The sequence below is a fragment of the Lactuca saligna genome, chromosome 6 (assembly GCF_052625555.1).
Source record: "Lactuca saligna cultivar CGN05327 chromosome 6, ASM5262555v1, whole genome shotgun sequence".
In the NCBI taxonomy this organism is placed as follows: Eukaryota; Viridiplantae; Streptophyta; class Magnoliopsida; order Asterales; family Asteraceae; genus Lactuca; species Lactuca saligna.
This window is the reverse complement of record NC_136422.1, coordinates 21,304,077-21,363,788: the sequence shown is the minus strand read 5'-3', so window position 1 is coordinate 21,363,788 and position 59,712 is coordinate 21,304,077. Positions and strand designations below refer to the sequence as shown.

General features: G+C 33.5%; 2 protein-coding genes across 2 annotated transcripts; one reads left to right on the top strand and one right to left on the bottom strand.

The window, feature by feature from the left end:
• Positions 1-23,487: 23,487 nt before the first annotated feature.
• On the top strand, positions 23,488-25,281 carry LOC145000705 (flotillin-like protein 4). Its single transcript, XM_078959970.1, has 3 exons — positions 23,488-24,117; positions 24,202-24,570; positions 24,635-25,281. The coding sequence occupies exons 1-3, from the start codon at positions 23,560-23,562 to the stop codon at positions 25,130-25,132; spliced, it is 1,425 nt and encodes a 474-aa protein (XP_078816096.1). The 5' UTR covers positions 23,488-23,559; the 3' UTR covers positions 25,133-25,281.
• A 16,575-nt stretch (positions 25,282-41,856) lies between these two features.
• LOC145001355 (flotillin-like protein 3) lies at positions 41,857-43,628 on the bottom strand. Its single transcript, XM_078960727.1, has 3 exons — positions 42,990-43,628; positions 42,539-42,907; positions 41,857-42,465 (listed from the first exon to the last, which is right to left on the bottom strand). Exons 1-3 carry the CDS (start codon positions 43,545-43,547, stop codon positions 41,962-41,964), a joined length of 1,431 nt encoding a protein of 476 aa, XP_078816853.1. The 5' UTR covers positions 43,548-43,628; the 3' UTR covers positions 41,857-41,961.
• Positions 43,629-59,712: the final 16,084 nt, after the last annotated feature.

Sequence of the window (59,712 nt, the reverse complement as noted above, 5' to 3'; positions counted from 1 at the left end):
ATGTATAGCCGATGAGTCGGCAGTGGTTCCACTAGAGGATATCCAGGTAGATGCGAGCCTGAATTATGTGGAGAGACCAGTGGCTATTAGGGATCGGAAGATCAAGATTTTGAGGAACAAGGAGGTACCTCTGGTATTGGTTCAGTGGCAACATCGGAAGGGATCAGAGATGACCTGGAAGCCGGAGGGTATGATGCGGGAGCAGCATCCGGAGCTGTTTTAGAGTGAGACTTCGAGGGCGAAGTCCAGTTCTAGTGGGGGAGAGTTGTAACATCCGGATTTTACCAGGTATCTTGTAAGTTTAAATTGTGTTATATTGTGAGAGGGACTCGGCGAGTTGGAGCTCAGACTCGCCGAGTAGGGACGCGGAATTGATCGCTGGTGCGCGCTTGGACTCGGCGAGTCCAGGGTATGGACTCGGCGAGTCTGCGCTGTGTAATGAAACCCTAAATCTCCGGGTTTGAGGCCTATTTAAAGGGCCTTATGGCCGTCATTTGTGCTCACCCAACCCCCAGAGAGTGTCCCTAGAGTTCTTGAGCGTTTTGTGAAGAAAAGAGAGCCATTCTTGATCTTGTGTGTGTTGTTTAGCAAGAAGAAGGAGGCCCTAGGCAAGAGGAAGCAAAGGAGGTTGCTATTTCGTGGATTTGGAGCTTGGATCATCACTCTAGAGGTATTATTTCGGACCATTTTCTGTTTGGTGAAGCTTGATGCAATTTAGGGCTTAATGTGGTCATTTATGGGGTGATTTGGTGCCCCTTTGGTTCCCTCTTTGAGTTGAGACCATGGATCTGGATCCATAGAGGTCCAGAGGGCCGCACTCATCAAGCTTTATGGGTGGAAATGGAGTCCTTGACCTTGTGTTGAAGTATTTGAGTCAAAAACATCATTTATGGTCATGTAGAGGTTATATGTGCATCAAGATTGTGGCTTTACGTGCTAAATAAGCTTGGAGGGACTGGATCTATGGATTAATGGATTGGATCTGACCTTTAGAGCAAGATTGAGTCAGTGCATGGCACGGACTCGCCGAGTCCGAAGAACAGACTCGACGAGTAGCATGAATGTTGCCCGACCACTCAGCGAGTGGCCTCGCCGAGTTGGGAAGGGTGAACTCAGTGAGTCAGGGGGGGAGTCAGGATGGACAGGTGGACCGAGTCAAACTGGACTCGCCGAGTTGTTCTTGAGACTCGGTGAGTTGAGTCGTGGTGGCCCCACAACTCGTGCCAGGTGGAGCTCGTCGAGTTGAGGGAAATGCTCGACGTGTCAGGGGAAGGTTCCAGGGAAATTGGTGCATGCGCTCAGACTCGCCAAGTCGCTATAGTGCACTCGCCGAGTCCGGTCAAAGTTGACCGTTGACCGTTGACCTAGATTGACTTGTGATAGTGTGGTCAACCCAAGTTGGGAAAGTGTTAATTAGGGATGTATTGTGCTATAGGGGGACTACAACTCGGCAGATCGAGTGTTTAGCGAGTTCAGGGTTACGATTTACCGAGACACGCGAGGTGAGTCTTCTCACTATACTTTACCTTGAGTAGGTACCCAGAGCTATGTGATAGAGTATTTGTATGCTATGTATGTGTTGTACTGCATGATTTCTATGTGATTTATGTGGTGCATGTTTATCAGAGTTAGAACCTGAGGGTTCACAGAGTTTGGGTGCACGGACCCACAGAGTTATAGCCTAGAGTGGCTAATGTGTGTTATATGTGGTATTTTGGGAAACTCACTAAGCCTTGTGCTTACAGTGTTGATGTTAATTGTTTCAGGTACCAGTGACGACCGCGGGAAGGCGCCGACTTGATCCGTACACACACACACGTTTGGAGTTTGACATTATGATCTTGGGATTTTGTACTGTTTTTGTTGAACAATTATGATGGTTGTTTTATGAATATTGATGGAATTATGTTTTATAAAAATTTAAAAAATTGGTTTTAAATTTTCGGAGTTACACAAGTGTTAATAACAATTTTAAATAATACTAATGTAACATCCTAAAATTTAAGATAATTAATAAAGTAAATAAATAGATGATGATTTATTTAAATAAATCATTAAGGAATAATCGTAACATAAATCGATATGAAGTTTAGAAAGTTAGAAGTGGAAATAATAACATTTTAAAAGTTAAAGGGGTAAAAGTGTTAAGTTGGCAAAGTGAGTTGACTAAAGGGTTGACTTAATTAATAAGATGGTCTAAAAAAGTTATTTAGTGTATGTGGTAGGACTTCTTATTTCAAAACATAACTTCAAATCACAATATTGAGGTTTGTTGAATTTTGGCCAAAATTGGAAAACTAGGGGGATCAAATGTGTAAAATTGAGGGAAATAAGAGGAGTCTTCACTTGTGTATCCATATGAACGAAAACTTAAGCTTGAGAGCTCTCAAAAGTAGCGATTTATACCTCCTTCATAACTAGGATTCAAACCAAACAAGTGTTGATGCGTTGGATCTTCCTTTTGCTCCATTTTCAAATTCATGGTTTGGGGAAAACCCAAATGTCAAAATTAGTATGATTCCATGATTAGGGTTTTGGTTTCTAACCTCTCTTGAGTTTTTTTGATGATCCCAATCTCAATCTACTCATCCCATTGATGGATTTGAGGATTTAGGTGAAAACCCTCATGAGCCCTAGAAATCCAAATTAGGGATTTCTTATTATATGTTAATTGGAATAGATTCTATAACCTAGATGTTTGTAACATCCACTTTCAAGAAGTTTCTTATTCCGGGATTATAGACAATAAATGGATAAAGTAAAAGCCTTGGCCTTCAAATGAATGTGGCTTAGACCTTCTGGATGATGATAATGTTGGATAAGTGATTAAAGCCTTGGTTTGTATCTTGGAGCTGAAGGGTAAAATGCGAAAAATGTTGTTTCAGAATTCTTTTATGAATTAAGGATTTTATTTGGATGCGTTTTAAGTAAAGTTCAATTATATAGGCTTATGGGGCTCGTCAATACCTTTTCGTGTATATAAAGAATGTCAAAAATGGAGTTGAAATGAAGAAGTTATGATTGTTTAGTTGGAATGAAATTTGATGAAAATCTGTTCTTACGAGGTGAGAAGTAACTCTCACGACGTGAGAGTCCTCACAAGCTGAGAATCTATTCTCACGACATGAGAACTAAGCAGCCCAAAGCCCACCAAACTTTTAGGGTTTTCATGGTATTTAAAGGTAAGGATTCATGTTTTAGGGTATTTTCTTAGCCTCCATCATATCTAGAGCCGCTTAAGAGAAACCCTAGCCCCCATTTTCAAGATTTGAGCCTCCACTCTCCTCTCTTATCTATTTTTGGATTTTTTTTCTTTACTTTTTTTTTTTTTTTGGTTTTGGAGCAATGTTTTCATGCAAGATTGATTCTTGAAGCTTGGTAATTGAAGATTTCAACTTTCATCTACCTTCTAAGCCTTTGTAAGTTATAAAGTTCCAAGTTTTATTGCATTTCATCTTTGTATCTAAGTGTATTTGGTGTTTTGATCCATTTTAATGAGTTTTTAGTGAGAGTTGGGAATAAGTTTGCAACTTTATTACTCTCCAAGATCTCAAGAACATTGTATGTTTTAGATCTGGACTCCAACACCTTTTTGATCAATTTAGAATGTTTTGTTGAACCTCATGAACTAGGAAATTTGTGATCTTTTGCCTTCCCTTTCATCGAAGTTATTTTGGTAATTTATGCCATTTTGGTGTATTAAAGTTTATATCTTGAAAGCTTGAGACATTATTATGGATAAAGTTGGAAACTTTATCTATCTAAACATCATATTGATTCTGATCTGAAGGTTGGAGACTTAGATTTAAAGAATTTAGCTATGAAAGATGTATTTTTGATCCCTATGGTTTGGTCGAATTCTTAGTTTTGGTCCTTAAGTTTAAAATTTGTTAGGTAACATCCCTGTGGTTTGTGAAAATTGCACTGCAGGTCCTTGGTCAATATAAAAAGACTAAATTACCCTTTATTTTCTTTTTCTTTTAACAATTATATATATATATATATATATATATATATATATATATATATATATATATATATATATAAAGTATGGATTGGAAATAAACACTCCTTGCATTGAAGATCAACTTTCTAAGCTAGCTCAGTTAGTTATGATGATAAAAAATAACCAAAGTGTGTAGCCCATGCCTCTTCTTTGCGATTTTTGCACCCAAAATGGATATCATTATGATATGTCTCCATATTTACAAGGAGAATGGGAAGAAATACAAGAGAAGGGAAGCTACTATTGGTCAAACCAATGAAGTTATGATCAACCTCAACATGATCAATAGTGGGACAACAACCAAGCTTGTGGAAATAACTAATACCAAAACCCATGCCAAGGTTGGGGAAATAACCAATACCAACAAACTCCATAGTTCCAACAACCCTATCCTTACTCTCCTCAACAAACTGAAACACCAAGCATATCCTTAGAGGACATTATGAAAAGCATTGTCACTTCAACCCAAGTTTTCCTGGAAACAACCCAAGCTAGCCACAAAATCTTAGAGCAAAAATTAACACATGTTGCTCTATCAATGAGTATAATGGAAGCTCAAGACAAACTGCCATATGAATAGAGCCCATCACATAGCACATGTTCCACTCCTTTGAAAGATGAGAAATTTTTTGATGGCCCAAGAGTGTTATATGAAGAAGGGAAAGAAGAAGTAGAAGTAGAAAAGGTTGTCAAAGAGGAAGTAGAAATTAAGAAAGTTGATAATGAAAATATAGAGGAAGTGATAGAGGTTAACGAAAAAGAGGTTGAGCCACCCACTACCATTGAGAAACTAACTCCAGTGGTAGAACAACCACAAGAGTCGGAAACGATAAATCTGTCGGACCCTTTAATGGTTACATATTCCGAGAAAGAAGTCACCCAACCGGTCACCTACTCAACCTGTCAACCACCATGTCAAAGAGGGAAGAGTTAGTCACCATACTAAACAAGTACAAAATATAATATGATTGGATGATTGCTATTATCAAAGGTCTAAGTCTGCTATGGTTCTCTCGTAAAAGTCAAAATATAAGAAAAGAGACCCAATGGTGGCGTTGAAATTAAAAAAATGTCAACATGGGACAAATTTTCAAAGTCAATGGACATTATTCGAAGCCTTTCTATAAGGATTTTGATGCAGATGTCCTAGATGTCATCCGTTTGGATGTCCCATAGTACTAAAGCAACAAAGGGAACTCTTCTTGCTAAAGACGTTAAAGAGGGGCATTTTGGAAAGCATTGTGCTTTCGTCTTTTTCTAATTCCGAATAATTTTTTTATTAAAACAGCTTTTGAAATTTAAAAAGTTACCATTTAAAAAAAATCCAATCTCTCCCTCCTTTTGAAGTCAAATTTTGATGAATTTTGAAGAACTGGAGCTCATTTTGGTCAAACACGGAAGTTTTGAATTTTTGCACAAAGGGTTTTCCAAATGGTCCGCATGTGATTTACTCGTCCGTGTATAGTTGATTACATGAAAAATAAGGATTCAACAGCTTCTCATCTTTACTCATGCGGTCCATGTGTACTCCCAACCCATCCACGTGCCCTGCAATCCGTCTACATTTCTTATACCCATCTGTGTAACTGATTCGCGTCCAAATATTGAATTCAGTTTCCTTGTATCCGATCACACACTGTTCGTGTGGATTTACACATTGTTCGTGTGGATTCATTGACTAGCTTTGACCAGCTTTAACTTCTATTGACTTGTTGACAAATAACTTCAGTGATTTGCAACCCTTCTTCTTCATTAGCCCGCCGTTTGCTTCCCTCCCTCTGTGCATTCTTTCTCTCTCAAGAAACCATTAGACCAAACCCTCCACCCACTTATCCTTATCCCCCTCTACCTTAACCTTACCCTTACCCTTACCCACAATACCAAGACCCTTATCCTCCTCCCAACCCCCCGATACTTCGCCATTCCCCCAAGCATTGAGGACAATGCTTATTTCTAAGCTTGGGTTGGGGTATTCTTTTTTGCTTTTGCTTTTTCATGCATTTTTAGGTTGCATAACATTTTAGTCTTTATCTAATTCGCATCTATTTTTTATTCATTTTATAAAAACTCCAAAAATATTTTTTTTTAATAACATTTAGTTTACTACATTAGCATACATGTATTTTTGTTATCTGCTTATTCGCATCTCTTGGATGTCATGGAACAAATTCATAAGTATTGAATGATAAATTGGTCCTGGGTTTTGTTGTGGAATTGCTTGTGTTCGACAAGTGGGATACATTTAGATCCTAAAAGATCCCTTTTTGAATTGCTTGTGTGGGGTTCAGATGCATAGAAGTGGTCAACTAGAAAGATGCGTGCAAGCAAAGATTAGCCCTGTAAGGTATTTTGAAGATATTGAAGAATCGCATCTCGGTTTTGGGGTGATTTGATAGCTTCATTTTACTCCTTATTTTCCTAGTTTATTTTAGTTTATTCCATCTCATTTTAGTTAATCTTCATATTTTCTCTTTTATTATTTTCATCTTTATCGGGCACTTTCTAGTCTTTTGAGCTTAATTACGCGATTTTTTCGAAGACTATTCAACATGGAGGAATACGAAACCTTTGGAAGCTTGCAGTTTATTTGTGGGCTTGAAGTGGTGCCATTGCGCTTATTGTCAACATGATGATGGAGCAAGTTGGACTTAATCTTGGTTGAAGAATAATGATGATGTGAAGAGAATTTGAGCTATAGAAGATCAAAGAACAATGGGAAAACTTGAAGATTATTATAAGGAAAATAAATTGGGGGTAACTATAGTTTTGCATGTGGGCTGGACCAAGGAATGGAGGAGTGAAATAGAAGACCAATCAAATGGGCCAAATAGGCCACTCAGCAACATCCATACGGTCCACGTGGATTTACACAATGTCCGCGTGCAGCGTGCATTGAAGAAACCGGGTTTTGTGCTTTTGTCTCTATTTTAAGATGGTTGGTGGTTCACTTTTCATAAAACTCTAGATCCGATTTTTTTCACACTTTCTCTTGAGTTTTGAGCTTGAAGAACACCAATAACATTTTGAAGAACATCATCTTTTCAATCTTAAATCTTGTTACATGTTTGGTTCAATCTATTTTTATTTTAGTTTCTTGAGTTTAGCGATGCTAGGCTAATCTTTTTTTGGTTGATTTAGATGTAATTTCTTGAATGATTTGGTTATTTTGAAGAACTCTGTGAACTTGTATTGAATATGTATGATTATATTTTCTATGAAAACTTCCTTGATGTTTATATATCTCTAGTCATCAATATTGATATGTGAATGTTACTTTTGTTGGTTAAATTCTTGGCTAAGTAATGAGTTCAATTTAACAAGCAACAATTATTTTAAATGTTTGTTTTCATTTCATTTAGACTAAGAAAATATTTTCTCAATAGTACTAATGAAAGCAATAGACTACTCTTTGGATTTGATGACTCTGAAAACCTAATGCTAATTGATTTTCACAAAATTACATGTTTGATTAGTTTTGTGACTTTATTTTGGAAATGTGCTATGAGCTTTTCTAATCATTTTAATACAAAGAAGAGTTGAGACAAGGTATATTTATAAATTGCTATAACCAAGTTAGATTATAAACAAGTATTGCACCTTAGTATTCTTATGATTATTTAACCAAATGCTCAAGTAATGAAAGTCCAAAGTCAACCATCTTTCTTTTATTGATTTTACATCAAACTTTGCTTTTGTTGAATTGTATTTTTAAATCTTATTGTAATTTTTTTTGGAAAGAGAACTTCCCTAACGAGGGTTTCCGGACCAGCTTGCGTGTACCGACTAATCCCCCGCTGCAAACATAAAGCTTTGTCTCATGCCCTGGAGTCACTGCAGACGAACCTCCATGGCCACAAGGGCTGAGTGGTGCCATGATTTGACCTTGGGTCAATAGGTTATCCACCATATCTTCCACATGCCTTACCAAGTCACCACAACCCAAGTGGTTAAATCTTATTGTAATTTTAGTTTTCTTTTAAACATCTCAAAAGATCAAAATCCCTCAATTTTATTTTATTTTAGTTTTACAAGTATTTGTATAACAATATGTTTCATAGAAGTAACAAATTGAACTAATCTCCGTGGATACGATCCCTTTAATAATATACATTATTTTAGTGTGTAATATTAAGGGTATTTATTTTCTTGGTCTCGACAACCACCAACTATATGTAACCGTAATTTATGAAATAGAAATTATATTATACATATGTAAACCTAATTTAGGAAACAATACAAATTTATTTATTAGTTTTTTTAATATATAATATAATCCAAATGCAACGCAAACTTCTTGTTTTATGATATTATACATTATAATTGTTTTTTATAAAAATATTTTAAAAAAATTGCTTTTAACAAACAAAATGCAAAACTTGTCTTATTGGCCAGCAAACTTTTTTTTGTGCGTCTAGCAGGTTTTAAAATTGTCGTATTGTTATTTTGGTCTATTTTGGTTATTGTATGTTATCTTCCAAAAATTTTATTTTCATTTATTATATATATATATATATATATATATATATATATATATATATATATATATATATATATATATATATATATATATATATATATATATATATATATATTAAAGATATGAAAGTTAGGAATAAAAAACTTCTTTAAGTGTTTGGCAAGATTGATCCATAACCTTTGGTCCATAACCTTATGTATGTTTGCTCCTCTTTTTTTTTTTTTTTTTTTTTTTTTGTCAATTTTGATGTTCCAACTTATGTTGGTTTTAAAAAACTACTTAATCCTTCACTTTTATGCTTTTGTTCACAAACAACATTTTTATTTTTGTTTGAATTTTTCATAACCCTGCCTTTTATTACTACATATTATTAGTATTTGGTCTTTTGACAGAAATGATCCTCATTATTATTGTTGTTGTTGTTGTTGTTGTTGTTGTTGTTGTTGTTGTTGTTGTTAGATCAAATTACACGATTGGTCCCTATGGTTTACCAGATTTTACACATTGAGGACAACGATGGAAACCGAAATCACTCTTTTACTCCTAATCTGATTTTTTATTAATTTATATTTCTCTTTTTGGTTTTAAATTAATATTTTATTTATTAGAAAATACTCACCCAATACCATAAAGCCACCTACCAGCTGCCATCACCATCACCACCACCACCGCCAAAATTACATAAATGGTCCATATGGTTTACCCATCGTCGCAAATTCAGTCCCTACTACCTTAAAAGACAAAATTTCTCTCACATTAACGGACAAAAAACAACGGTCTATATTTTCCGGATTGGTTTTCCGGCCGCTGCCATACATGACAATAAAGTTCAATTTGTGAGACTATTTCTTTAGTTTCCTCTTTTATCGCAAGAAATAATGATTTAGATTTATTTACTTATGTAATTAGATGACATTGTTTATCTTCTTTTACTAGATTATCTCAATTCAATTCAACATGCTACATTAATTTACAAAGCAATACCTTCCGATCCCGGCAACGCCGATGAATCTTTTCTAGTTTGTGGTGTTTGAACCAATATATATTACATGCATTGAACTTATAACTTCCTAAATCAATTTTACAATATCGTAAGTAAATAAGAATTAATCTTTATAATTTTTTAAAAGAAGACCATATGAACAATATAAAAAAAGACCGATAAATATGTTAGTTTATATAAATTAACACATTTAAATACTATGATTATCTCTTTTTTGTTCTATACAAAAACATGCATCTAAAAATGAAGGTTTGTATATTCTTAGTAATTTTTCTTTCCATATTATCGTACAAACTCTTATTTATATATGAACTATATATAATAAAAACAATTAAGTATCATAATTGAAAAAACTTTTGGTTTGTAGTAATTGAAAGTTAATATATAAGTTAAAAACTTAACATCTGAATTAAAAACTTTTTATGATAGAGATTAATTAGTTGAAAATTAAAAATTTGTTGAAGTTTAAAATCAATATGAAATAAGAAAAATGATTATTTTGAACCATATTGATTTAAAATAACCTCTTTCATAAAATGTAAAAATTTATCTCTATTCATCTTATAATAAACTATAACCAAAATAGTCTAAAAGGTAAAATACTCCGTAAGTCCGTATCTTAATTATTTCTTGTAAATATCAAAACATTCCTTAATTAGTTCCTTTCCAATAATATAAGCCAATCATGACTTTTTCTAAAGGCATTTTAGGAATAGTTGCTATATTCATATAAAACATTTTTTTTTTCTTCTGTTTGTATGTAAAACGAAACATAATGTCTTTTTGATTTTTGATCCGTGAAGGAATATGTAAATGTAAATAAGTAAATCAATATTTATTCGTAATATTTATTCGTTTATATTAACAAAATATGAAAGTAACATACTTTGTCGATTGTCATTTATCTTAAATACATCTCAAATAGAAAGTCTACGAACTAAAAAAGATTTTAAAAAGAATAATTTTTAATTCTCTTCCGAACTTTACCATCCAAACACACGACACATTTAAAATCCATGGAAATCCTTACAGAAATTCAAAATTCCACCAAAATACTTCTAAAAGCAAACGACCTCATTATAACTCTGACAAAAAATTGTTTATTGTAAAATAACATATCGTACGAACAAATGTACCTATGTGACAATATATAGTTGTCACTGTTAAAGGTTATTATAATACACATCTATACCACATGTTATGAATCAATCCAAAAATGATAGACATCCATATTACCTAACTATTTATTTTAAAAAGGGAAAATAACTTAAAATGGTAACAAAGTATTAAAATTATACAAAAATAACCATTATTGTTTTTTTTAATAAAAAAAAATATAAATGAACTAAGATTTTGTACAAAAAATACCATTTAACTTTATGTTTTGTTCTTATGTATCCTCAAGGTAACCGGGTATATTCAAGGTAATCGTCTACCACCATCAATCCATCACCTTCTCTCACCATTTTCACCGAATACCACCCTTATACCTCCATTATCATCCACCATAAGCAGCTTTACACTATCACCAAACGCCCCAGATTTATCCCCTACCATTTTACATGCAAGGCAACCTCCATTCATTTTCTTCACCCTACCTGAACCACCGAACAACACCACTTTCCATCCATGATTCCCGTAGTCAACCGCCATAACCTTTACAACCTTCAATCACTATAAACCCCCCTCATTTCTCCATCACAGCCACACCCTTTAACCCACCTCCATTACAGCTACCATCAACACCATTCCCTATCCACTGTTGCCATCCCCTGTCACCCCAATTATAGAGCACCCACCTGTTATCGAGCCTCAAACCCACAAATTCATCTCCAAATTTCTAGACCCTATACATCGTCCTCTTCACCCTTTAAACCTGCAGAAAACACACAAAAAAAAAAGGAGAAGGAAGGGCGGTGATCGAATCAAGAAGGGTGACCCTTTAAACCTGCAGAAAACATGAAAAAAGAAAGGAGAAGGAAGGGTTGTGATCGAATCAAAAAGGGTGAAGAGGTAGGTCAAGAGGTATACCTGTAATCGAAAATAGGGGTGAAGAGGGAAGGTCTCAGTGATATATTGGAGGATTTCTTGAAGGCCACTGCAATCTTGCTTTTGAAATCGATCAAAGCTCACCGGTGATCAAGCATACTCTTTGATGGTAGATTTCAAGACAGTGGGTAGAGGCACGCATCTTGTTGCAACTGTATCTTTGCTCACAACCATGGAGATTCATTCTTCTCAAACATGGTGGTAGGGGAAAGCCCTAGATCATTTCAATTTGGGAGAAATAATGAAGGGGAAAGCCATGAGTTATTCTAAATATATTTTATTTCCTCATAAATAAAAAACAATCGAGTAACCTACAATAGCAGGTAACCTGGTATTTTTTATACTAAAATAACAATAATGGTCTTTTTGTACAATTTTCATACTTTATTATCTTTTTAAGTCATTTTCCCTTTAAAATGGATTTTCAAATGTCTATTGCAACTCTTTATTTTGCAAAGATCGGGTTCACCCTTTGGACGTAATACTATAACAATGTGTAATAAATTGCATACCATTTCTGACTATCTCATAATTGATACCTACAAAACTCAAACTATACAGACTTTTAACCGGGATTGGGTGGGAGGGCCAGTCTTAAGGATTTAAATATCCTTAAATACTCTGGACGAACCAGAAAAATTACCCTTATTGCTTATATATATATATATATATATATATATATATATATATATATATATATATATATATATATATATATATAGGATATAGATCCGGTAAGAAATTTTTTTTAGTAGGAAGGTAAGAAGTTTTTTTTCTACATATTTTTTTGACGAACAAAATAAATGAATCACTAGATGATTCATTTGTAAGATGATTCATAAGAAAAAATTCTCAAAAAAACATATTTATGATACATTTTTAAGTAAATTAAGAAAAAATTCATTTTTATGATAATTTTAGTGAATAACAACAAAATCATTGTATAAATGAATCACCGAGATGTTTTTTTGAGAATTTTCATTGTGAATTATCTTACAAATGAATCATCTAATGATTCATTTTGTTTGTTCGCGAAAAAAATATGTAGAAAAAAAACTTCTTACCTTCCTACCAAAAATTTCCTTCTTATTTGATCTTGATTATATATATATATATATATATATATATATATATATATATATATATATATATATATATATATATATATATATGGGAGTGTTCAATTGAGAAAAAAAAAGGTTGAGAATAGGGGAATCATTCTCAGCCAATCATTTATTTTTGCCGCAAAAGGCTCTAACGTGCCGGCGGAAATGGGAAACGAATGCACATGTCTTTTCTAACATAACATATTTCCTTAAACTATGCTAATCATTACCTTAATATATACAAAAACATAGTTTTTTTTTCGTTTTTTTAATTTTTATAAGCTATTTTTATCAAAAAATAATTTTAAATATACCAAAATTCAGGATTTTTTATTCTCTACAAATAGACATCTATATTGATATAGTTTTAAGATAAAATAAAAAATTTATTTTTTTATATTTTCAGCTATCGGTATTAATAAATGAATAACAATGCATCAGGTTTTATTACAGTACATTCATTATTCACTTATGAATAAAAAGTATGATTTTTTTTTTTTACAATTTATGTATCATTGATATATGAATATAGCATATAATAAACATAGTATACTCATATTTTAATATTGAACGATGAATTCACTTGTGAATATTAATATAGTATATTCACTTGTGAATATTAGATGGTATATTCACTTATGAGTATTAAATGATATTTCATATGTGAATATTACATAGTATTACATGGTATATCACATGTGAATATTACAGAGTATATTCACTTGTGAATATTAGATGATATATTCACTTATGAATATTACACAGTATATTCACATATGAATATTACAAGGTATATTCACTTATGAATATTGAAGGTATTTTGACAAATATATATAATTTTTATATGTTATTCACATATGAATAACATACAGACTTGCATATTTGTTTTGTGTTTTTAATAATCATATACTGATTCAGGTGAGAAAACATATTCATATGTGAATATAACGTGGTAATTTAGTTTATGCATTTCATCAAACAGTTGGAGTGCAAACAAGTTAACTATTTTAAAAATGTTAAAAACATCAAGTTATCAATTCCAAATCATCATATACTTTCGATTTCGACTTCAGATGCGACATCCTATCTCTGATCGATTTCTCAATTTGATTTTGATTTCCGAAAATCCGATTGGGAACCTGTGAGTACCGATTCTAAGTCCCTCAATGTCGACTGTGATTGCGAGTCCATAACTCCGATTCCAATTTCATGAACAGCGAAGAAATTCCGATTTAGTTGAAGAAATCTGGATGATTATTGAAGGTTGGAGGAAAAAATTTGATGATGAACGAACAATTATCGAATTCTCAATAGTTACGTATTTAAGATTGAAGGTTATTACGATATTTACAAGTTTGCCACTGTGTCTTTTATGCTTAGATTAAATGAGTGGTTGAGAATGATTCCCCCATTCTCAATCTTTTTTATTTTCTCAATGGAACCCACCTCTCTCTCTCTCTCTTTATATATATATATATATATATATATATATATATATATATATATATATATATATATATAGGATATAGATCCGGTAAGAAATTTTTTTTGGTAGGAAGGTAAGAAGTTTTTTTTTCTACATATTTTTTTGACGAACAAAAAAAATGAATCACTAGATGATTCATTTGTAAGATGATTCACAAGAAAAAATTCTTAGAAAAACATCTTTATGATTCATTTTCAAGTAAATTAAGAAAAAATTCACTTTTTATGACAACTTTAGTGAATAACAACAAAATCATTATATAAATGAATCATCGAGATGTTTTTTTGAGAATTTTTTCTTGTGAATCATCTAATGATTCATTTTGTTTGTTCGTGAAAAAGATATGTAGAAAAAAAACTTCTTACCTTCCTACCAAAAATTTCCTTCTTATATCCCTATACTAATAAAATAGTAGTTCTTTTGCTATGTATCATCATATTAGACATCTTAATTAATGTGTTGTCAGTTGTCAATATATTAGTTCTTCATTTTAAATTTTTTAGATCTCCTCATTAATGTGATATTATTTATCAATGTATTTATTCTCTATTTTAAAATTAAAATTTTATATTAATGTTTTCATTAATTCACAAATAAAAAATATCTAATATATATTAAAATTTAATTTTACATATTTATTTGAATCAAGGATTATAATTTCGCATAACTAAAAAAATATCTCTTAAACTAATAATTTATTTAAAACAATTGATTAATAATTTTGAATTTTACTATAAAAGTTTAATTAATTTTATAACCGTGGTTCCCACGGGTTATAAACTAGTATATATATGTTTAGATTATTTTGTTTAAACTAATTATTGTGTTATTGTATTACTAAATATGAGTCAATCAAATATTTAATTTTTGAAGGAAAATGATTATCATTAATTTGATTTCCAATAAATGAAAAAGCCTTCACATTTAAAGATAACGGGAAGATTATATGTGTACATTTGTCATCTCCATTAAAATAGGAAACTGACCCTATTTTCATACCTACCCGCATAATCCCTACAACTTCGCTTCAATCCGGATTCCACTACCTTTTGTATCGGAACACAAAATCAATGTATATCTTCTATAATCCACAAAAAATAGCGGTAAATTCTGTTCTTTTTTTATTATAAAGTGATATATTCTTGAAAATTATTCAAAGAAATTGCATTGTGATCGTTCGAAGAAAAAGAAATTGCAGTACAATGAGGAATACAAAGACGACTTCTTTCAAATCGAAATTTAAGAACACACAAGAAACGATTTTTAATCTAGATGAACACGTTGATGATTTCGTTGCTCCGCCTATAGGTATTTTTTTTTTAGTTTTTTTTAATGTAATCGTTTGAATACACAACATTCTTTTGGAATGTTTGAACTATGAAGTAGATGCATGTGGTTGTTTAGTTCGTTTAAGTAACATAGAACAAAATTCTATAAAAAGGGATTTTTTTTTATATTAGGGTTTTTGAAATTGAGGATTTACAAACTAATTAAAATTTTTTATTTTACAAATATGGTAGTGTCATTTTTCAAGAACAGGGTTTGTGATTGTGTATTTTGTCGTGTCTTGTAAAAGCCAAAAACGATGTTGTTTCTATCCATTTTTTTCTTTGCAATATGTTGTCGTTTTTGTGATATAAGTATGTCATGAGGATCTTCTGTAAGAATTGAATGTTTTTTTTTGTGGATTTTATGTGAAATTCGTTCTTCCAAAATACAGAATATGTAAAATGACTCAATGTACTTGCTGTTGTGGTAATTTAGGGTGTGAATGTTTTGTTTGTTATTGAATTTATTTAGTATTTTGAGATATTTTTTAAAAAAAACATGCATAAATCTTTCAAGGTCTTCATGTTATGATAGAATTTTGTAAGATATTGTTGTATTGTTTATTTTATTTGATTTTTTTGAAATATGAAATATTTTTAATTTTGTAAGATATTGTTGTATTGTTTTATTTTATTTGATTTTTTTGAAATATGAAATATTTTTTATTAGTAGTTTTATTCCTATTATTTTGATGGTTTACTTTATTTCTATGTACTGTGTGTACGTAATTCTAGTAGAATCAGTGTAACTAAATGTGTTAAATTCGTAAAGAATGTGGAACATGAGAAGGGGATGTAGTGGTATAATAAATCTAATTCTCACAGAATCAGTGTAAAGTAATGTTCCTATGGGGATTACTATTAAGTATGTGTATATGTGTTTGTTTCTCTGTGTTTGTTACTGTGATTTTTGATGCTTTAGTTTTTTTGTAGTAAATATTTGGCTTTAATTCTAATAGAAACATTATACGTATGTGTGTTGTATTCTTACAGAATGAAAACATAAAAATGTATTAATAGTGGTTATAAATATTGAAGTATCCGTGGTTACTTTGAAAAGAATTAAAATTTTAATAGAATCATTGTAAGGGAATGTGTTTACATGCTTAAAGAATTGTAACATAATAAGTGTATATAGGGGTCATATAGATTGGATTGTGACTGGTTAATTTGGAGATTACTATTAAGTAACTGTATATGTTTTTAATACTGTGATGTTTGCTGATTTAATTTATTTGTATTTACTATTTGGCTTTAATTCTGTTAGAAACAGTTTTTGGATTTGTGTCACATTCTTACAGAATGAAAACATAAAAATTATTTATAGTTTTTATAGGTAATGAAGTATGGCTGATTACTCTGAAAACTCTTATTAATCGACTTTAATCATTTATTTTATTAGTTGTTGTAGAAGCTGATCCAGTCCCAATTAATGTTGATACTACAAGCCAAACAAATGTGAAGAGGACCTACCATACCAGATCAACACCCGTGAAAGAGAATATCAGTACTCAACCTACAGGTAGATTTAATTGATTTGGTTGATGAAGAAAAATAACAAAATTTTTAGAACGTTTTGATAGCCAATATGTATTTTTTGTTAATTAATGAAGCAGAAGGTGTCAGAAGTGAACCAAATGATATGAATATTGTTGGATCAAGCAAAATAAAGAAACATAGGAAAACAACTTCAAGATCAGAACATGGAAAGAACAACGTATATTCTGGGAAATCAGGTTAGATCATAAGTGCTTGTAATTAATGAATTTTACTATATGATTATGAGATGGCTAATATAGAGTTTATTATTCTATTGAAGTTGTATTTGACGATTAGTAATTATGTTTATATGATTCAACAGAGGTTAACAAAGATAAAGAAGACATAATACCAATTGAGCACAAGTGTAAGAAGGCTAAAAAGGAAAGGTTCTGCTAGAAATACACCTGTAAAGGATAATAAGAAACCGATCCATTGCAGATTTTGGCTATGATGAACGAAGTGAAGGAAATTAGGGAGAAGCAGAAACGTAGAAGGCGTCGATTTTAAGATGGGCATTTTATGATGTTAGGATGGTTTGTGTTGAAAGACTTTTGGTAGTATGTTTGGTTTAAGTCTATGTTTTTTTATTTAGGGAACTATGTTATGTTGTTTTATTTTGTTATAGTGTTGTTTGTTTTGGGGAAACAGTTTATCATGGTAGGATGGTTTATGTTGAAAGACTTTTGGTAACATGGTTTGTTTTGGTCTAGGTATTTTGCTTGGGGAACAATGCTAATGTGTTTTATTATGTTCTAGAGTTGTTTGTTTTTGGGAAACAATTGAATGTGAATGCTGTTTGTTTTAGTAGTTTTTTTTGGAAAGCGTTAGTATTTAATAGATGTTGGAATGTGTATGTGGATATGAAAGTAATGAAAATATGCAATGTGTTGAAAGATGGTTTGTAATGTACAGGTAAGTTTTGTTTTTCAAGAATATAATTATGATACACATTTGTTGTGCAAGTTTGATACAAGTTAGCATAGAGATTAATCGTGGATAGAAATTGTTATAATTATATGTACATGATATTCTGATCGAATATATGTGCTTGATTACAAGTGGTAGAGTGTATGAACATTAAGATTTTCCATGTTTGTTTCAATGTTATATTGCAGATAGGATACACATTAATCATGGTAGAATGTATGAAGATTATGTTCTTGCAAGTTAGGATAGTCATTAATCGTATATAAGAATTGTTATAAATTTAAGAACACCATGTTCTAAAAGAATACAATAAGTTGATTACAAGTGCTAGAATGTATGAAGATAATGTTCTTACAAGTTAGGATACACATTAATCATGGAGAGGAATTGTTAGAATTGTCTGTACATAATGTTCTGAAAGAATATAGTAGCTTATGTTACAAATGGTAGAGTGTATGTAAATTATGTTATTCCATGTTTGGTTGAAGATATGCATTATTTTGATTGTTACATAGTAGTGTTTTTCACGAGTCTAAAATTTATAAAATATAAAAATTGTTGTCATTCTTATATTTAAAATTCTAGCAGAATACCATTTTGAATTGTAGTTCTATCATATATTTTGTTCTAAAATAATTAATTTCTGATTGAACAATATGTACTAACAAGGTAAATATAGTGACTTTGTTTTGAATACAAAAAAATGTTCACCTTGTTTGGAAGTTTTTTTTGTAATATGCCACATACAAAACCTATGTGCTGACATTGGAAATACTTCATTAACGGCCTTGTTCAAAGCTGGATCTTGATCTGTAAGAACAAGTGTAGGTTGTTTTTTGAATGCTTTCAAAAATGCTCTAAGCATCCAAGAGTAAGAACTACCATCTTCTATACTCAAAAGTCTAGCACCCAAAGTCACACATTTCTTATGATTATCTATCCCTGTGAAAGGTACGAAAACAATATCATATCTGTTTAAAAAGATAAAACTTGGTAAGCGTTATTGGAAGCAAGAAAAATTATGTGAAAACATTGCAAAATTTAAAAATATTTATTCATGCTGAATGTGGCATCCAGAGAAACAACGTCTCCAAAAGCATTGTAGTTGTACTTTGCGGTTTCATCAGCCTAAAAAATCGAATTCAATTTTTTCTCAACAACTTTAAAATCGAAAGAAAAACTTGGGATATTTTTTTTCCTTCCCAACATCTTCACTACAAGGAATTTTGCATCCCTGGAACCTATGTAAGAATTGAGATTTCTCGTACTGTTCTTGAAATTAGAAACCAACCCACCTCGAATGTCAGAACCACCTTGAAGGTTTGGAATACAATCTATGTGCTCTTGAGGCACCAATATTTTGCTTTGACAAGTTATGAATAAAGATCTCCTGTGAATAATCAAGTTTCTTCTTTGTACGAGACAAAAACATATTATCATTACCAAACAACTTATGATTATGTTGTTCGACAAATTCAGCAACAATATATTTATTAGTAACATGTATTAGTATAAAAACAATTTTCGCTTTGCATTCGCACCTAAAATGAGTCTTTTCTTCTCTGAATCTTATTATGAAGAGGGTCCAAAGTATCCACTTTAGCGGTTGTTGGTTTACCTTCCCGATTGCATAACAAATGTCATTGTGTGGTAATGCCAGATTCGGTTGTTCTAAATGGTCCAAGCCTGACATCAAAGCCTGCTAATAATGCGTAATTGTAATACATTGATAATGATGTTGTATATGAGTCAAAAATTGAATTGATTTTAGGTTTGATGTTGTCCGAAACAACATGAATCCTATAAGATGATCCACCAGGAGAAACACAATCATGTGTAACATGAGATTGTTCTGCATAAAAAAAATATTAAAAAATTGGCAAAGAATTAGTCTAGTTTATTAAACTTTTTTCTGAAAATCAATGTTATCATCATTTATAGTATAATCTGCCTCATTATCATTGAACTCGCATTCATTTTCTGCATCTTTTAATTAGAGTATGTGTAATGGATACGTAAATATATATAAAAAAAGAAAAAAAATACTTCAAATACATCACCTAGGTTATGATTACTAGAATCACCGAAATGATATTCGGAATTGTCATATATGTGATCTTGAATGTGTTCTAATGGATCCTCATCTTTGCAAGTGAAAGTTACGCCATATCGCAAAAAACAATATAAAATTTCAACATTATTATTATAAAAAATAACAAATATAAAAACTTATAAAGTAAATTCACCTAAATTTAGATTGCTATTCTCGGATATTTGAAACTCGACGTTATGTAGATAATCATGATCCTGTAACCTGAAATCTTCATAATCCTTAGGATATTCATGTTGATCATGAATATAATTGTCACCAGTTGATACTGTATCATCCATAAGATAAGTAACAGCACGATTGAACACCAGTTGATTGGAGAAAACAAAATAAATACGATATTACAAACTTTGAGCCAATTCAGTATGTATTAGAAAAGCAGAAAACGTGTAATTGATATGTAACTTCAAAGGCGTGATATCTGCATTCATTATTATCAATTATTTAGTTTTTAAAATTTTTAGAAAGATTTTAAAGATAAGAATCAACACAAAATCGTATTATTTATCATGATATTGTAAATATTTGACATATTCATATTCCAAATATAATAAATTCCATAGATAAGACTTCAACACATCCTGCGTTTTAAATTAGACTTTTAATAAATTAATTCAGCAAACTTTAAAAAAAAAACTTTTTTTTTTATGAATTTACAAATGATTTCTGATTTATTATGGCATAAACGCATATACTAAGAAAGCAATCAATATCACAAGAGTGTTATTCTGTGAGAATATTTGAAACATGATTTACAATAAATTTATTTTTCACACATTTGTTCTGTATATTCTCGTATAACTTATCATAGACATACTTATACCATGGTATCATGATACCACAATCTTATTCTGTAAGAATATATGTAATAAGAATAACAGTGAATTTATTTTGCTCATGTTTGATCTGTATATTGTAATACAAATTAGCATTCTGGTAGAATTTGATAATAAGAATTCTAATGGAATCTTTGATTAATCAATAAGTAAAACAAATTTGGAAACACTTATTCTTTACGAATAATAAAAATTGTGTTTTTGTTTATTATGTATCTTGTAATCAACAGTCACATTCTAGTACTTTTGATAATAAGAATTGTGTTATTGTTTGTTCTATACGAATAATAAGAATTGTATTTTATATCGATCATTCTAACTGAATGTGTACATATAACATTAAGTATAACACAATTTACGAAGAATTGTTTTATACAAAAATATGAGAACAAAAATGCTTTTACAACAACATATCTGTAGTCATATGATAAATAAAAAAATGTATGAAATTTTAATCAAACTCAAAATGAAATTTATTAATAATAATTGAATGAAAACATAAACTTACAAAGAGAAACCCCTATAATCCATGAATCCATATCATTATTATACTGAAATAAAACTCCATAAACTACGATAAAAATAAATTGAAAACATTATTCAATTCCTAAAATATGTTGACAAACTAAACATCTACTCTCTCTTGACCCTTGCTTGAGGACAGTTCCTCCTATCATGACCAACACCAAAACAAATCTCACATCTTCTTATTTTCTTCCGATCTTGATGCACTTGGCATTCCGATCATTGTTATCAGAAAAGTCATTCTTATTGTTATCAATATTGTCTTTGTTAGAAAAACACAACAATAAAATTCAAAATATAAATTTCATCACTGAAATATCATAAAGAACAAATATGAAATAAATATGATAAATGATTATTCTGAACTATGAATATAACAAAATTTATATGCATATGATAAACGATAATTCAACACTATCAAAATAAAAACATTTATGAACAACATACATCCATTAACGAAAAATCAGAATAAGAAAAATGATCTACAGATGATGAACGATGAATCTGCTAAGGAATAAAACGTATACAATATATATATATATATATATATATATATATATATATATATATATATATATATATATATATATATATATATTATTTTCGTTGATGTAATCCATATTTAATAGTATGATATTTAGGAATTTGATAGAAATCAATCAAACTTTAATTAACTCGGAAAATATAAAACTTTAATTAACTCGGAAAATATAAATGATGTTGTAAGATTACATTAATACCCTTTAAAAATAATTTTTATACATTTTTGCATACAATAACACAATAACTAGATTAAAGACCTGACCTCTCTCTCTCTCTCTATATCTATATAACATAATAAAAAAAATTAGCCCTTAAAAATTGGATCCTATTAAGGCGTCCACTAGAGGTGCAAACGAGCCGAACCGAGCCCGAGCCTGGTCAGGCTCGAATCGGGCTCGTTTAAGTTATATGAGGCTCAAGCTTTCTTTTACTGAGCTCGGTTCGAGCTCATTAAGAATTATACAAGCTCGGCTCAGGCTCGAGCTCGGCTCGTTTTTCGTTTGATGTGCCTAAATAAGCTTAAGCTTGGCTCAAGTTCGTTTACTAATACCCGAAATCCATAATTTCCCAAATATGTTTTTATTTTAACTTATGAAAATAATCGAGCTTAGTGACATAAGCTCGAGCTCGAGCTCGTTTAATAAACGAGCTTAATATTAAACTCGGGCTCATTTAAAACCGGTTTCGAGTCGAACTTTTAACGATCCGATCCCGAGTAGCTCGCGAGTAGTTTGACTCGTTTGCACCCTAGCATCCACTTTGCCTATCTTTCGGTACCTCTGATGTTGGATAGGACACTAGATAGATGGTTAAAGTATTAAACCACCTGAACGACTTAAAATAAGAAGTCAATATACAAAATAAATACACTTATTATTTATTAAATGTTGCATAGCAATGTTCAAACAATTTCAAAGAAAATACATGTAAATACCTTCAGTATTATTCTATTATCATCTCCAAACTCTCATGATGGAAGTCAACCTCAAATAACATACTTGATTGAGTTATCATAAAATCGTCACGGTATATACTTTTTTCCAAGAAAATAATAGATAATAACAAGCGAAATTACAACGAAATTCACATCCCCAAGGGCTATGAGCAAGGTACTACTCTCGTGCAATTTAATATACAAGAAAAACTTACAAATATGATCACTAAAAGTGACAAAATAAAAAAACAAAAATAATTACGGTTTTTTAAAGATTGCTGAAAATGACAATTTACTCTAAAATGGTCATTTTCACTCAATTAAATGTATAATATGTATTTTCCTTTAGAATGTCATATTTTATGAAACATATCTTATTTTTTATTTGTTATGTTCATTTTTTTAGATTGTAATAAAAAATATTCTTTAAATTTTTTGAATTTCGTTTTTTTTTTTTTTCAATGTCCGCAATAAAGAAATCCGAAATATTAAGTTTGAAATCTATTTTTCCAGCTAGAAAAATACTTTTAATATAAAAATAAAATTAGTAGAAAATATATTTTCTCACAAAAGCAACAACTTGGTCATTATCGACATTTTCTCCAATGTCCATCTATATAAACTATCCGTTGCATCAAGTTTAAGCTTCACACAAAATTCACCGGCGTCCAGTGAATATCTCCGGCCATGTATAGAGTAGCAAGTGCTTCAGAGTATCTGGTGATCACCGGATTCGGGATCGAAGACATCAAAATCGCAAAGAAAGCATGGGTACTTCCTGGCCAATCCTACTCCGTCTTCGACATTTCTCCGGTCAACTACACCTTCGAAGTCCAGGCCATGAGCGCCGAGAAACTCCCTTTCATTCTCCCCGCCGTATTCACTATCGGTCCACGTTCCGACGACGACGACAGTCTCCACAAATACGCCAAGCTTATCTCTCCTCACGACAAGCTTTCGCACCATGTGAATGAGCTCGTGAAGGGGATCATCGAAGGGGAGACTCGTGTTCTTGCTGCTTCCATGACCATGGAAGAGATTTTCAAAGGGACGAAGGATTTTAAGCAGGAGGTGTTCGAGAAGGTTCAGTTGGAGTTGAATCAGTTCGGATTGTGGATCTATAATGCTAATGTCAAGCAATTGGTTGACGTTCCTGGACATGAGTATTTCTCGTATTTAGGGCAGAAAACGCAAATGGAAGCTGCAAATCAAGCCAGGGTCGATGTTGCGGAAGCCAAAATGAAGGTGTGATTAACACAAATTAATTTAAACTTTTAAATTATGAATACTGAGTTTGTGATTAATGATTGATTGGTTGATTGAATTCAGGGTGAAATAGGATCGAAGCTTCGTGAAGGGCAAACGCTGCAGAACGCAGCGAAGATAGATGCGGAGACGAAGATCATAGCTACTCAGAGACAAGGACAAGGAAAGAAAGAGGAGATCAAGGTAAGAACAGAGGTGAAAGTATTCGAAAATGAGAGGGAAGCTGAAGTGGCTGAAGCGAACGCAGAGTTGGCAATGAAGAAGGCAAAATGGGCAAAGGATTCACAGGTGGCGGAGGTGGAGGCGAACAAGGCGGTGGCGCTGCGGGCGGCTGAGCTGCAGAAGGAGGTTGAGATCATGAACGCGTTGACTCAGACGGAGAAACTCAAGGCTGAGTTCTTGAGCAAAGCTAGCGTTGAGTATGAAACCAAGGTAATAATTTCTATCGATTCAATCCCTCTATAAAACATGAATTGAACAATCGATGTAAACAAAGGTACAAGAAGCGAATTGGGAGCTTTACAGAAAGCAAAAGGCCGCAGAAGCAATTCTCTACGAGAAAGAAAAAGAAGCAGAGGCTCAAAAGGCGATAGCAGAGGCCACATTCTACACTCGTCAACAAGTCGCCGACGGTGAATTATATGCAAAACAGAAGGAGGCGGAGGGACTTGTTGCTCTTGCTCAAGCTCAAGGTACTTACATACGCACACTTTTGGGTGCCATGGGAGGCAACTATGGAGCTTTAAGAGATTACTTAATGATTAATGGAGGAATGTATCAAGAGATTGCTAAGATTAACGCCGAGGCTGTTAAGGGTTTGCAACCGAAGATTAGTATCTGGACCGGCGCAAATGGTGGTGGAGAAGGCGGCGATGGTGGTGCGATGAAGGAGGTCGCCGGCGTTTACAAAATGTTGCCGCCGTTGTTTAACACAGTTCATGAGCAAACGGGGATGTTGCCACCAGCTTGGATGGGGAAGATAACGGAATCTTAAATGGTTATGTTCTGTTATAATCTTTAAATTATTAGTTCAAGTATTTATAATGTAATTGGTTGAATCTATTTTCTTACGTAATTATATACGTGTTAATAACTTAATATTTGTATTTATTGTAATAAAATTAGTACATGGTTTTTGTTGAATGTTTTATACACTTGGTTAATACTTTTGTAACGATGTAATCTCAAAGGCCTTAGACTACCTAGGATTTCACACAAAATAATATATTATTTTTCAGATATTTCCAACTTTAAAGATATCAAAATCTTTGTACATCATATATTTTTATGTTAAAGAATTAATATATTATACTATATGACTGAGTCAAATACAATAATTAACATATATATATATATATATAAAGAAAAAAAACTAATTTTCAACCAATTTGATAAAATTATATAAAATCTCAACTTCTTATGATATGAGCTTAAACCAAAATCATGATTTTTGTTAATACATGCAGTTGAAATTAGATTTCTTGACATGTCATCCTTAATTAGGTATATTTGAACTAAATGTAGCAAATTGTGTTAAGAAACTCCATAAGACTTTACAATACATCAAGTAAAATACAAATGATAATTTGATCTAAGTCTTCTAGACTCATAATGTGACCAGGACAAAATGGCTAACAAATTTGTCAACTACAATATGAGACACAATTTGTCTACATTTTTCAAGAAATCAATATCAACAAGTTTTCATGATATGGTATTGATTCAACGGTTCAAACTTATAAAATGGCAGCTTGTATACAAGAAGACTATTACAAGCTTATTCATCATCGAATCCTAATAAATAGACGGAGACTATTATGAAAGGGTTTGTTTATGCTCGTTATTTACACAATCCTTAGTTGATAATATCTTGTTTACTTTAACAAAACTTCGATAAATCAGTTCTTCTATTTAACCGTTGTCCATGTACTCAACAAGTGTTCCTTTACAAGATCGAAGATTGAGTAGGTTCTTCGATTTGTAACGATCCAAAAATCTCATACTATGTGTTACAGTATATACTTCGTATAGATATGACTAAGAGTGAACATAAGAAGTGAACAAATGACGTCGTTAATGGAATACATAAGTTTGTGTAAGAAGTGAAAAAATGATGTCGTTAATGGAATACATAAGTTTGAGGAGCTTAGTGATTTGGTAACAAATGGTTATCCATTGGTGTTAAGGATCAGGCAAATGTCATTATAATGAATATGATAAATAAGCTCCTAGTGTATTTGGACAAGTTCTAAGGATCTTGATGTTTTATCCAAATAGGTTCGACCACTGTTTGAGCTAAGATATAGTGCGAGGATAGAAGCTAGAATGGAAATTAGTCTTCACTAACTATTCAGGTGACTATATGTGGATTTTCTCATTTGAGGTACTTGACATATTAGTAAAAGTTTTCTTTGAAAAACTTGAAAATGAATTGGAAATGTTTATTGTTGAAAAAGTAATAAATCCTAGCTAAAATGGACTTTTTATCTAAATTGGAAATGTTTATTGTTGAAAAAGTAATAAATCCTAGCTAAAATGGACTCTTTATCTAAAGAGTAAATTAAATGCTTTGAAAGGATATTGTTTTTGAATAAATGGCTCTTTATGAGTAATGGTTTTTAGCTATGATTTATTATACATATTACTGGAAAACGATTAAAGAATTGTATTTACAATTATAATATGTTTGATTGTGCTACTATGAAATGTTATTATTGAATGTACGTGAGCATGGCATTAATCGCTTACGTATAATTGATTTTCAAGTTTATTACTTTTTTTAGTTGAAGGTTCGAGGGATAAAGTAAAGAAACAATGAATTGGAAATGTTTATTGTTGAAAAAGTAATAAATTTCAACTATTTTTAGTTGAAGGTTCGAGGGATAAAGTAAAGAAACAATATTCATATTCCTCTCATCTTGAGACTGATCCAAAGACTTTTAAGGAAGCTATGGAGTCTCGAGATGTTGCGTTTTGGAAAGAAGCGGTTGATGAAGAGATGTCATCCATTATGGAGAATAATGTTTGGGTGTTATCTGATTTACCTCCTGGTTCTAAACCTTTAGGATGTAAATGGATTTTCAAGAAAAAAATGAAGGTAGATGGAACCATTGATAAATTCAAGGCTCGTCTGGTCATACAAGGTTTTAGACAAAAAGCCGGTATCGATTATTTTGATACGTATGCACCGGTAGCACGGATTTCTACCATTAGATTGTTGCTTGCTTTGGCAGCTATTCACAATCTAGTGATACATCAAATGGATGTTAAAACAGCCTTTTTGAATGGTGATCTTGATGAGGAAGTTTATATGAAACAACCAGAAGGTTTTGTTCTGCCTGGAAATGAGCAAAAAGTGTGTAGACTTGTAAAATCATTGTATGGACTTAAACAAGCTCCAAAACAATGGCATTTGAAGTTTGATGAAATTATTTTGTCTAATGGTTTTTCTTTAAACCAATCTGACAAATGTGTTTACAGCCGTTTTGATTCATCTGGATCTGGTGTGATCATTTGCTTGTATGTAGATGATATGTTGATTTTTGGCACTGATCAGAATCAAGTTAATGCAACAAAGAATTTATTGTCTTCAAAGTTTTCTATGAAGGATATGGGGGAGGCGGATGTAATCCTTGGAATAAGGATTAAACGGATGAACAAGGGACTTGCTATTACACAATCACATTACATTGAAAAAATTCTCAAACGGTTCAATTACAGTGATTGTACACCTGTTAGCACCCCTATGGATTCAAGCATGAAGTTGATGCCTAATAGAGGTAGATCAGTTTCTCAACTGGAGTACTCACAAGCTATTGGTTCTTTGATGTATGCTATGACTAGCACTCGTCCTGATATAGCTTTCGCAGTGGGAAGATTGAGTAGATTTACTCATAATCCTAGTACTCAACATTGGCAAGCGGTTCATCGTGTTTTCAAATATTTGAAAGGAACCAAGGATTATTGTTTGTGTTATTCAGGATTTCCTTCGGTCTTGGAAGGATATTCTGATGCGAGTTGGATATCCAATAGAGAAGATCATTCTTCTACAACTGGTTGGGTATTTTTGCTTGGTGGAGGTGCTATCTCATGGGCATCCAAGAAGCAATCTTGCATAACTAGTTCAACAATGGAATCTGAGTTTATTGCATTGGCTGCTGCAAGTAAGGAAGCAGAATGGTTAAAGAATTTGATTTATGAGATTCCATTGTGGAGGAAACCGATTTCACCACTTTCTATTCGCTGTGATAGTGTTTCTACTATGAGTAAAGCATATAGTCAAGTTTATAATGGTAAATCGAGGCATATTGATGTTAGACATGGGATGATTAGAAATCTAATCATGGATGGTGTGATTTCGATTGAGTTTGTAAAATCACAACAAAATTTGGCGGACCATCTCACTAAGAGTTTGGCGCGAGACTTAGTGCACAAGTCTGTTATAGGGATGGGCTTAAAGTCCTTATAAATTCTTATGAATGAGACACCCAATTCCCCTTTAATACAATGTTAGAGGTTAAATTCAATGAGGAAAGCTTATTTATATGAATTGGAACACACATTATAACTATCCCAAGGTACGTGTGTTTGAACCTGTAGAGACCAGGATGAATTTGATTTCTTAATGATTCTTTTGATAAAATGTATACAGGTACATGAATAAGAGAATCACCTATATGATCGTGAAGTGTAGCCGCACTTCAAAGAGCTTGAGGACTTGGCTTTTATACGATCAAGAATGGATTGGGACACACGGCTTTATAATTAGTGTCAAGTTATTTTGTTGAGATGATTGTAAAACTATTGTGTATATTATCTTCAGATATTCAAAAGAGTTACTGGGTTCAATCTTTAAGATACCTTGATTTCTCGAATGTTTGAAATGTGTAATATACTAACATGAAAATTCAATCGTATCGATATTTTCATTTATGCATTAGTTTTTTTGTTTTCTTTTGTTTTTAAGGTTGTTAATTCAAGGTTACACTAAAATAGGGGAGGATTGTTGGTGATTTAATCACCAAAAATATTTTAGTGTAATGGATTTAACAAGTGTTTCAAGAACAATGTTTTAGTTATCATACAAGTTAGGAGGTGTGGGAGTGCACACTTGTATTTACTAAATATTGTTAGTACTGAACCCTGATTTACTGTGTCAAGTTGGGGTTCGGGGATAAGTACGAGGACAGTACGAGGACTAATTTGTTATTCTTTAAAAGATGCAAATACAAGGTATAATTTGTATTTTCTGAAAGTTGAAAACCGTTCTCGTTTTATCCGTTGTGTGGATAAGTCCGGGAAATACAACGACTTCTTTGAAACACAGAAAAACGGAAATCGATTTCTTCTTCATTCTCTCTCAAAATTGATTCTGGTTTTGTGCCTAAAATCAGAATTGTTCTTCAGGAATTATCCTAGTTTGGATTTCGAGATACCCAAGGCAATTAGGGTCGAAATATCAAACAAGGAAAGTGTATAACACGATTCCTGTTTGTGATCCAGATTTTCTATAACTCAAATTTGAGTGTAATTCCCTAACAATAAATATAGGAATAGTTATGATCGTGCATCATATGAGCAAATTGCATAGTCTTGAAATGTTGTCAGCTAGACCTAGGGGTTCGCATAGTAATCAATCACAGGGTTGTTTATCAGTTTCCGTAGTTAATTAACGGGGCCATTTATTGGTTGTCATAGTTATTTAATAGGGTTTTTTTTTATCGATTGTTGTAGTTTATTCATGGGGCCTTATTCCGGTTGTTGTAGTTGTCACTTTATGTGAATAGAGTTGTCGCTTTATGTGACTACCCCATTTGGGGCATATTCACGGGGATGTACTGTGGTTTTCGTAGTTGCATTGAGTGTGGATATGCATATAATGCTTTGCATTATGTCTATAAATGTATGTCAATGAAAGTTTTATCAAATGATTTTGATAATATATACTAGTCCAAACCAATATAGCTTGTGAGACCATGATGTCTTACGTCTGTTTTAAATTCCATATATTCCAAGCAGTGGTGAGGTTGTATATTATCATGGTGGGTCATTTGACCAACCTTTTAAGAAGTTATATAGAACAAAAATCTGTGACCTACCTTATAAAAATTAAATGAACCATCTTGGCAAAAAAATATATCGATAAATCATACTTTTAAAACTCATATCCTATATTTTATTAGCCCAATATTTTTTTAGGGTATGATCCGTAGCCCAACACAAATGGAATTAAAAAAAAGGAAACGCTAATCAAGAATCAGCATTTTACAATTCACAACACACGAAGTTGGGAACCCTCATAATCAATGATCGGTGCCGGTAAATATTCAAGTTTGTGTGCTAAGTAAACTAGGACTATATAAGAAAATTCTATTTCCACATTCCATTGGAAGACCAAAGTAATGAATTGGTGCTTCAAAATTCACACTTTCGCACTTTCGTTCACTGTCAATTACATTTCCTTTAGATCATAATAATGAACCGGTGATTCAAAATTCACACTTTCGCACATCATCGCGTACAATTGTTTGAATTAAAATATTTTTTTTACTTTTACAACTCGACCCGATCCGAACACACAATAATTTTTTTTTATTATTTTTCTTTTTTTATCGGCTTCATTTAAATAGCGACCTATGTAATTTTACGTTTTAGACTCGCTACTGATTCCAAGTATCAAGATACAACTTAATGAGCTGTAATGTGAGGTATAGTAGAGAGGTAATGTAACGCTTGATTTCCCGATATGATTTTAATTCCAAGTTATTTATGTTTTCTCTTTGGGACATGATGTGTTGGAGCCTCAACACGACATATCGAGATGTATTTGGCCGCAGAGTTTAATGAACCAACATTATGTGTTGAGGTGCCTCAACACGATGTGTTGGCAGCTGGGAAGGAAACCCTAATTTTTAGGGTATTACACTATATTTAAAGGCCTTATTCCCCCTTGATTGGCCTACTTACTATCTTTCATCACCTAAAACCCACCTTAAATCGAGTATTGAGCTTTCTTGGTGGTGTTCTTGAGGTTTTGAGTGAATTTTTGTGTGCATTTGAAAGAGCTTTGGAGTTTGAAAGTTCCTAGCTTGGAAAGAAGGCCATAGATCTAGAATCTCACCACTTGTTGTAGTCTCCTTGAGGTATTAAGTACATACCTTGCTTTGTTGTTGAATAGATCTTCTCTTATGGGGTTTTGCTATGATTTTTGGCTCATTATTAGGTTGTTTAAGGAGGTAAGTTGTTTCATGGGTTGTCCTGTTAGATCTGAGCATTTTGTGACCTCCTTTGGCTTAAAGGTGCAAGCTTTATAGGATTCTAGGTCTCATGCATACATTAAGTCCTTTATTAAGCCCTTCTTGAGCTTTAGAGATTCTCTTTGGCATCCATGAATGTAAAGTTGGCAACTTTACGCAGTCTTCCAGCTTTAGAGATTCTCTTTGGCATGCTTACGATTTTTAGTACATTGTTTCAGGTAATTCCGGTTGCAAAGGGAAGAACTCGGGTTGACTGCATCGCACACACCATTAGGATTCCACACAAAATATTTTACTCTGATTTTTATGGCATTTGATACATTGGTTATTTTGCGATGTATTACTGATATTTGGAATTACTATTTTATCCATTTTAAAAAAACTAAATTTTTGGGACCATATTTTAGGATGTTACAAGTTGGTATTAGAGCCTTAGTTTAAGGGATTTTGGTACACTCTTGAGTGTGCCTAAACTAAAACTGAGGATTTGGTAAAGTTTTTCCAAAAGAAAATATTTCTATGAAAAAGGGGGATTTTCTAAAATAAGAAAGGGTGTGGTGCATGCAATCATCCAAGCTCAAGTAAGTGTTCCCAAATTATGCATACATGTTATCGATATGCTTTGATTTGTGAATCTGTCAACTGCATGCTAGTTAGGGCTAAGGAACTACTCAATTCTTGTGCATGATATAATGTTAGGGAGATGCATTTGTATTCCTGTTGTATGAGCTCTTAGACTTGCATGTTAGTGCTGATCAGTCAGTGATTGGATGGCCTGATTAGGTTATGTTTGATTCTGATACTTGATGCTCGAATGTTGCTTACTTTGTGCTTTTAGGAGTTCTAACTAGTTTCGGCTAACTAATAAATGAATATGCTAAGTTACATATCATGGGAACTAAATAATTTTACAATGTTAGGTTTTAACTCTATTACACAACTCTTGTTTGAGTCAAATTGTTGTAGTTGAGACCTCTCATTCGAAGAATTATATAGTTTTAGTGATATGTGATAGTATTCGCGAGTTAGTTAGAAGAAGATAGTAGGAATTCCTTCTACAGCTAATGGCGGAGCGTGGGGTGGAGTTGCCTTAGGAAAAACTAGGAGAAGATCTAGTGCTGGGAGCCTTATCTGTGAGGGATGGATAGATGGATTTGGAGTGACCTGGTTGAGTCAAAGCAATTATTGAGGAATGTACGGATAGATGTGGAAGGTAGTATGGGCCCGTACTACTAGAAGCATAGGATCCGTACTCGATTCAAGGAGAGTTGCGACAAAATCAGGAAGCTTGTAGGATTGTGATGCCCCAATATATTTTGATGTATATTCTGATAGTTTTTGTGGTCTATTTTCGGTATGGTGGTATTGCGATGCAGACCAGTCGGCAGTTTTGGTGTCGGGGAGGGATCAGGCTTAGGATCTGGAGTCGGGCAGCTCGATGAGCAGACTAAGGAGATTCTCTCATCAGAGATTACTCATTGCATTCTCAACCAGACTCCTGTGATCCTTGGCTCAGTCAAGGAGGGTATTCTGGATGTTTTGGAGGAGGGTTTGAGCTCGTTTCGTAATGAGATGATGGTTATAGCTACAACTCGATCTTTGACATTCAGGGAGTTTCAGGATTATGGAGCTCTAGAATATCATGGGGAGAATGACCCCTTTGCAAGTAGGCATTAGTTAGCAGATGTTTCTAAAGCCTTCCGCACAATCGTTGTCCCGAGGGGGATAAGGTCAGACTAGTATCCTGCCTATTGGAGGACATGGCTTGAGAGTGGTGGGAGGAGGTGGGTAATGATGTGGGAGATGATGTTGTTGATGGGATGACCTAGGATGATTTTTCGACTAGGTTCCGAGCGGAGTTGCATCGATTATTGAGGTGCATCAGTTGGCGCGAGAGTTCCAGGATCTCCGTCAGACTACTAAGAAGGTGACTAAGATCACCATGATGTTCAGGGAGAGTGCGCTTCTGGTTCCGCAGTATGTAGCGGACGAAGAGATGAAGAACACCCGATATGATCAGATGCTGAGGATCGACATTCGACAGTTTGTGAGCCGATCTAGTTGCAATATGTTTAAGGGTATGATTGCTCGAGCTTCGTAATGGAAGAGGAATCCAGATGAGGTTCATACATTAGGGGGTTCAGGCAAGAGGCCCAAGGTATCAGATTCTAGATCGAGGGGCCATCAGGGTCGTAGCCGTTGTGGCAAGTGCGGAAGGACACATGAGGGTGCGTGCATGAGTGGTAGTGGTGGTGGTTTTAGTTGCTTCAAGTACGGCCGAATCGGTAATTATAGTAGGGATTGTACTGCTACCACTACCCAGGGATCAGATCTGATTTGCTTTCATTGCAATCAGAGGGGCCATAAGAAGGCCCAATGCCCGAGTTTAGCTGCAGTAGGACTGGTGTCAGTGCCCACTCCTATTAATTTGAGGATTACTGATGGACGTCAGGGCTGGGAAGATGTGCCCGCGGCGAAGAGCAGGGCTTTCCAGCTGACGGCAGAGGAGGCGCATGCATCTCCTGATGTCGTGACGAGTATGTATCTTCTCCTTTTCTCTTTACTTATATCGAATAGTTGTTTATGTTTATGTGTTTTATTATAGGATTGTTTCTTGTGAACGATATTTCTACCATGGTATTATTTGATTCGGGAGCTACCCGATCTTTTGTGTCGCTTGCGCTTAGTAAGAGATTTGTTGGAGGTCCGGGGGAGCTGGATCGTCCTCTTGATGTGGAGATTGCTGATAATAGGACGGTTTGTAACACCCATAATATTTCATCCAATTTAAAACTTTTTAAACCATTTGAAACCATTCAATTATTACAATTTGTTTTCAAAACAGATTATACATTAGATTTCCCAGAAATCATAATCGTCAATCGAGGAAGTGTATGGTCACGCCTTCGCCTACCCGCGGCCATCCGCTAAACCTGAAACAATAAAGTGAAACTGTAAGCCCTAAATCTTAGTGAGTTACCCCTAAAATACCAACCTCATATAACCATAATCATTATCATACCATATCAACAAATACAGAACATCATGCATAATGAGTCTTCAGCCTGACTGGACCGCTCCCAAGCCTTCAGCATGACTGGACCGCCTCGCAGGGCCTACAACATATCCGGACCGCTCACCAGGTATGTTGGCCTACAAGACAAAGCAAGACCGCCTCAACCCAACCCCCAACCAAACAAACATGTGTATATAAGTATCATACTCTAGCTCATCATTATATACTTATAAAGGAAGCATTTTTCTAAGCACCACATTAATTTGAAACTCCCATTCATTTTTCCTTTCACCACATTCATTTTAAACTCCCATGACTTTTCAATTTATTTCTAGTAATGATTATAAACTAAAGTGTAATCATATATAAACTAAAATTTAATATTAAAATAATATATTTTCTTCTACTTATAAAACTATGTTTTTAACTTTTAACTTATTATACTTAATTTATTAGGTATAATATGTTGTTGTATGTAAACCATTATCATTTTAAAACTACAACTTTTGAAAATTTGTATAAAATACTTAAATTGTTAATTTAAATATAACCTTACATGTCAACTTAAATATAAATTTTAGTTTAACTTAAACAACCCAAAGAATACTTTGTAAATAGTTACAAGTGATAAATTGTATTGTCTTTCTAATAGTGATTATAAGTTGGTTAATAAGGTTAAATGATTATCAAACCTAAAGTGAAATCATAAATAAACTAAATTTCAATATTAAAATAATATTTTTACTTTTACTTATAAAGCTATGTCTTTAAATTTTAACATATTATATTTAATTTATTCGATTTAATATATTGTTGTATGTAAAATATTATCAGTTTAAAGCTACAACTTTTGAGCAGTTTTAACAAAATACTTAAATTGTTAATTTTAATATAACATTACATGGTCAACTTCAATATAAATTACAGTTCCACTTTTAATTTTTGAAGAGTATTGTGTGAATAGTTAAAAGTGATAAATTATAATGCTAAATGCAAAAACTAAATTGTAATATCAATTTAAATAAAATATTTCCTGAATATATTTTTATAATCATCAATAGTTTTCAAATTAGTAGCTTAAAATAACTTACAATAACAATAATTAAAAATAACTCTATATAAATGATTATATTTTTACTTTTATAATAAAAAAATGTTTGATGTTTTAAATAATTACAATGAGAGAAATTAAAATGTTAAACAAATAAAAATTAAAAAATTAATTAACAATAACAACTGAAAATAACAATAAACCATATATTATATTTAATTTTATTCATGAGAAACTCGCGGGTAGAAGTCATTCAAACGATTAAGATTATGAAGTTATAATAGATGTATATATTATCATATAATTCAAAATAATCAATATATTATATGAATTTAGTATACAAATTATTATACCAAATTTAAGAACAACGTTATTGTTATATTTAAAAAAAACATATGTTTGTAAATATTTCAACTAAATAGGTCTTTCTGCGCAACGCGCGGGCATTCGCCTAGTATCATATAACAGTCAAATCAATCTAACAAATCACTAATCATAGCAATATCCCAATAACCGGGGTACAGACCTAACTGGTCACTAACATAGCATCATCCTCTAACCAACACAATCATGTGCACATAGATATCATATAACACTAGCATGTATATATATAACAGTCAAACCGATCTATAGATCACAAAGCATAGCAACAATCCTAATCAGGATACCGACCTAACCGGTCACTAACATAACATCATCTTATATACCAGGATACCAACCTAAACCAGGTCACTAACATACTACCGTCACAATTTACTAGGACGCTGATCTAACAGATCAATAAGCATATCAAACACATATGAGTATACAATCCGAGAAAAAGGGTCGGCCTTGGTGCCTTAGACCATGTTGATATAGTGAGGATAACTCACCTCACTAGTGGCTCGGGATAATACTGTCCACTCCTTGAGATATAGCTCCAACAACCTCGCCTGTACCCATGAGTGACCCACAAGATAAATACTCAAATTACCAAAATGCCCATGGAAGACACAAGACAATCCCCAGTCAAAGTCAAAGTCACTTGTCAATAGTCAACAATCCATGTTGTCCTATTGTTGAGTGTAGCGTTCCCCTCGTCGAGTCCCTACTGATTCAAGAATTACCCGACTCGACTTGTCGAGTCTCTAACAGACTCGTCGAGTCAATACGCGGCCCAGTGCTTGAAAACCTAAACTGACTCACCGAGTCATCTCCCAGACCTGCCGAGTCCACACGAGACCAATTCGGACAAAAACCCTTCTCTATTAGCCGAGTCATCTCCCAGACTCGCCGAGTCCATACGGTTATTCCCATGATCAAGCGATATAGAACTATTCTTTCGTTCCAAACAATAGATCTAGGTCCCCAGAGTGTATTAGCAACGTAAAGTTACTACCTTTACGTATTTTCATGCCTCAAAATCCGAATCCAAGTTTGAATTGAAGCTCTACTCATAAGGGAAGGTTCTTTCATATCCATACAAGGAGCTTTATGAACTTAGGACTGAAGGGAGTTTCAGAAGAAAGAGATTAAAGTAACAGTTGATTACCTCCAAAACGTGCCCAAACTGAGACGGATTCAAGATCTACATGAATTTCCTTGATGCAAGCCTCTTGATCTACAAGTTTCCTTCACTAAATCACTTCCCAAAGCTCCAAAACACCCACAAAGCTCACACACACGATATTAGGGTTTTTGGCTCTCAAGGGGTGATAAGGGACAGTAGGAGGCGCTAATGGTCCAATATATAGGGTGCAAAAACCCTGAAATTTAGGGTTTCCTCTGCCATATCCTACTCGTCGAGTCCCCTTCCCGACTCGTTGAGTCAACTCATTAAATGACGTGTCCCAACTCGCTTCTACTCGACAAGTCATAGCATCAACTCGTCGAGTAAGTCTTAAAACATGAAATTTAAATTGAACAATACTGATACTTGACAATTGGGGCGTTACACGGTTAGGGTTGCGAGAGTTCATCAGGATTGTACTCTCCAGTTGTTCAGCAAGCGGTACAATCGATACTACCTAGCATTTCACAGAATCCATGCTTGCCTTCATACACCGTGTACAATTGGTGGATATCGTTCATAGTTGGTTTGCACGAATATCGTTGCCCATAAACCAGAAAGATCGCTTTGAAGAACTTATACACATACTCCCGCATGGTACGCCCTAACATCCTAAAATACTCGTCCCATCTGTTTGCACCCATGTCGTATGCTAACTGAAGAATTGCAATCGTGCATTTCTGAATTGGAGAGAATCCTTTTATCCGTGTCGCATCCAATTTTTATTGGAAATATGGAAAGCGGCCTTCCAAATCGCTAACAATATGTAAGAATAGTTCCTTCCTCATCCGGAACCGACATCGATACTTTACAGCGTAGATGCCATCATTTGTAAAGTAGTCTTCTATGAGACGATCGTGTCCGGCTTCACAATTTCTACGCAACCACGACTTTCTTGGTTTAAATCGTGCACATGATGTTTCGCCTAGTCGGTGTTGAAAGTATGCAACCGTTTTCGCAATGACAGAACCAATAAACTTAGCCTCCTCTAGAGCCGTCGAATCGGATGATGAAGATGATGTAATTTTGATAAATATTTTTGGAGAGAGTAAGGAAGATGGGTTAAGAAAATGTTGGATGTTGTCGTATTTATAGTGGGATAATAGGAAACATATATATATATATATATATATATATATATATATATATATATATATATATATATATATATATATATATATTATCAATTCAAAAGGTTGAAGTCCACCAACCCAAACCGGCCCCATCGAACCCATCCCCCAAGGGTACTCGATAAGGGGGCATATTGTGACTGACTCAACGACTGGGAATCATGAGGGGTGTCGTGGATAGAACCCACAACCTATATGTTATCAATCCAAGTCGCCCACATGCCTTACCAACTGAGCTATATGCTAGGGGTGTATATATATATATATATATATATATATATATATATATATATATATATATATATATATATATATATATCCGTTGGAAAATAAATAAATAAAAAATAAACACGTAATTCCCATCGGAGAGAGAACGCAACAACCTCACCCCCCACCGACCTCCCCACGCCACCCTTCCCGCACCATCGATGTGGTGTTCCTCCGTGCAGGACGCTTCCCGTGGCCGTCTCCACTCTCTATACCGTCCGACCTAATATGTCGAAAAAGTACTCACATAAATCAGTAACCTTCATATGGGCTAAATTATTTGGGCCAACTCTATATAGTATCACTTATTGGTAGGCATGCACAAACCGGTTTTTTCTGAACCGGACCGGTTCAGAAAACCGGTTAGATTCTGGTCAACTAAGTCAAAACCGATTCACCCGGAAACTGGTCCAGCCCTAAAAAAAATCCGAACTTATATAAACAGGTTCGGTTTTACCGAAACCAGTTCAGAAAAAACCGGTCCAAAAGTAGGTTCAAAAACAAATCAAAACCATAATGTATGTACAAAATTGTTTAAATTGAATCAACACATTTTTTGGAGCAATTTTTAACCTTTTTTTTTTTTTTTTTTTTTCATTTTTTATTTGTTTTTTATTGGAAATACATAATACAACTTCAAACATAAAAACACAAAACATCCAAATTGTCAAACCAATATATCTTCAAATATAAAACACTGTTGTCGTCGTAGTCTTCATTCCAAGTCCGTAGTCATTGTATTTATTCGTTATCCGTCATGTCGTTGCGCGATTTTCTCTCATAGTCGGGCTCTTCTAGGGTGAGTGGCACCAACATTCCCATCACTACTTCTTTCTCATGTACTCGTGCTTCAACATGCAACGATGTGCATTCTAGTACTTCAATGTCTTGTATCCATTCCATGTCATCAAAATAACATTTCAAGCAAATGCACACTTCCACTGACAAAGGGTTGAGTTTTGTTCTTCTTGGTGATATGAACCTATCACTAACAGAAAAAGCCGATTCCGAAGCTACCGTAGAAGCTTGTGAGCTTAGTAGATCACGGGTCATAGCGGCTAGAATCGGAAATTAGGTTTCCTTTCCTTTCCACCAAGCCAAAATATCAAAAAATTTAAACTGTTGAATACTCACTTGTGACAAGAAATCGTAACCAATGTACCTTCGAGCTCGCTACTAGGGGTATCGAGCTCGTTTAGAATTTTCATTCCTCAAAGTATTATAGAGCCTAATTGTTTTGTTATTTTGGTGAGAAGTGGATCCAAATGCCCCCGTATTTTGCATCATGTCATTAATGTTTGTTGAACCGTATTTTGTTAAATAAACTTCAAACAAATTTAGAAAAACATTGTTAAAATTTGAAACTTCCTTTGATGCATAATCCATGTCATTATCCAATAAACCAAAATCGTAACAAATATTTTCAATTAAAGTCTCAACCCCCCAACATTTAGAGTCGGATTCAAAGCGGCGGAACAAGTAATAATGAGAGACATTTCTTGAATTTTTTTTTTTTTTAACTTTGCTTTCATCGGTTTCATCATATTAGCTAACATCGTGCTCCTCATTTCAAACTCATTTATTTTCGCACACATTAAAAAATTTTGGTTTAAAACTAAACAACTTGTAGGATAATAAATCCCCGATAAAAAAGTAGTTGCTTTTTTAAAAACATCAAGCGGTAACATAAATGTATGCATCCGGTGAACCGTGAGGAGCTGTCCAAACATCACAAGTTAAATTCACACCTGTTTCTAAAGATTGAAATCCTAAAATCAATTCATTTTTTGCAAGTTTCCACATTTCAATACAATCACTTCTAATAGAAGTACGACTCACATGGCAATATCGTGGTTGGAGAGTATCTTGGATGAGTGAAGTCAAACGTTTGTTGTCGAAGTGGTCAAAATGCAAGCATTCTAGAATCACAAACTTCGTCATCCTATCACAAACTTTAGTTAAATCGTAACTCCACAATGTTGCATCATTAGCCATTGTTGTTTGATTATGTCCCGACCCAAATTTCACCACATGGCATCTTTTGATCATATGAGTTTTCAATGTCGAATTTTCATCTTCATTAAAAAAAGCACTACATTTCTTGCATCACACTTTTCTTGGACCACTCGACATTACACACAAATCATAATTGCACCAAATAGCCGGATTTCTACTTGTTTCTTTGATGCTAACAACGGTAAGATTGTTTTTATGAATCTCCAACACCAACGGAAGTCGAATGCATTGTTTGAATTAAGAGCGTTTTTTGAACTAAGAGAGGTTTTTTGAGGTTTGGCTAACACAATACATCTACTAGCTATTTATACTATCAAATATTGGTGAATATGGCCAAAAGGGACCCAAAAACGAGATTGCAACGACCATAAACGGCTATATAGCCGATAGAATAAGACAAAAAAACGGGTAGATTACCCCTCTCGAAAAACCAGTACAAAACCGATTCGACGTAAACCGGTTCGAAACTGATCCCAACGGTTGAAATGGAGATCTGGCTCAAACTAGCGGCTAAGTTCCTAAGGGTTTTGGTTCATGGCTGAACCGGTTCAGGGTTAAACTGGTTTTCGGATCGGAGGCCGGTTCGGTTCATGAACCGGTTTTTTCGCTCACACCTAAGTTGGATTAAAATGATGACCTCTAAAATTTGCCGCCATGGGCCTAAGCCCATTTCGCACATGTATTGAGTCGATCTGTCTTCAACCTTCGAGCTTGATCCAAACATTCTTTGACATCCGCTTCCAAATTATTGATTCATCCCAATAAAATTAATGCGAACACGTGGGTGGATCAACACATCGATCCAAACATTTTGCACCTCTATTCTTATGTGACTCAACGATGGCGTTTTTAGGGCTCACCGTCTTTAGAGGGTTGGACATGAAGCATACCTTTTTAGTGAAAGAAAATATATAGTCTTCTTCCTAGCTAGGTTCGTAGCTACGTATATAGTTTGAACAATTGTAAATGTTCCATAGCTACAAATCACCGGTGTATACTTCCAAGCTAGACGACGGACAAAAATGAAATAACATTCAAATAATGATTGAAACCAAAAAGAAATATATAAAGGGAAGGAAAACACCAAATTACCCTAACACTGAACAGCAATATATGGAGCTAAGGAAAAGACCAAATTATTCATATATTTGCTTGTGGGGACACTTAACATACATAATTGACCTAGCCACATCAAGAGGAAGGACTGGAAATGGAATGAAATCTAACCAAAAACATAACAATTATTCTATGTAGTCTAAAAACCGATGACATAATTTTGTTAGAAAATTGTTAACAAAGTGCACATATATTGAAACAAAATCATATATCAATTGTCTTGCAACAAATACGAATACTTAAACATATATCATTTGTAGAAAAAGATATTTAACATATTAAATATAAGCAATAAGCAAAAAGTGCACACCAACAAATATTAATATTTATTTTCAAACACTAAAATACTAATTTAAAAACTATAGGACCTTATATGATGCCATAGAGTCAACGAACTAACTACCCATATCATAAGAAAACCGTTAAGATTCTTTGACGTTCATCTTCCCCATCCAAGTCGGTGGCAACATTCCGGTTTGCTCATGAACAGTCTCAAACAACGGCGGCAACATTTTGTACACGCCGGCAACTTCCTTCAAGGGACCACCATCGCCGCCCTCTCCACCACCACTTGCGCCGGTCCAGATGCTAATCTTTGGCTGCAAACCCTTAACTGCCTCCCCATTAATCTTCGCAATCTCTTGATACATTCCTCCGGTGATCATTAAATAATCTCTTAAAGCTGCATAGTTACCTCCGAAGGCACCCAAAAGTGTGCGTATGTAAGTACCTTGAGCTTGAGCAAGAGCAACAAGTCCCTCCGCCTCTTTCTGTTTTGCATATAATTCACCGTCGGCGGCTTGTTGGCGGGAGTAGAGTGTCGCCTCCGCTATCGTCTTCTGAGCGTCCGCTTCTTTCTCCTTCTCGTAGAGAATTGCTTCTGCGGCTTTCTTCTTCTTGTAAAGCTCCCAGTTCGCTTCTTGTACCTTTGTTTGCATCAAACTCGTGGTTTATACTAATTGCATGAAATAATGGTTAATTTTGGATTCATTCTGTTACCTTTGTTTCATACTCAACGCTAGCTTTGCTCAAGAACTCAGCTTTGAGTTTCTCAGTCCGAGTTAAAGCGTTCAGTATCTCAACCTCCTTCTGCAGCTCCGCCTCACGCAGCGCCACCGCCTTGGTCGCCTCCACCTCTGCCACCTGAGATTCTTTGGCCCACTTTGCTTTCTTCATTGCCAGTTCTGCATTCGCTTCAGCCACTTCAGCTTCTTTCTGGTTCTCAAAGACCTTCACTTCCGTCAACACCTTCACCTCCTCCTTCTTCCCCTGACCTTGCCTTTGTGTAGCTATGATCTTCGTTTCCGCATCTATCTTTGCTGCGTTCTGCAGAGTCTGCCCATCACGAAGCTTCGCTCCTATCTCACCCTGAATCAACGATCACTCATTATATATCCACGATTCAAAGTAGAAATTAAGTACTTAAGCAACAATAGTGATAATCAATCACCTTCATTTTGGCTTCAGAAACATCGATCTTGGCTTGATTAGCAGCCTCCTGTTGTATCTTTTGCCCTAAATAAGAGAAATACTCATGTCCAGGAACGTCGACCAACTGTTTGACATTGGCATTATAGATCCACAATCCGAACTGGTTTAATTCCCACTGAACCTTCTCAAACACCTCCTTCTTGAAATCCTTCGTACCTTTGAAGATCTCATCCATGGTCATGGAGGCAGCAAGGACACGGGTCTCCCCCTCGATGATCCCCATAACGAGCTCGTTCAAATGGTGTGAGTGCTTATCAAGTGGGGAGATAAGCTTGGCGTATTTGTGGAGGCTTTCATTGTCGTCGGAACGTGGACCGATGGTGAAAACGGCGGGGAGGATGAAGGGGAGTTTTTCGGCGCTCATGGCCTGGACATCGAAAGTGTAGTTCACCGGAGTTATGTCGAACTTGGCATAGGTCTGGCCGGGAAATACCCATGCTTTTTTTGCGATTTTGATGTCGTCGATCCCGGATCCAGTGATCACCAAATACTCCGACGCGCTTGCTACTCTATACATTACCGGAGATACTGACCGCCGTCGGTTGAGGGGATATATTTAGGGTTTACGTGTAAAGCTTAAACCAGATGCTACAGGTGGCTTGTGTATATAGGGTTAATTTTAGCATGCTGACTACCTCGTGCTTATATTTAGATGTATTTTCTTTTACATGAATGAACATGATAGCTCTTTATTATTATTATTATTTTTAATTTTTGATCAAATGACATTATTTTATATGATCTCAAGGAATAAAACGAATGAGAATCTTTTCTCTTTATTTTAATAAATTTTTTTAATATTTTATATCATTTTTATTAGATCTTCTAATTAATATCATATCATTTATCAATCTATTGATTTTTTATTTTAAAACTCAAATTTTAAATTTTCTATTTCAATTACATTAAATTAATATCATTAAAATAAAAAATAAAATAAACTTAATATGGATTATAAGGTCATATTTATTTAAACAAGTTATTATAATTTTATATAACTAAAAAATATTTTAATTAACAGTTTATTTAAAATAATTGATTAATAATTTTGAGTTTTTACTATAAAAGTTTAATTAATTTTGTAACTATGATTTCCACAAGTTATAAACTAATTAATTATATTAAAGTACTTTAGCTTTAATTAGTTATTGAATTATTATAACATTAGAGCATTGAATATTAGGAACATATAATAACACCATAGAGGTGACACCTCAGATGCTATATCACCAATGATATTATAACACCATGGTAGGAACTCGTATCCACGTTATAACACTCACTAATTTTTATTATTTTCTTTTTTAAAATCATTTTCATTCAATTGTAAAAAAATCAAAAGCCAATCACATTTCTTATTATTGCTTGTCATCGTTACAACGAGTTGTACCTTAACACCCTTTAACTAGAAAGGGGGTGGTATACATTTTTTTATGACCATGTTATGAAGTGCCCCCTCAATAATAATATCATTTTTCCTTGTCCATATCGAGTGCTCTTAAGGTGCCTGGGGAGTGCAGTTACACATAATGGTATGATTTTACACAATATATAATATAGAAGATGGTTGGTTGTATTAAAAGTTGCACTCTTTTTTTATTCATTTTTCTTTACATGAAAGTATCTTTTCTAAAGGAATATAAACAATTGTTGATGGAACATGTTTAAATGGCAGATAAAAAAATTTGAAAATGATTTAGTATTTTGTTTTTAACACGTATAGTCCTTATTTTTTTTTATTATTAATTTTTTGTAAAATAAGCCTTTGAATTTATTATTTTTATACATATTTAATACTTATGGCTGATTACTCCAGGTTAAATTCTTATTTTGTACATATTTAATTTTTAATATTTTATTTGCAAAATAAGTTTTTGTTGTTTTTATATACATTTAGTCATTATAATAAGTTTCTTGAGGTATTTCTCACATGACATCTTATGTGGGACAATCATTAACAAGATGTTCTCATATGTAGCTCATATGAGAAGTGAAATCATGTGTTTATTCTTTTCGTTTTGGTAATAACATTGTACTTTTGATATTAGTAATTATTATAGTACAATATCAACTATATTTAATCCAAATTAATGCAAACTTAATTCAATCGATAAAAATACAAACTACATTAGATCATGTGAAGAAAATACATTATCCTTAATAATTTCAAATGTTGGAAATAATGTTCACATTCATAGCAATTGGTAATATTACTATTAATATCAAAGTCTTTTTGGATTACACTGAATGAATAATTTAAGCGATTATTGACATGAGAGTTTATCAATAATCTAGTTTGTTAATTATTAGTGATTAATAAATTAATAAAAGTTCATGATGGGTCTCCTTAATCCTCGTGACAAAACCCTAATCGTTCTAGGGTTTTAGTACATTGCAATTCAAGGTGGTTGAGACAGAAAACTTCATCTTGATAGTTGCAAGCTCATCTTCATAATTCAGGGTCAGTTTTAAATAAATAAAAATCTATTTTCTAAAAATGGTCAAAATGACATACCAAGGAATTATAGAATACACTAAACTTTTTTTATGGTGTTATTTTGTCTTGGAAGTGCAAATTCTAGTTGGGAGAAAACAATTATCAAAAATCCCATTGTATATTATGGAGATAGATGAAACTGAAGGCGAAGACGTCTTATTCCTGAAGAAAACTAGGGCACCAACATTATTTGACTGATACATGAATTAGGTTACTTATATAAGTGAGGTACAAGCCACGTACGAGAACATAATATTAATGATGGTCCCACGTAGGATGTTATTTTGGCAAATCCTAAAGAAACCCTGATCATAAGAGTTGAATGTGTACAAAAACAACAATGACTTATTTTGCAACAAAAAATATTAAGAACTAAATGTGTGTAAACTAAAAACTTAACATAAAGTAGACGGTCATAACCTGAAGTAACCAATCATAATAACTGAATGTGTACAAAATAACAAGTTATAGGGCTTATTTTACAAAATAATAATAATAATAAATAAAGTCCTAAATGTGTACATAGCAAAAACCTTATTAAGTCATTTTCCAATATATATATATATATATATATATATATATATATATATATATATATATATATATATATATATATATATATATATATATATATATATATATATCACCTAATGTCTTTTTATGAAATGATGTAATGCTACGATATAACTCATAACGTAACACTAAGTTTCATGTTATATACTTCGCAGTTTGATTAGTTACTTTTTTATGCTTCTTGCAAATTTTGTAACAGTTACGTTCAATAATTGTTAAATTCATCTTAATGGAATATAGTGGTGTAATTGCAAGTAACCAATTTTTCGTTGTCACACATTAATCCGAAGAAGAACTAAAAGTCTAGTTATAAGCCTTTTCTCATGATGAGCTTCATTGTAAACAAGAGATAATGCCGAGCCCACACACCGCACTTGCAATTCACAATTTTAGAAAGACTAGATAAATCTAGGTTAAATTGGATGAGATAACAAACATTATTGGATTAGAAATTCAAATTGTGGTGTGAGACTTGTGTGAGTGGTTGTACTTTTTTATCATATTTTTATTTTGATAAAACTTCAAAAATGGTTCCTGTGGTTTTCAAAAAAATCAAGTTTAGTCTTTAAGTTCAAAAAAACTTACAGATGGTCCCTGTGGTTTCAAAAATTTTAACAAATTGTCATTTTCGCTAACACCGTTAACATTTAACCGTTAAGTGAAGGGCATTCAGTCATTTTACCACCACAGGGACCATTTATGAAGTTTGCCTTAATTTTATAAAAAATGAAAAAAAATATAATTATTTAATATTAAAGGGCCCCACCCTCTCTCTCTCTCTCTCTCTCTCTCTCTCTCTCTCTCTCTCTCTTTTAAGCGATGCATAAACTACCTCATGGACTGAGCAACCGATGAGGCTTCCAATCTCTGCAGCATTGAGTAAACAAGGTCACCGGTTTCTTACATCAGTCGCTACAACCGACGATCCGGAAACCACCGCTCGGCTGATTCGGAAATTCGTCGCTTCATCCTCTAAATCCGTAGCTCTCGACGCCATCTCTCACCTCGTTGCTCTGATCAACACCTCATTCTCTCGTCTCTCTCCTATCGCATTCCCTGTAAGTCAGCTCTCTCATCGATATGTTATCTATACTCAATCCAGTGACACTTTGATGTCAATTTTCTACAATTCATATTCGAACAAAAAAGTTGAAAGGGTGGATTCATAGTCGGAATTGTTATATGTAATTTTGTAGTTATACTACGAGATTAATAAAGCATCATGTTTCAATTGGAATGCTAAGCTTATAGCCGATGTGATTGCTTCGCTCTACAATCATCAGCGATTTAACGAGGCACAAACCCTAATTTTAGAAGAGGAAACAAAATTAAGGAGTAAAGAGTGTGCTATCTGTAACTTCTATTGTAACCTAATGGATTCTCACTCGAAGCACCAATTGAAGCAAGGAATACTTGATTCCTATGAACGTATCAAACAACTTCCTTCACATTCTTCAAACCCACCCTCATCATTGTTACTTCTATTTCCACTATCCTTGATATGGTTTTCGTTGGAACCTCAAAGTTTCATAGGGAGAAAGAGACGTGAAAGTGACAAAGAAGGGTGAAGGAGATGAGAGGCAAAGATTTGGGTGTTGTGGGATGGTGGGCTGAAAATGTGATTTGATGAAGAATCTCATGAATAAGATAAAATGCAGAACCTGTAAATCATTTCACTTCAAAATTTGAAATCAAAATCCCATCAAGAGTCTGAAAATCATGAAGATCATTACGAATTTGGGTTTGTTCTTTATCGATAACCCAACTAGAAGAAAGAAGAGACAATATATAAATTCACAAAATAAATTGTTGGTCGTATGCTTCTTCGAATTCACTTCCCGGTCATTAATGCTTGTTACCATAGATGCTAGCTTCGATTGACGAAAAGGAAAGAAGAAAATACATGAGGAAATGGGGAAGTAAAAGTGTAGGTATGGTGGAAGCCATGGTTTTGATTTTTAAGTGTGAGGGTGTGCAGCTGAGAGAGAGAGAGAGAGAGAGAGAGAGAGAGAGAGAGAGAGGTGGGACCCTTGCATATTAATTTTTATTTATTTATTTATTTAAAAAAAAGTAACTGAAAACCTCATAAATGATCCCTGTGTAGTGAAATACCAAAAATGCCCCTCACTTAATGGTTAAATGTTAACGGTGTTAGCGAAAAGGACCATTTGTTAAAAGTTTTGAAACCACAGGGACTATCTGTGAGGTTTTTTGAACTTAGGGACTAAACTTGATATTTTTGAAAACCACAGGGACCATTTTTGAAGTTTTATCTTTTATTTTTATAGGGATTTGAGTTTTTGCATTGAGTATAAATAAGAATTTTCAGGTTTCATTTAACCACTACCAAATAATCGTCTCTCTCTCTCTCTCTATGTGTGTGTGTGTGTGTGTGTGTGCGAATTCCAGTAGTTCTTTCGTTTCCAAGTAATCACTTTGTGTTTATCTCTTTTTCCATAGTGGTTGGAGTGAAAGATATTTTGCATAAAGTTATGGCTTTTACGCAGAAACATACAATTTTAGACTGACGTAAAAACGTTTAAGGACAAAAGTTTCTTTCGTCCGATCTTTTACAAGTCAAGATCAACAACTCGAGGTTAGTTTAAATTTACTTTTCTTTAATTTTAATTCATTCGACAACGAGACAATTTTCTCCCTTTATTATAATCATGTATGATCGTGAAGAATCAAACTGTTTTTTAGACAAAACTTAATAATAATAATAATAATAATAATAATAATTAGATTAATTATTCACAATTAATCAACATATAGTTCTCAATAATAAATGTTGATTTGACATATATATATATATATATATATATATATATATGTATATATATATATATATATATATATATATATATATATATATATATATATATATTCTAGTATACAACAGTCTTAAAGGTTTCTATAAGTGATTAATATTGTGTCGATTTTGCACAACGTTTATTAGCTAATATTTTATTAACAAACGATATTTTTGTGTCAGTTACGGTTGTTTATAAGATTGAAGGCTAAAGAACACGAGCAAATTGGACAAAACAATTAATAGAATTTTGCTGGAAATATTAACATCATCTCAGTATTTTGGTCATATCTAACTATTCGTTGCTCCAATTCAAGTGATTCAAATTAACTTGAAAAGAAGACAAAAATACGTACCTACAACTTTCTTTTATTGCGTTTTCACCAATTCTGTAGTTATAATGTCCGAAATTAGCAAAAAAAAAAGGTGGAGTGCCTATGTTGGACGAAAATTAACTCATGCATGCTATCTCAAAATCCGATACATCAAAACCATCCTTGTTCATGTCCTATATCGATACATTTTAAAAGTTAAAACCCTACAACTCTAAACTTCACAAAAACCTCATGCACAAGATATATTTACATGAGAAAAGCATACCATAATTAAACTATTACTCCCTTCGTCCCATATTTATTGTGTACATTTGACTTTTAAAGTCTTTATTCTTTGACTTTAATCTTAAATATTTTTATTTTTGATGTACCATACTTGATGCAAAATATGAATGTATTTTGTTTTAAATGTGTTTTAATTTTTATAAGTTTCATCATGTAATTCTAACACAAATAAAAATAATTATTGTAAAAACTGAAGAATAAAGATTTAAAAGTTAAAAATGAACAATAAATATGGGATGTAGATAGTATTAAAGTTGAAAACCCTTATCCTCAACATAGTACTCATGGTTTCACCCTTCTTAATTCACTATGCCATACAAAACTTACCTCACGCAAATCCACAAAAACCTAATAATCCTTTGTTACTTGTTCCATAAGCAAATTAAACCCATGCCACCTTTCCTAATTATGTTACAAATCTTCACTTACCTTGTCCCACATTGCAACAGAATGAAACAAAACCCTTTATATTAACATATAAATAGATATTTAATTCATCACTTTCAATTGTGGCGGGTTACTTGGTCAAATCAAGAACTCATTATTTGACCACCTCTATGATCTGTACGTACCGGTCACAAATCCAAAAGAGTTGTACAAAGCCTTAGTACTCAAGTTCAAGGCACATGATGAAGGTACTAACAAGTACCTTGTGTCTAAGTACTTGGAGTTTTAAATGGTCGAGATAGACCAATACTGGAAAAAGTGCATGACCTTCATGTCTTAGTCAACAAGCTAACTTCAGTTTTCATTGCTACACCAGAGGTCTTCCATGTAGGCTGAATCATCATAAACATGTAGTGTTCTTAGAAAAATTTCTTAAAGAAGATGATGCACAAGTCTAAGGACTACTCCTTGGATGATTTTTTTTAAGCACCTCCGATTTAAACAGGAAACACAAAACAGGGACAAGAGGGTTAAAGTTTGATCAAAGGTACATAATGTGATTGATGGGGTAAATGGTTATAAGGTTAAGAATGGGTGCTAGAACAATCAAGTTTTGGCACCTAAGATGAAGGTGTTCAACAAGACCAATCATCAACATAACAATAACTGACATAAGAAAATCATAAAATGTTACGTCTGCGGAGAGATCAGACACTATGCATAAGAGTGCTTGTAACGTCCACATTTTCCGTTAGACATGTCGTTAAAAGATCCTCATTTATATTAGTAAATTAATTTAAATAATATTTTCTTACATGTTACGTGTTTACAAAATGTTATTTATATATGATTATTGTGTATATGTTATACGCTAAAATATTATGATGAAATAATATTGATATAAACTATTATAATAAACTTAACGAAAATGATAAATAACATTTATAAATAAAATATTATTTAGACAAAACTACAAAAAATGGTCCCTATGGTATGTATTTTTTGGGTTTTTAATTCAAACCCCGACTTTTTTGGCTTCGTGGTCCTTTTGACCATGTTTATACGTAGATTTGGTCCCTCGTAAAATTGAAATGACTGCAATGCCGTTCTGATATATTTTTAATGTTTTTTCTATTTAATTTAAATGAAAAAGAAAATAAATATTTAGTTTGGGCCCACATCTCTCTCTCTCTCTTTCTCTTCTCTCTCTCTCTCTCTCTCTCTCTCTCTCTCTCTCTCTCTCTCTCTCTCTCTCTCTCTCTCCTGTGCAAACCCACTTGCGATCTAACCCTTGTTTACAATCGATTCCAGCATTAGAGATGCAATTTCTTTCTTACAAACATTTGATTACACCATCAAAGATCCGATTTACCCTTCTCAAATAATCGATTCTTGCATTTGGATTGTATACCCTTCACTCTATTTTATTTCTTTCCTTTACCGATTGTGTGAGATACACACTGAAGAAGATGAACACAAAATGAAACTATGCTAGAATCAAACTCAAAATCAAAGATGATACCAAAATAATTACCCCAAACCAAAAATTCGATGAAACCTAATGATAGAATCCCAGGAAAAAAATTGATGGAGTGAATCGAAAATACTGGAGATAGCGATGTCTTTACACATTGGATAAATCAGCTAAACATAGAATATGAAGGTCTCGCACACAGAGAATCTAAAATGATGTTGATCTCTTCATTATATATCTCCATGTGTTCGTGTGTATTGATTTTTAGTGTGTATGTGTGTGTTTTGCTGTAGGGGAAAGAGAGGGAGAGTGAAGGGGGTGGCTGCTGGTGGTGGGTTCTTCTATGATGGTGGTTGGTCTCCATCTTCTCCATTGAATCAGAAATTGATGGATGTGTGTGTGTGTGTGTGTGTGTTTATCTATGTAAACAGGTGGTATAATCCTTCAACCCACAGTGAACAAGCCAAATTTACACCAGATCGAACCCAAACTTGAGCACCTGAATGGAACACCAAATTCGCAGAAGATGAAGAGTAAGGATAATCACTCAATTTCAATCTGCAAGATACACACGTTTCATAGATCCTAAAATTGCAAACAAATCCAAATCCCAAATGAAATTGGGAGTCGCAAGTGTGGGATGAGATGGTGTCTATGTTGAGGGTTTTCTAAGGTGGAAAGATCTCTGACAGAGGTTATCAATGCAGAGATCGGTGGTCTCTTCCAAGTGAGAGAGAAAGATGTTTATGTGTGTTCTTTTAGTTTCAATAGGAGAGAAAGAGAGCCCCCTATCTTTATTTAATATATAAAAATATTTATACAAAAAAAGAAAATGTAAAATAAATCTAATAAGGATAATTTAGTCATTTCAGTTTGACGAGGGACAAAATCTGCATATAATCATGGCCAAAAGGACCATGAAACCAAAAAAGTCAGAGTTTTAACTAAAATCCCAAAAAATACATACCACATGGATCATTTTTGCAATTTTTTCTTAATTTAAATTGTATTGTAAATAAATAAATAAGAATTTTCTTACATGTTACGTGTATTGTAAATAAATAAAATACATACCACTAAGAATTTTTTTCTTAATTTAAATTGTATTTAAATTTAAATTGTATTGTAAATAAATAAATAAGAATTTTTTCTTAATTTAAATTTTTTCTTAATTTAAATTGTATTGTAAATAAATATATATGATTATTGTCAATATGTTGTACGGATAAATATTATGATTAAATATTATAGATATAAACTATTATAATAAACTTAACAAAAAGTGATAAAAAAGCATTTATAAATAAAATATTATTTAGGATAAATAACATTGATGAAAGTTGTTGTAGTCGTGATTACGAACTCGTGAGTAAAAAGAACGCCAAAATTTGATATCGTATGAACAAGTTATGATTTTTCGAAGTTTCGCGTTCAACACATTAAATCAATGTGTCATAAGCTACGAAACAAAGATATATTACTTTTTAAACAAAATAATGTAAATGAGAGTTAATGTCCTCGTAAATATGAAACTGTATATATAAAAAAGGTCGAAAACAAAACTCGTATGAAGAAGTTATGAACTTTGCAAAGTCTTTCGCAATGTAATTTTTAAAGAATGTAAATTGAAATTAGAATGTGCATTAGTTTTTGAGATCTAAAAAAAAGTTGTAATGCACATAAATACAAATTCGTGAATATAACAGAATGTCGACAATGGAGCCCGTATGCAAAAGTTACAATTCATTGAAGAAGGTGAGAAAATACCTAATAGAAGAAGAGCTCCTAACCCGACGATGACGTGACACCATGAGAATGTACCACTTGGTAGCAGCAAACACCACTTCCCTTACCAACCGAAGATGATGTGGCCCACCAGATTTGGACACAAGATTGCGGCACACTCAAGTTTAGGCATGATCTGCTTTGTCATCTTGTATATATAGTGGACAAATTTCTCTCATTTTCTCACAAATTCTCTGGTCCATTCTCTACCAACTGATTTATGCACTCTCAAGAGCCGACTTTCTAAGTTTTCAAGCATCGTAGCAAAGCACTGCAACATTGAAATGTACAACGAAAGAAGTACTTACTTTCAAGAGCATAATCTTACTAAAAGTATTTGTTACTTATAATATTTGTAACATCCAAAAAATACCAAGTAAAATTTCATTTTTAAACAAGTCAAAACCATTTACTCATTATCGCAAAGGATTAATAATTTATTAGATGATTAATAAATTAATTAGATATCAAAATAAATAATTTATTAGTACGTTTTGAGAAAAATATGTTAATTCGAAATTATATTGTTTAATTAAGAATTAACCAGAAATTAATTGGAATTAATTTTGAGATTAATTGGAATAACTAAAAGTTGAAGGACTAAAGGTGACTATGTTTAAAAGATTAAGCATTAACCAATTCTACAACCTCCCTTAAGGGTGGACAGTTCTAGGAGTGGTTCTAGATAGTTTCTAAAGCTTTTCTTGGGCTCTAAGGAAACTTGGAGGGAAAGAAAAAGGGATAAGGTTTATCCACGGAAACCTAACTTATCAAATCCTTTCTAGTTACTTATATAAATCCCCTTGGGGTTCATATTTTTGGCACTCATAATTCCTAAAGTAAATCCAAAAATCCTTTCGCCTTTCCTCTCTCCACTCTCCTCTTTAGCTTTCAACTATTAGGGTTTGGTGTGAGCCATTTGAGGCACGAGATTTCTAGTACTGCCTTTCTGAAGTTCTACAAAGAAAGATTAATAGTTTATTTACAATAATAAACTAAAATGTATGTTTTCTATTATCCCTTCTACTAAATCAAAAATAGCAATTTACTTTATGGTTCTTAAATTCAAATTGTTGTTTGTATATCATAGTGAGAACATAGATCCTTTAGGGTGTATGCGAACTTAGGGTTTCAGGTTTTCTACCAAAAATATGATTTGTGTTACATATAAAACCCATCAGTGGTATCAGAGTGGTTGTTCTTTGTGATCTTGCACAAATTTGAATAAAATAAAAAACCTTTTTCATGGTTTTCGCTTTTGGACAAGGTTTTTAAAAACCCTAGCCTCCTTCTTCATTTTTCCAAATTGACAGGGCTTTGGTAGAGTTTACTTGTTTTGATAATTATTAGTTTTAAATGCCTTGAAATTGGATAATTATTATTTGGTAAATCTCAAACCCTAATTTCGAAATTAGAGGGTATTGGATTAGGATTAAAATTTATTTAATTAATTAGTTAATTGTAAAGAAATTATTTAATCCTTATTGGTAATTAATTTTATTAATTTCAAATTTTGTAAATTGAACCTACTATTTCTTGAAAAAAGCTTTAAAAATTAATTACTATATGTATAAGACTAATTTAGTTGGATCTCTAGTTTGCCTCATTCACAAAGCAGAACTATAAGGGGTATAAGGAAACTGCTTGTAAAATGGTAGTTGAATGTCCACTCTCACCCACCACTTCCTTATTTGGTGGAGGGTCTTTAGCTAAAGCGGATCTAATAGGACATTAACTTCATTACAAGTTTAATACTATTAAAGTAATTAAATCACCTTTTAAAATCTCACTCTTAGTTGCTTTAGAAAAAATGTGAAAAATATGTTAATCCATAAAATTGCACATTATACTTTATAGTAGTTAATAGAGCGTGTGTGGTTAACCGACACACTAATAGTGACTATAATGAGTAATAATGGACATATTGAAAATTATCAATGATTAATGGAGCGTGTGTGGTTAACTGACACATTAATATGAGATGATAAATGACATTGAGAGTGTCAAGCATATTTGTATGATTATTCACATCTTGTTTGTGATCCTCGATATCCCATTCACAAATAGTAAAGCATAATCTGAGATTAAACATGCCATTTATAGATTCAATGAATCTCAAAAGATCGAAGAATTTCACAGTTCAAATTTGGTAAATTGCTTTTACCTACCTTCATAAATTCGCAATAAGATTACATCATCCCTCTTCTTAGTTGTGAAATTTTATTTTGGATCCTAGCCTTAATCATTTAATATGGGTTAAAATATTGATGATTATTGTCATCTAATTAAAACTACCCTTTTCTCTATAAGATTACTCGTGATGATGCTTCTGCTCCATCATCATCTACCCACCACTCGGTTTTCTCCCTACTCTCTATCGTGTCCAAGGTGACCTTTGATGGCACCAACTACAATGATTGGATGAGTAATATCAATATGGTTCTTCGATTCGAGGGTAAAGAGTATGTCCTTGAAAAAAAACTTGTTGAGATCGATGATGCAACAAAAGTTGCTTGCATCATGGTAGCTACAATGGCTCCCGAATTGCAAAGGTTCTATGAGGACTATTGGCCCTATGAGATTAACAATGACCTTGTGGAAAATTACCACAAGAGAGCTCGTCAAGAGAAATATGAGGTGGCCAAAGCTCTCATGGCTTGCAAAATGAAAGAGGGAGAATATGTGCGCAACCACGTATAGAGAATGCAAAGGTACGTGGAACACCTTGTTAGGCTTAATGTACACTTCGAGGAGGAGTTGGCCATTGACATGGTCTTGAATTCCTTGCCAAGTTTTTATGATCAATTCATATTGGCTTATCATTTAAACAACATGAAAACCACATTGGCTCAACTCCACAACTTGTTGCAGACTACTGAGTCGGGAATGAAGGGAAATAATCAAGTCCCTACTACAACTTCTAGTACTCCCATTCTCATCATTGGGAAAAGAAAAGGGAAGAAGATAAATGTTGATCCGAAATCCAACCGGAAGAACAAGGACCATGCAAGATCATCTAGCAATGGCGCACAGGCAAGGCCCCACTCAAACATTCCAGTTGTTAGTGACCCCAAGAAGGCCAATCGTTACTATTGCAGTGATAAATTCCATATGAAGAGGTGTTATCCCAAGTACATGCAATACATAAAGGATGGCAAGGTGAAGCCATCGTCAACAAGGATATACACTATTCTAACTAATAACTCACAATCTACTCGTTCTTGGGTCCTTGATACATGATGTGGTTTTCACATTTGTTTTGATTTACATGGGCTAAAAGAAAGTGAGAAGGTAGAGCATGGGAGGATGAATCTGATTATTGGAAATATGTGATCTTCTCTTGTTACCAAGATTGCGACTTATCATCTTGTGCTTAGTAGTGAAGTTGGTTTAGATTTGATAGATTGTTGCTATTTGTCAGAAATGACACTGTACATTATTTCATTTCATGCATTATTCAGACAAGGTTTTCATTACTCATTTAATGATTTGAATGGTTCAATTTTGGTTTATAAAAATGGTATTTTTTTTATTTGAAGCCTTACCTTGTAATGGTGTGTATGAAATAGTGACTTGTGTTGATAGCTTAGGCAATAGTGTATTTCACATTGATTCGGCTAATGGTTTAGACAAGGCGTGCTTGTGGCATTGTCGTCTTGGGCGCATTAACAAGAAACGCATTGCCCAACTCCAAAAGGATGGAGTGTTGGAATCATTTGACCTAAGGCTAGATGATGAATGTGAATCTTGTATTTTGGCAAAGATGACAAAATCACCTTTCATTAGATCTTGTGAAAGAGGTGAAGGATTGTTGGACCTCATACACACAGATGTGTGTGGACCCTTCAGATCTACCACAATAGATGTCAATCGGTTTTATGTAACGTTTACATATGATTATAGTAGATATGGTTATATTTACTTAATCAAACATAGATCAGTAACCTTTGAAAAGTTCAAAGAGTTTAAACATGAAGTTGAGAATCAATTAGGCAGGAAGATAAAGATAATCCGATTTAATAGAGGAGGAGAGTATCTTAGTATCGAGTTCCATGACAACCTCAAGGAGTGTGAAATAGTTTCACAATTGAATCCTCCTATAACACCACAACTTAATGCTGAGAGGTGCAATCAAACCTTGTTAGACATGGTTCGTTCCATGATGAGTCGATCCACTCTTCCCATCTCCTTTTGGGGGTATGCCTTAGAGACAGCCACCCATATCCTAAATCTTGTCTCTACTAAGAAGGTTGCCAAAACACCTCTTAATATGTGGACAAGGAAAGTTCCCTCGTTATCACATATCAATGTTTGTGGTTGTGAAGCATTCGTTAGATGAGAGACTCATGACAAGCTAGAGCCAAAAGTGAGAAGTGTATATTCATTGGCTATCCACAAAAGTCTTTTGGATACTTGTTCTACAAACCTAGTGAAAATGTGGTCTTTATAGCACAAAGAGGAGTCTTGTGTGAGAGAGTGGTCATATGCAAAGAGGATAGTGGGAGCCCAATTTACCTTGAATATTTTCAAGATTCAACCAATAAATTAACCTTAGAAGACACTAACACTCAACAAGAGGAATAAATTCTAGTTGAGTCGGTTGACAATTCATTACCTCTTCATCGCAGCAATAGAGTTAGCATGCCACCCGAGTTCTATGGTTTCCATATAATTACAGATGATGTGTAACACCCCAAAAGTTAGAAGGTTAAAATATCATTTTAATATAATCAAAACACTCATCTATCCTTTATTCAAACATTTAAAAGTATTTCACAATAAAACAATTATCATAGTAAAATCCCAAAATCACGAGTTGCGAAAAATACGGGTGTATGCACTGCGATCAAGCCGTGCCCTTCCCTTTCAAACCGGAAGTACCAAAAATCATAAACCACAATTGTAAGAACACATAGCTTAGCGATTTTCCTAAATACCGCATACCATACATAACATACGAGCCATACATATCAAGCGTACAATAGGAGGTGCTATGTGCCAACCATAGTCATGCCATTATGCTACGAGCGGTGTCATGGTCTTTCCTTGCCAAGCCAGGGACCAAAACCCTAGGACTTACAGACAAGTTCCAGGAGCCACCTCCTAGTCTTCCATGCAAGCATCACATAGACAACTATCATAAAATCTACCACTACTTATCTACTTAACTGCTAGAGTCCAGAATCTGGTCTTGCATACAGATTGTCATGAACCACCCCTACTGTTTCATACAAATGCTAAGGGGTACCCCCTGGTCTTCCTATAGTACATAAACCAAATGGGTCGGTATTGGTGCCTTCGACCCATAGTACAGTGAGGAGAATCCCCTCGACAACTGAACCCACAAATATATCTCTAATTGCAGATCCGCTAGAATCCTCGTGCTATCAAACATGAAAACATTCAATTAATATTTGGGTTCCAAACCCAAAACCAACAATCCATATATGGGGTAAAAAAGAAGTTCGGTCCAAGACTAAGGCCCAAACTTAAAATCAAAAGGCCCTCAAACCAAATAATCATCCAAGGCCCACTTATGGCCCAATTTTCCAAATTGGGCCCAAACCCTTACATGGGCCTTACCCTAAATCCCATTAACTTTCCGTAATCCAAAACACTTATTCTCAAATGGCTCAATAATGCCCCAAGCAACCAATCCCAAAAGATAGCCTAAACCCGAAATCACACCACAAGGCCCAATAAGGCCCAAATATTAAAATTGGGGCCAAACCCATCATGGGCCTAACCCAAGAAGGCCCAATATCTAAAAAAAAACCTCAAAATAACTAACGGTCAACCCTAGACAAACTTCAGTTCAATAGTCCATGGACAACAAGTCAACAAAACAAGAAAAGTCCAACAGGTCTAGTACGCCCCGCATACTCAGCTAGTACGCCCAGCGTACTCCCTTTGGGGTCAGTACGCGCAACATTCCATATGGGACCAGATGGGTACGTCCAACGTACTCCCCTGAACCCCAATATTATCCATCAAGCACTTAACCACTTAAGCCCTTACTCCAAACTCTCAAATCTGACTCTTATGTATGACTTAACACGTAAAGTTGGTAACTTTACTTACATGCATGGCTTAATGGGGCTCAGGAGCTCAAAAGAGCTTAATGGAGGGTCTTAACACATTCATGAGTCCAAATAAATATCCTTGGGACACCTAAAACGTCCAGATCTACAAGATCAAGCCTCTGAAACAACCTTAGCTCACAAGGACCAACCATAAGAGGGTAAAATTACCATAATCAAACCCAATAGCAGGTCTAACCAAAGAGATGAAAAGATCAAAGCTTTTTTACCATCAATAGATTGCAGAAGATGGAAAACTTTTGGATCAATAAGCTCCCCTCCATATGGTGATTCTTCAACAAGCTCCAAGCTCTTGAAAGTACAAAAAAATACTACAAGATCCTTCACAATGGCTTAAAAGCTCCAAGATAAAGGATACGGGTCATCTTCTAGGATTTAGGAAGCTTGGAGGCTAATAAAAGACGAGGCTCATGAAAGAAATGAGGCTTAAATA

Coding starts and splice junctions, on each gene's coding strand:
- LOC145000705 (XM_078959970.1), top strand. CDS start 23,560: ATGTATAGAGTAGCAAGTGCTTCAGAGTATCTGGTGATCACCGGATTC. Junction 24,118..24,201: donor TTGCGGAAGCCAAAATGAAG/GTGTGATTAACA, acceptor GATTGAATTCAG/GGTGAAATAGGATCGAAGCT. Junction 24,571..24,634: donor GCGTTGAGTATGAAACCAAG/GTAATAATTTCT, acceptor ATGTAAACAAAG/GTACAAGAAGCGAATTGGGA.
- LOC145001355 (XM_078960727.1), bottom strand. CDS start 43,547: ATGTATAGAGTAGCAAGCGCGTCGGAGTATTTGGTGATCACTGGATCC. Junction 42,908..42,989: donor TTTCTGAAGCCAAAATGAAG/GTGATTGATTAT, acceptor TCGTTGATTCAG/GGTGAGATAGGAGCGAAGCT. Junction 42,466..42,538: donor GCGTTGAGTATGAAACAAAG/GTAACAGAATGA, acceptor ATGCAAACAAAG/GTACAAGAAGCGAACTGGGA.